Source organism: Magnolia sinica, chromosome 5 (assembly GCF_029962835.1).
Source record: "Magnolia sinica isolate HGM2019 chromosome 5, MsV1, whole genome shotgun sequence".
Classification (NCBI taxonomy): Eukaryota; Viridiplantae; Streptophyta; class Magnoliopsida; order Magnoliales; family Magnoliaceae; genus Magnolia; species Magnolia sinica.
Window position 1 is genome coordinate 34699506 of NC_080577.1, and position 72089 is coordinate 34771594.

At 40.4% G+C, this 72089-nt stretch overlaps 1 protein-coding gene across 1 annotated transcript; it reads left to right on the plus strand.

Annotated features, from left to right (window-relative positions):
• Positions 1-18464: 18464 nt before the first annotated feature.
• On the plus strand, positions 18465-48719 carry LOC131245936 (clathrin interactor EPSIN 2-like). The gene is made up of 14 exons (XM_058245733.1): positions 18465-18680; positions 20189-20316; positions 20571-20622; positions 20782-20861; positions 20943-21021; positions 21237-21320; positions 21431-21576; positions 21680-22048; positions 22352-22393; positions 22522-22617; positions 22696-22853; positions 45840-46033; positions 46546-47125; positions 47755-48719. The coding sequence occupies exons 2-14, from the start codon at positions 20282-20284 to the stop codon at positions 48261-48263; spliced, it is 2424 nt and encodes an 807-aa protein (XP_058101716.1). The 5' UTR covers positions 18465-18680; positions 20189-20281; the 3' UTR covers positions 48264-48719.
• The last annotated feature ends 23370 nt before the right edge of the window (positions 48720-72089 follow it).

Here is a 72089-nt window from a genome sequence, read left to right on the forward strand (position 1 = left end):
ACCTTATGAATAGCTTTGATGGTAAAATAACATAACAGTGGCCCTTAGAGAGGTTTCAATGGTGGGTGTTATTATCACCACTGCTTCTTTTGGTGTGGTCCACTGGATATCTAGACCTGCTTTATTTTTTGGATAACACCATAAAATGATCTATTAATAGGTATGGACGATGTGGATACGACGTTACATTACGGTGACCCCCACAGAGCTATGCGTGGACGGATTACCGTCCAAGATGGCTTAGGACGCAATCCACTTCCCTTTGGCTCATGCCTTAAAATGATAGACCCAAATGGATGGACGTTGTGGGTACAAAACATGCATTGGTGTCCACAGGTCTTTGGTGTTGAGCCATCACTAGCGAGCATCGCTACTCGAAAGAACCGTTTTTAGCACATCGTCGAGGAGTAGACCGTTTTTCCGGGATATCTAGCGTCTAGCGTGCCCTCAGGTTGTATTTTTATGGCCTGAAGCAGGACTCCCGGGATAAACTTCCAAAATTCGAAACACCCCCCCTCTCTTACACCTACCAGATTACCGAATCCCATGCCTCATCTAAACACATTTGAATTCTCATCCTGAGATATTGCAACTCATCCAAACATACATCCCAAATCATCCTGGTATATTGCAATACGGTGGAACTCCATACCATCCACCGACAACATACATCATTACCTTAAACCTAGTTTCATCCCTTCTAATTCCACCTAATGCAACTGTCCAAACTGGCCCTAAAAAGTTTTCAATCTCTCATGGTGCCTCAATTTTGAGCTGAGGTGACAAAATGGATGAACAACTAGTTGGTTGGTGTTGGGTCACTGGCCAAACCGCGTCTAGCATATAATCTGCCCATAGGACCGGATTGGCTACTGGTTGGTGCTCTCTGGAACTACCATGATGTATGCATTTCATCCATACCATCCTTTGGGACCACCATGATGTATGTTTTTTCATCCATACTAGCCATCCATCCATTTTTTCACATCATTTGATAATATGAGGCAAAAAATGAGGTAGATCTAAATCTCAAGTGGACCACATTATTGGAAATAGTGTTGATTGAATGCGGTCCATTTAAAACTTCTTGGGAGCCACAAAAGTTTTGAATTAACCTGATATTTACTTTTTCCTTTATTTTGGTTTGCACGACCTAATCAACCGGTTGGTTGTCAAATAAAGATTACCGTGGGCTTACGAGGTTTTTAATGGTGGATGCTCAATCACTATTGTTTTCTTGTGATGTGGTCTACCTGAGATTTAGAACCGGCTTGTTTTTTTGTATCAAGCATTAAAATGATCTGAAAAAATAGATGGAAAAGCGTGGATAAAACATATGCATCATAGTGGGCCACAGAGCACTGACCAATGGGCATCCGGGCCCATTTCTGCCCTCATTTGCTCCCACCAATCAAATCTCGGACGCGGATTGGCTGCTGCCATCATACGTTCATGCCCTGTGGGCCTCACCATGTTGTATGTGTTCTTTGGCAAATCAATCAACACTATTTCTTGTGATGTGTCCACTTGAGATTTGAATCTGCCTCATTTTTAGTGTCATGCTATGAAATAAATGGATGGATGGCACGGTAAGAAACACATACATCATGGTGGGCCCACATAGCACTGACCGAATAGTAGGGACGCGGTTTAGCTAGCGACCCTGCCACCGGTCAGGTGGCTAGTGGTCGGTGCTATGTGGACCTAGCATGATGTATATGTTTTATCCATGCCGTCCATCCATTTCGAAAGATAATTTTAATGCTTGATCCCAAAAATCAAGTAGATCTAAATTTTAGGTGGACCACACCACAGAAAATAGTAGTGATTGAATGTCCACCATTAAAAACCTCTTAGGTCCCACCGTAATGGTTATTTGACTCTAACCTGTTGATTAGGTCATACAGACTTGGATGAAGGGAAAAATAATATATCGAACTTGATCCAAAACTTTTGTGGCCCCCAAGAAATTTTTAATGGTGCGGTCCACTTGAGAGATATGGATAAACCTCATTTTTGGGCTCATAACATAAAATGATATGGAAGAATGGTTGGACGGCATGGATGAAACAAATACATCATGGTGGGGCCCACAGAACACCGACGACTGGCCAATAGGGTCGGTAGCCCATCCGTTTCCGCATGGTAGCGAATCCGCGTCCTCAAATCCAACTGCGTCATTTGGCCAGCGAGGTGGGTGGTGAGCTAGTATCGGCATTAAACTGAGTTAACTTTGCCTCTGACGCGACTGTACGTTGCCAGTGAGTGTTGCACATTTGGGCAAAAATCATGAGATGGTTAAATAATCTGGATCGTCTATGCTCTTTATGCTACTATTAATGAGCCACCATTAGAAACTTACACTTAACGGATGGATCTGAGAAACACTACGTATAGACTGATATAGATCACTCCGAAGAGAAAGATTTCAATGGTTCATATTCATCTCCGATAATCAAAGTAAGGATCATTTCTGAAGCGCTATTTATTGTAAAATAGATTATTTACAGTACTAAAAAAAATATGGACGGTTTAAATCACCAGGAACATCTCTGCATGTGGGCCCATGATTAGCGATACTGAGTGGCGATATGCTGCATCTAAAATAAGAAGCGGTGACTTGGTAATTCCAGCAAATAGAAGAGCATGCCACCCGGACGCGGATTAGCTACTTACAGGTTGAGTAGCGAGACCAGCTACTGAAGTGACGTCATCTAGTTCTGTGGTTCCCACCATGATGTATTTCTTGTATCCACACCGTCCATCCATTTTGATAGATCATTTTAGTGCATGATACAAAAAATGAATGAGATCCAAAGCTATAGTGGACCCCACCATAGAAAACAGTAGAGAGAGTCACGTCCACCATTAAAAACTTCCAAGGGCCACTGTGATGTTTATTTGAGATCCAATCTCTTCATAAGTTACTATTCCCACTGTTTTCTGTGTTGGGGTCCACTACAGCTTTGGATCTGCTTCATTCTTTTCATCATTCCTTAAAATGATCTCTCCAAATGGATGGACGGCATGAATACAACACATACATCATGGTGGGCCCCACAGAACTTGGTGACGACCTGTCAGTAGCTAATCCGCGTCCATGCCACCCACCCCCAACACTTGCGGGGGTTGACCGGTGCGAGAGATCTGGACCGTTGTGCAGGCAAGATGAATGTCCTCTAACCCAATCGTTATCTTTGATGGTTTTACACATGAACATCGAATACAAATAGTTAGTTGTTGTTTTTTGACCGTCCATTTTTCGGATGAGAGGATATGCTCGAGATGCTTGGATCTTCACTTTGTACAAGTGGGGCTCACCATGCAGGTGATTAGGTCCCACCCTGAAGCCTCGCAGGCTGGAAAATCCAAGCCACCCATCCTGTGTTTCTTTGTTTTTCAATTGCAAGTGGTCCAGCGCAATGTATTTCTCTTCTTAACCATTTGTTTGCTGGCTACAAATTGGAAGGTTAGGATTGTCGCACTGAGAAGATCTTTGTGGCGTGATACATTGATGGTGGGTCAAAAAGGCTAACGATTTGGAATATCAAACCATGGAGCACACTTGTGTAAATTGAAACCTAGCATATTCAGCACATGAATTATATAGGATCCACCACATGGTCTGTTTTTCTAGAGGTTGCAACAGGGGGTGCACGTGGAACTGGTAAAACTGGTCAATCAGATCGAAACCGACCAAACAACACGGTTTAGTTCAGTTCTGAAGTATACTGATTCTAGTTTCAGTTTTGAAAATTAAAGAACTGATCAGTTCAATTCGATTATCGGTTTGGGATACTGCAGAATTGAACCAAACCATGAATCTAATCGTAGAACTGAACTTGGAACCGGACTGTAGAACCAAACTTAGAACCAGACCGAGTTTATAATATATTTTAGTTGTCTATTTTATTAGTTTACAATATATTTTAGTTGTTTATTTGACTAATTATTTATGGTTTATAATGTGCTCTTTGATTGTTTTCGTAGATGTCTTTTTACACACCTTACATAATATCTAGATCATTCATTAAATAGATCACCGCACGAATGGATATGAGGTGGATTATAAAAAAAAAAAAATGCAATTAGGTTGAATTATAAAAAGCCCAAAATTGTGGAACCGAATTGGAATCAGACAGTATTTTACAGTCCTATTCCGGTTCGGTTTTAGGGTGTAAATGGTCCAGTTCTGATTCCAAAATTCCTCGAATGTTAGGAACAATTTGGTTCTAATTTCACTCTAGAACCGGACCAAACCGACGTGTGCGCACCCCTAGGTTGTATTGATTCAAACAAAGTTGTGTCTAGGTCGACCATAAATGCCCATGGTTTATTAACTCCTTTTGCAAATAATCAGGATCATATTAACTCCTTTTGTATATATGAGGATAATATTTACTAGCAAATATGTGAGACATGGCTCATATGTTGCAAGTGAGACCATCTAAGTTCAAGAGTTCCATATGTTTAATGGGCCATCAATAATCAATCTTTAAGCATTTAAAAATTAAAACATGTGCTAATGCATACATGCAAATCAGTAAGTATAACACCAATCAATCTTAAATTTCCCCACATATGCCAGAGTCAAGGCGCTCAACATGATTAACTAACTTTGACAGTATCCTAGAGATTGCCAGCCGTAATGCAACTACGCCAAAATCGATGGATATCCTTATTTAGGGCTGGGTGCTAGAGTTCTCTGCCGTTGGTCTATCGGGAGCTCTACCAAGTGGAAGCTTTGTTGGGTCCAATCAATTTTCAGATCTTACAAATATGCCATTATAATCCTTATGCAATATGTCTTGAATGTGGACCGCTGGTTTCATTTTGTTTAAAATGTTTATTATAATTTTGAATAGATGGCCATCAATAAATGTATAGATTATGAAAATTCAAGGGGGGAACAGGAATTCTATAAATTTTCGGATCAAGTGGTTCTCTGACCCAACCAAAAGTTTTTGAGGTTGGGCTTGGGCCTATTATGTTAGGTCCAGGTCAGGTTTGGGCCAGGCAGGCTTAGGGTATCTTGGCTCGCCTTAAACCCAACCATTGCCACCCTTCAACCAATATTATATTGATCCAAGGATTCTATAGCCATATGAACTTTCAATGGTGTGCGTTCAATTCTAACCCTATCATTTCTTGTTGCTTTCTCTACCAAAAGTTTTGGATTCACATCATTTCTAGACTCATGTCCTGAAGTGATGGAAGGAGTGGATATCATAAAGCCATTACAGTGGGCTCCATGTAATTTATGCCTCAAAGGAACTTCTTGTCAGGCATTGGATTTCTGGTAGGGCACATAGATTAGTCGACAATCCCAACCTCTGCATCTGGTGCTACATCAATGGCCCCAAGTTCAACACAAAATTTTAGCAAAAAGATTTAGAGTCTCAATCCCAGAGATTCTCATAGAATGACCCATTAGAAGTGGGAACCAATAGAACAAATGGTGTAGTTAGTGTTGGAATATTTGGTTGAATTAAATAGACTATTAAAAATCAAGAACCAAAAAAGGAAAATAAATTTTGAGAAAGAAGAACTTATTGAATTGAGTCGAGGCGTGACTGAGTCACTCGGCTTGAAATCGAATTTGCTCCCCTTGGACAGCGTCCCAAGTGCAACAGGTTTCTAGAGCAATCGACCTCCAGGATACAACGACTATGACCCGGTCCCAGCGGTGCACTCACTGTACACGGGCTCGAACCACTTGCAGTTTAATCCGAAAGTGCTGAGTTGACTCAGCGATGAACTCAGTAGAAAATGCTTAAAACCGAATATCAGAGAGCGTTTTATAAGAGAAGAATTTTTTGTATATGTGAAACTGGAATCGGTTGTCTTTATATAGACTCCGAAGTGGTGCATAAGCACCCTTTTCAAAAGGTTAGGTCCGTTGGGTTTAAACCCAACAGAGGCGACTAACCGAAAGGGACGCATCTCTCTGGTTTAAAACGAAAAGGCGTAAGTGCGAGTACACTCCCGTACATACAGTCCTGCGAGTACCCATACACACACCCACGCGAGTACACACACACCGCACCCACACCCGCACCCGTACCCACGCCCACGCCCACGCCCACGCCCACGCGGGACTCGGACTAGGCTCGGCGCGCGCGCGCGTGTGTGGTTAATGGCATAGATTAGAGTTATTGGCATAGCCCCCCACAGGACCAAATTCACATGCCCCTTGAAAGGGGCTCAAGCCCTAAGCAAAAAGACTATCTTATATACAAGATATTTTACTATGTCAAATCCGATGTGGGATAAAACGCACAAATCAAAAGTACTACAACTTTTCAAAAATGGAGGAAAATTACCGAAAATTTAAAAATTCAAATTTTAATACTATTTTAAAACAAAATATAACAATTCCCCACATGTTTTAAAATAAAATCCTTTTGGATTAAAGCGTAATAATTGTGCAATGGTGCCGGTGTCACCATAGACTTGAACCGACATTAGAGTAAGCAAGACATGTCTACAGGAATTAGGTGACACCATAGTCTTGAACCTGAATCCTTTTAATGTAGATCGCAAGTACATGCCACTCACACAACTCTTCCTCTGCAAGTGATTCTGCGGTTCGGTGCGTTTCGGCCATACACCATTACCTGGATTTCATGAGTGCTCTGGAGAATTCGCCTAGATTTTCATATGAAGCGGCCTCCACCTCCACACCCATATAGGTGAATTCCATCAAGTGTATGCAGCAACTGTATACACCACCAAATATATGGCTATGGATTCATTAAGAGTTCTAACAACTCATCCTTCTACGTTGCTGCTCGCATTGTACACCATATAAGGGGCTCATACAACTCAGTGCAATCGTCTACCTCGTGTCTTGTTGTTTACCCATTGAACCTATCTCATGGGATCTCCACTTGTATAGGTTGGGTTGCCGACACTGGCAACTCATATATTAGGCTCAGCCCCATTCCCTTCGATGTATCATTGACTAACCTTTTAGATAGTCCTTTAGTCAGAGGATCTGTTAGATTCTTTTCTAACCTCACAAAGTCAATAGATATGACTCCATCACGCAACATATGTTTCACTATGTTGTGTCTGAGTCTAATATGCCTGCTCTTTCCATTATATATTTTACTCTTTGTTTTCGCTATAGCTGCTTGACAGTCACAATAAATAGATACGGCCGATACAGGCTTTGGCCACAATGGTATATCAGCTAAGAGATTTCTAAGCCACTCGGCTTCTGATCCACCCTTTTCTAAGGCAATAAACTCGGATTCCATAGTAGACCGAGCGATACATGTCTGCTTGGTAGACTTCCAAGAGACTGCTCCTCCACCTAAAGTGAAGACATATCCACTCGTGAATTTTGTCTCATCTGAATCACTAATCCAGTTAGCATCACTGTATCCTTCTAATACAGCAGGAAAACCATTATAATGTAAACCATAGGCTATACTGCCTTTTAAGTATCTCAAAATCCTAGACAAAACATTCCAATGCTCTTTTCCAGGGTTATGTGTATATCTACTTAGCCTTCTTACTGCAAAAGCTATGTCTGGTCTAGTGCAGTTTGTTAGATACATAAGGCTACCAATTATTCTGGAATACTCCAATTAAGACACACTATTTTCTGTATTCTTCATGAGAGTCACACTATAATTATAAGGAGTACTGACAGGTAAACAGTCAAAATGGTTAAACTTTCTCAATGTAATGAGATTGAGATAATATAATAATATCATTTTTCCTGGTTACTTCAATACCCAAGATTACACTAGCCTCTTCTAAGTCTTTCATGTCAAACTTAGATGACAAGAATTTCTTAGTTGTATTAACTAATTTAATATTAGTTTCAAAATAAGCATGTCATCAACATAAAAGCATATAATAACATAATCATTTCCAGAAATTTTACTATATACACATCTATCTACATCATTTATATGATAACCATTTGATTTTAAAACACCATCAAATTTTTCATGCCATTGTTTAAGAGCCTATTTTAAACCATATAATGATTTAATTAGTTTACATACTTTATTTTCTTTTCCTAATATCTTATAACCCTCAGGTTATTCCATATATATTTCTTCTTCTAAGTCTCCATTTAGGAAAGCTGTCTTAACGTTCATCTGGTGTACCACCAGTTTATATATGGAGGCTATCGCTATTAAAACCCTGATAGTTGTAATTCTAGTTATAGGAGAGTATGTATCAAAGTAATCTATTCCTTCTTTTTGTTTAAAGCCTTTCGCTACCAACCTAGCCTTAAACTTATCAATAGTCCCATCTGGTTTTAGTTTCTTTCTAAACACCCATTTACAACCTATTGGTTTATTTTCAGGTGGTAGGTTTACAATTTTTCAAGTGTTATTAGATATAATAGATTCTAACTCATCATTTATTGCTTCCTTCCAAAAAGTTGCATATGGAGATTTAATTGCTTCTATATAGGTGGTAGGATCATCTTCTACTAAGAAAGTGAAAAAATCATCTCCTAGGTTAGTTTCTCTTCTAACCCTAGTACTTTTTCTTGGTTGTATCTCTTCTACTACTTTCTCGTAAGCATTTTTACTAGTAGACGCAATATCTGATTCTTTGACTTCCTCTATTCCTATAGATTTAGATTTCATAGGGAATACGTTCTCAAAGAACTCTGCATCCCTAGCTTCTATAATTGTATTAGGATCTAGAATATTATCCTTAGTTTTTAAAACTAAAAACCTATAGGCCGCACTGTTTTGTGCGTAACCTATAAATATACAGTCGGTCGTTTTAGGACCTAACTTTCTTTTCTTACTTTCAGGTAATCCTACTTTAGCAAGACACCCCCACACTTTAATATATTTGTAACTAGGAACATGATTCTTCCATAATTCATATGGTGTTTGTTCAGAAGATTTAGAAGGAATTCTATTTAGAATATAACAAGTAGATAGAATTGCTTCTCCCCACATATTTGAGGGTAAGCCTGAACTATTTAACATAGCATTCATCATCTCTTTTAGAGTTCTATTCTTACGTTCTGCTATTCCATTCTGTTTTGGTGTATAAGGAGCTATAGTTTCGTGAACTATTCCATTCTTTTCACATAATTCTCTAAATTGAGAAGATTCATATTCACCTCCTCTATCTGTTCTAATTCTTTTAATTTTTATATTTAACTGATTTTCAACTTCATTTTTGTATTTAGAAAAAGCATCTAAAGCTTCGTCTTTGTTCCTTAACAGATAGACTCTAGTGAACCTAGAGTAATCATCTACAAAAGTTATGTAATATCTTTTTCCACCTCTAGACATGTGATTTCTAAAATCACCTAAGTCACTGTGTATTAACTCCAATAGAACAGATGATCTTTCTATTTGTTTAAAGGGTTTCCTAATGAATTTTGATTCAACACATGTTTCACATTTGTCAAATTCTTCATTAGATATATTAGGTAATAAACCTAATCTTTTCATTTTCTTCAAAGATGCTATATTCACATGACTTAATTTACTATGCCATAGATAAAAAGGTTCAACGATATAAACAGAACTGAATATCTTCTTATTATTATCATTGGATACATTTATAATGAATAAACCATCGCTACAGTACCTCTTACCAACAAAGGTTCCATTCTTAGTCATTACAAGCTTATCTGAATCAAATACTAACTTAACACCAGCCTTATTGAGGAGTGAACCAGAGACCAAGTTTCTTCTAATGTCGGGCACATGTAGGACATCATTCAACATCAGAGTCTTTCCAGAAGTGAGTTTCAGAAGTACTTTCCCTTTCCCTACAACTGGAGACGTTCTAGCATTACCCATGAACACCTGTTCATCATCTCCTGATACTTGATAGGAGGTAAACATGCTACGATCCTTGCACACGTGCCTAGTTGCACCAGTGTCTAGTACCCACTCCAAGTTGTTTACAAGGAAGACTTCTGACACCACAGCTACTATCATGTCAGACTCATTGCCTGTTTCTGTAAGATTAGCCTGCGACTTATCTTTGTAAGCCTGCAGGTTTTGACATGATGCCCAGGCTTTCCACAGTTGTAGCAGTTTCCCTTTTTCTTGAATTGATTGTTTGCATTCTTCTTTTTGAGCCTGCATTCATTTGCATAATGTCTAGGTTTGCCACAGTTATGACAGTTGCCCTTTTTCTTATTATTTGCCCAACTTGATTCCACAAGATTCGCCTTTGAATCTATCTCATTTTTATTTTCTTTTTGGTCCCTGATTCTATTGACCTCCTCTATTCGTATGTGTACGATAGTGGTTTCCAAAGAAACACCGTTCTTTTTATGTTTCATTCTATTCTTATATTCTTTCCAGGAGGGCGGTAACTTTTCTATTAGTGCTCCTGAAAGAAACACTTCATCCAACTTAATTCCTTATGTCGATAGTTCATGAACTAAACTTTGAAAATCATGAATCTGATTTGTGACAGGTATATCGTCTGTCATTTCATAATGAAGAAAATTAGCAATTGCATGTTTCTTAGCGCCTGCATATTCTAATATTTATTTCTTTTCCAAAGCAGTCTATATGTCTTTAGCAGACATGTAAGAAGCATACACGTCATATAGTTCGTTGGATAAAGAATTTAGAATATAATTTTTATAATTATTTTCATCTGTTACTTCAGTTTGATTTGCTGGATCTATAGTAAATGATTCAGATAATATGTATGAAACTTTCAGGGTGGTCAGAGCGAACATCAGTTTCTGTTTCCACCGTTTAAATAATTGTCCAGCGAATGGTTCGATTTTGGATAACTCAGTAGAAGCATTTACTGTTACTGTAGCCATAGTCTATGTAATTCAACAAATTCGATCTCAAGATTGTTGGAATATTTGGTTGAATTAAATAGACTATTAAAAATCAAGAACCAAAAAAAGGAAAATAAATTTTGAGAAAGAAGAACTTATTGAATTGAGTCGAGGCGTGATTGAGTCACTCGGCTTGAAATCGAATTTGCTCCCCTTAGACAGCGTCCCAAGTGCAACAGGTTTCCAGAGCAATTGACCTCCAGGATAGAACGACTATGACCCGGTCCCAGCGGTGCACTCACTGTACACGGGCTAGAACCACTTGCAGTTTAATCCGAAAGTGTTGAGTTGACTCAGCGATGAACTCAGTAGAAAATGCTTAAAACCGAATATCAGAGAGCGTTTTATAAGAGAAGAATTTTTCGTATATGTGAAACTGGAATCGGTTGTCTTTATATAGACTCCGAAGTGGTGCATAAGCACCCTTTTCAAAAGGTTAGGTCCGTTGGGTTTAAACCCAACAGAGGCGACTAACCGGAAGGGACGCATCTCTCTGGTTTAAAACGAAAAGGCACAAGTGCGAGTACACTCCCGCACATACAGTCCTGCGAGTTGTTGAGGGTCAAATATTGCATATCAGACCCAGTTATTGCATGGATTTACAATCACCATACACCCGCTTAACTAGCGCCATTTACCATCCGCACCGCCTTCTCGTCGATCGCAGATATTTACAAGACATGACACGAAACAGGCTTAAACTCGACTGGACTTTGCCGGCTCGCATGACACCGGCATGGCAGGCGGACTCGGCGGCACGCAAGATCGATCGGAATTACACACGCAGGATCCGTGGAAATTAAATGGCATTTACGATTAAAGAGGCTCCAAAATTGGTGAAATATGCCCCACAGATCACATAGTTCACATGTCCATCCGAATGGGATCAAAACTTCATACAGCTAGGGCCATAAATTAAAATACTATATCAAATTTCACTTCTGTCACTATGAGTGCCCAAATCCGATTGCCATAAACTATCGGCCCACAAATCAAAAGTATCTACAACTTTGGTCAAAAATGGAGGTTTAAATTACTGAAAATTTGAAAATTCAAATTTTAATACTATTTTAAAACAAAATATAACAGTTAGAACTTAGGTGGGGCCTATCATAACATTTGTGAGAAAACCACCCTGTCAATCTGTCTTGCCAGCTCATATTAAGGCATGAGGCAAAAAATGAAGCAGATTCAAAACTCAAGTGAGTAACACGACGGGAAAAATGGAAAGAGAAATGCCTAGTTAAAACCTTCTCAAGGTCGACCATGATGCTTATATGCCATCCAAACTGTTCATGAGGTAATTCCTACTTGGATGAACCGCTTATTGTTTCAAGGGTGGGCTTTCAATCCCCACTATTTTTTTTTGGTACCGTGGCTGATTTGAGTTTTTGACTTACCTTTTTTTTTTGGGATCATGTCTCATGTCCTAACATAAGCCAGCAAAAGGGATGGGTGGATATCTCACAAACATCATGATGGCCCGGCCTAGGTTCCAACTTTAGTAAGGGGTTGCTAGCTACTTGATCCGAAAAGTCCTGTGGCCAAAAGCTAAGTGGGGCAATTGTGATGTTTATGACCACCCCGTTCATCCATTTTATCATCTCATTGTAGGACATAGTCCAAAAAATTAGCGTTAAGAACTCAAGTGGACCACACAACATAAAAAAGTAGAGACATACCTATCATTGTAACCTTCTCGAGTTCAGCATGAATTTTATATGCCATCTAAATCATTCATAAGGCCATTCCCATTGGGATGAACTTCTTTTGGCCCTGAATATTTGGACAATGGGTGTTTAATCCCTATTTCTTATTTAAAAGTTTACTAGAGCTTTGGATTTATTTAATTTTTTGATTCAGGTCCTAACATGAGGTGGCAAAACTATTGAATGTGGTGGTTTTCTCATAAACGTCACAATGGCCTCACTTGCTCCCAAACCAAGGTAGGTGGAGTTATGGTGATGTTTGTAGGTATGCCACCTCACCTTAGAGTGCCGAACAAAAAAATTTTAAAAGAAAAAGAAAAATTAGGACCAAAACTCAAGTGAACCACATTAAAGGAAAAGAGTTCATATTAATTACCTAATGTGGAAACATTATCGGGATGATAGAGGTTTTGGATCAAGCTAATACTATCATTCTTTCAATTAATCAAAATAAAAATGATTTTTATGAATAGTTTGGATGGCATATAAATGTTATTGTGGAACTAAAAGGTTTCAACTTAAGCATTTTCCTCCCTACCTTTTCACATGGTTTAGCCCACTTTATTTTGATCCTCTTAATTTTAAGCTTATGTTCTAAAATAAGTTGGCAAAATAGATAAACAAAGTAGATTTATTACATACATCACAATGGGCCCCACATAAGTAGATTGCCTATTGACTACTGAGTTACGTGTACTTGTACTGGATGAGCTCTATAGGTCCATCATGATTTATATATTTTATTCACTCATTTTATCCATTTTACCCTATAATTTCAAGGCTTGAGTCCAACTACGAAGCATATTCAAACCTCAAACGATCCACGCCATAGGAAACCCTGTGAATAAGCATCTACTATTAAAAAATTCTTGAGGGCCACATAAGTTTTGGATCAAGCTTATATTTATATTTGTATTTTTAATTCATCCATGCTTTTGTAATCTTATGAACAGATTGAATGACAAATAAGCATTACTACGCTTAGTAAGGTTTTAACGTGGAAATCATTAGGCTCAACTACTTAAATGAGTCAGAAAAAACAGATGGACGGCGTGGATAAACCATATACATTCACGGTGGGCCCAACAGAGTTTACTCACTGCATGATATCCCAATCCGATTTCATTTCAGAAATGGTGACCCGAGTATGGTGCGTAAAGCGGGGGTCGAGTATCCAATTCCTGAGTGAAGGACAATTGATTTCCAAAGAAATACAGGCTTTACAAGGCTTAGCCTGTATGAATAGTTTGGATGGCATATAAATGTTATTGTGGAACTAAAAGGTTTCAACTTAAGCATTTTCCTCCCTACCTCTTCACATGGTTTAGCCCACTTTATTTTGATCCTATACCTCGATGAAGAATTTTTTTTTCTTCATTTTTTCTTTCTATTATTTTTTTGTAAATTTTTTACACTTAAGTAATGATCCTAACCTTTAATTAAATATTTTTTTTTGAATAAATTGGATTCCTTAAATCAGTTTTGAATTTCATAAATTGATTCAAGTTGTTGGATATTTGGTTGAATTAAATAGATATTAAAAATAAGAACCAAAAAAGGAAAATAAATTTTAGAAAGAAGAACTTATTGAATTATCAGGCGTGATTGAGTACTGGCTTGAAATAATTCTCCCTTCCCCAATAAGTTTCAGAGCAATTGACCTCCGTGATAAACGCTATGACGGCGGTGCACTCACCGTCGGCTAAACCACTTGCAGGTTTAATCGAAGTGTTGATTGACTGCGAGATGAACTCGAGAAAATGCTTAAAACCGAATATCCGAGAGCGTTTTATAAGAGAAGAATTTTTCTAATGTGAAACTGAATCGTTGTCTTTATATAACTAGTGGTGATAAGACCCATTTTCAAAAGGTTAGTCCTTGGGTTTAAACCCAACGAGGCTAACTAAGGGACATCTCTAGTTTAAAACGAAAAGGCACAAGTGGAAGTGTACTCTCGCACAAAATAAAGTCCTGCAAACCCACGCGAGTACACCCATACCGCACCCGCACCCGCACCCGCGCCCACACCCACGCCCATGCCCAGCCCAGCCCAGCCCGTCTCGTCGCGTCGCGCACATGGACACGGACACGGACACGAACACGGACTCGGACTCGGACTCGGACTCGGCTCGGCACGGCTCGGCGCGGCTCGGCGCGGCACGGCACGGCTCGGCTCGGCGCACGCGGCGCGTGTGTGGTTAATGGCATAGATTAGATCTATTGGCATAGCCCCCCCCACAGGACCAAATTCACATGTCCCCTGAAAGGGGCTCAAGCCCTAGGTAAAAAGACTATCTTATATACAAGATATTTTACTATGTCAAATCCGATGTGGGATAAAACCCACAAATCAAAAGTACTACAACTTTTCAAAAATGGAGGGAAATTACTGAAAATTTGAAAATTCAAATTTTAATACTATTTTAAAACAAAATATAACAGTTAGAACTTAGGTGGGGCCTATCATAACATTTGTGAGAAAACCACCCTGTCAATCTGTCTTGCCAGCTCATATTAAGGCATGAGGCAAAAAATGAAGCAGATTCAAAACTCAAGTGAGTAACACGACGGGAAAAATGGAAAGAGAAATGCCTAGTTAAAACCTTCTCAAGGTCGACCATGATGCTTATATGCCATCCAAACTGTTCATGAGGTAATTCCTACTTGGATGAACCGCTTATTGTTTCAAGGGTGGGCTTTCAATCCCCACTATTTTTTTTTGGTACCGTGGCTGATTTGAGTTTTTGACTTACCTTTTTTTTTTGGGATCATGTCTCATGTCCTAACATAAGCCAGCAAAAGGGATGGGTGGATATCTCACAAACATCATGATGGCCCGGCCTAGGTTCCAACTTTAGTAAGGGGTTGCTAGCTACTTGATCCGAAAAGTCCTGTGGCCAAAAGCTAAGTGGGGCAATTGTGATGTTTATGACCACCCCGTTCATCCATTTTATCATCTCATTGTAGGACATAGTCCAAAAAATTAGCGTTAAGAACTCAAGTGGACCACACAACATAAAAAAGTAGAGACATACCTATCATTGTAACCTTCTCGAGTTCAGCATGAATTTTATATGCCATCTAAATCATTCATAAGGCCATTCCCATTGGGATGAACTTCTTTTGGCCCTGAATATTTGGACAATGGGTGTTTAATCCCTATTTCTTATTTAAAAGTTTACTAGAGCTTTGGATTTATTTAATTTTTTGATTCAGGTCCTAACATGAGGTGGCAAAACTATTGAATGTGGTGGTTTTCTCATAAACGTCACAATGGCCTCACTTGCTCCCAAACCAAGGTAGGTGGAGTTATGGTGATGTTTGTAGGTATGCCACCTCACCTTAGAGTGCCGAACAAAAAAATTTTAAAAGAAAAAGAAAAATTAGGACCAAAACTCAAGTGAACCACATTAAAGGAAAAGAGTTCATATTAATTGCCTAATGTGGAAACATTATCGGGATGATAGAGGTTTTGGATCAAGCTAATACTATCATTCTTTCAATTAATCAAAATAAAAATGATTTTTATGAATAGTTTGGATGGCATATAAATGTTATTGTGGAACTAAAAGGTTTCAACTTAAGCATTTTCCTCCCTACCTTTTCACATGGTTTAGCCCACTTTATTTTGATCCTCTTAATTTTAAGCTTATGTTCTAAAATAAGTTGGCAAAATAGATAAACAAAGTAGATTTATTACATACATCACAATGGGCCCCACATAAGTAGATTGCCTATTGACTACTGAGTTACGTGTACTTGTACTGGATGAGCTCTATAGGTCCATCATGATTTATATATTTTATTCACTCATTTTATCCATTTTACCCTATAATTTCAAGGCTTGAGTCCAACTACGAAGCATATTCAAACCTCAAACGATCCACGCCATAGGAAACCCTGTGAATAAGCATCTACTATTAAAAAATTCTTGAGGGCCACATAAGTTTTGGATCAAGCTTATATTTATATTTGTATTTTTAATTCATCCATGCTTTTGTAATCTTATGAACAGATTGAATGACAAATAAGCATTACTACGCTTAGTAAGGTTTTAACGTGGAAATCATTAGGCTCAACTACTTAAATGAGTCAGAAAAAACAGATGGACGGCGTGGATAAACCATATACATTCACGGTGGGCCCAACAGAGTTTACTCACTGCATGATATCCCAATCCGATTTCATTTCAGAAATGGTGACCCGAGTATGGTGCGTAAAGCGGGGGTCGAGTATCCAATTCCTGAGTGAAGGACAATGGATTTCCAAAGAAATACAGGCTTTACAAGGCTTAGCCTGTATGAATAGTTTGGATGGCATATAAATGTTATTGTGGAACTAAAAGGTTTCAACTTAAGCATTTTCCTCCCTACCTTTTCACATGGTTTAGCCCACTTTATTTTGATCCTCTTAATTTTAAGCTTATGTTCTAAAATAAGTTGGCAAAATAGATAAACAAAGTAGATTTATTACATACATCACAATGGGCCCCACATAAGTAGATTGCCTATTGACTACTGAGTTACGTGTACTTGTACTGGATGAGCTCTATAGGTCCATCATGATTTATATATTTTATTCACTCATTTTATCCATTTTACCCTATAATTTCAAGGCTTGAGTCCAACTACGAAGCATATTCAAACCTCAAACGATCCACGCCATAGGAAACCGTGTGAATAAGCATCTACTATTAAAAAATTCTTGAGGGCCACATAAGTTTTGGATCAAGCTTATATTTATATTTGTATTTTTAATTCATCCATGCTTTTGTAATCTTATGAACAGATTGAATGACAAATAAGCATTACTACGCTTAGTAAGGTTTTAACGTGGAAATCATTAGGCTCAACTACTTAAATGAGTCGGAAAAAACAAATGGACGGCGTGGATAAACCATATACATTCATGGTGGGCCCAACAGAGTTTACTCACTGCATAATATCCCAATCCGATTTCATTTCAGAAATGGTGACCCGAGTATGGTGCGTAAAGCGGGGGTCGAGTATCCAATTCCTGAGTGAAGGACAATGGATTTCCAAAGAAATACAGGCTTTACAAGGCTTAGCCTGTATGAATAGTTTGGATGGCATATAAATGTTATTGTGGAACTAAAAGGTTTCAACTTAAGCATTTTCCTCCCTACCTCTTCACATGGTTTAGCCCACTTTATTTTGATCCTCTTAATTTTAAGCTTATGTTCTAAAATAAGTTGGCAAAATAGATAAACAAAGTAGATTTATTACATACATCACAATGGGCCCCACATAAGTAGATTGCCTATTGACTACTGAGTTACGTGTACTTGTACTGGATGAGCTCTATAGTTCCATCATGATTTATATATTTTATTCACTGATTTTATCCATTTTACCCTATAATTTCAAGGCTTGAGTCCAACTACGAAGCATATTCAAACCTCAAACGATCCACGCCATAGGAAACCCTGTGAATAAGCATCTACTATTAAAAAATTCTTGAGGGCCACATAAGTTTTGGATCAAGCTTATATTTATATTTGTATTTTTAATTCATCCATGCTTTTGTAATCTTATGAACAGATTGAATGACAAATAAGCATTACTACGCTTAGTAAGGTTTTAACGTGGAAATCATTAGGCTCAACTACTTAAATGAGTCAGAAAAAACAGATGGACGGCGTGGATAAACCATATACATTCACGGTGGGCCCAACAGAGTTTACTCACTGCATGATATCCCAATCCGATTTCATTTCAGAAATGGTGACCCGAGTATGGTGCGTAAAGCGGGGGTCGAGTATCCAATTCCTGAGTGAAGGACAATGGATTTCCAAAGAAATACAGGCTTTACAAGGGTATTAAGGTAAAAGTACGGTAAGGACGGAGAGGAACGGCGAGGGTATTATAGTAAAAAGGAGGTAGCGAGATTTTCTAACATAAGCATAGATTATTGGCGTTGTTATTACACAAAAGAAAAACATTAATGTCTGGTTGCCAGGTGTACCGTCATCGTCATCCCTCTTTATTTTCTCTCCTCCTTCTCTCGCTCGCTCGCCAGATCTGACGTCTCTCTTCCATCTTCTTCAGATCTCTCCCACCTCCGATTACGTTTCCAGCTCAGATTCCTCAGAACCTTTCCTACCGATTCCGATCTCTATTCTCGCATCTTTCTCCTGAAAGGTTTGACCTCAATTCCTTTTTTTTTCCCTTTCTGTTTTGATGATGGTAAAGATGGGTTTGGATTAGGGTTTCATGCTCGAATTCGAAAGATTTGATATTTTTTCTATCTTGAATATGGTGAATTTTGATTCTTGCATTAAAAAAAAAAAAATCTTGGTGATCTCGGTCTGTTGATTTTTAGCTGCGGCGGAATCGGGGGTTTTGATTTTTATTCCATTTTTTAATATTTTCGCTATTTTTCTTGATGATGGATTTTATTGAAATTAGGTGATATTTCTATGAATCTGGTACCGATAGGGGTTTCTGAAGGAGCTGTGATATGAAATTAGTTGGTTCCTCATTGATTCAGTGGTTTTTTGTTTTCGTTCTTCGTTAAAAGATTCTTTGGGTCGTTTGATGTCTCGATCAAAAGTGCAATTTTTGAATGCATTTCGGAGGTCTCGGTCTGAATTCAACTGCTCTATATGCCTCTTTCTTTCTTTCTATTTTTATTTTTGTTATGTGTGTTCTCTCCGTGAGGGGGATTTATCTGAAGTAGCAAACTTTTGTGTTTAGGGTTTAATCTGTTGTTGGTTTGGCTTCTTTTTTTTTTTTTTTTTTTTTTTTAGATCGTGGGATTCTAATCCTGATAGACATGTTTGAAAACCCTAGAAGTGGCATTCTTCTCCGTTTTACTGGAGATGATTGTATATTTGGTAATGGCAAGTTTTGGTCAATTTAACTTCCAGTTGATTTTTATGTGATTTTACTCTTGATTTGTTGCTATCTGTTATCACAACTGAATCAAGTTATTAGGGTTTTGTTTCTTGATGGGATCTCGAGTTAGGCAGACAAGACTGGGTTTTGCGATGATCAACAAATCAGCCACTTGCTTGTTATTTCAATTCAATTTTTTTCAATGAGTTTCTTTGAATCTCCAAAATTCCAATGTTATGATATTCATTGTGATGGAGAAAGTTTTCTATGAAGACATGGATATGGGGCTTTATGAGGATGTTCTTTTAATTAATGTTTGGGGATGTGACAGACTTTGTATTTCTTATGTTTGCAAGAGACTATAGGACTTTAGACACTGCTTGTTGTGGTTATTTGATCCAGATCGATTGCGCTCATCCGTTATCGATCTGGGCTTTTAGCAGGCTGTTATCCAGGTTAAACAGTAGAAGCTGATGTATTTTTTTATTTTTATTTTATTTTTTGTCTTTGTACAAAGATGGTTTCTGTATATCATCTACTCTTGGAGATTTAGATTCACATTCACATTTAGTTGGTAGTTGATACTGAGTACTAACCTTATTCTTGTTCTTAGAAAAAATTCAGTTTATATATATATATATATATATATATATATATTCCATAAGGCATTTGTCCACTGTGTACATGTCTTTCTTTCTTTCTTTCAAAAGTCTTTTGCCTGTGTGATTCCAAGAGATCATGCTTTTGTGAGATTCTTGCAAGCAGTTTTCATTTATTTGATTCTTTCTTAAATGTTGATATCTTTTATTCAGGTGAGGATCTGCAAGTTTCTTTGCTAGAGTACGCAAAAAGAGTTTCAGGGGACTTGCTATTGAAGAGGACAGTTCATTTCATCTGTTGCGACCATGAAGAAAGTCTTTGATCAGACTGTTAGGGACCTGTAAGAAGTGCTCTTCGATCTTCATTTACAAATTCAGTGTGTAGTTTTCATTGGTTTGCTGATAAAATGTTCTTGAAGTGCTTAGGCCATTTTAGTACTTACATATTGGAATCAATCAAAACTTGTGAAAAAAGTGGTGATCTGGCTCGCACATGCCACAACTTGTATCTATGAATTTATGATGCTCTCAAATGTTCAATGAGTCATATCAAAACTCAAATAATTTCTTTTTTATTTTTATTTTTATTCTGCAGTAAGAGAGAGGTGAATAAGAAAGTACTAAAGGTGCCCGGGATAGAGCAGAAGGTAAACATGTCTGTGTCTAATAATTTTAAAATAACTATGATCATTTTTTGACTACATCAGTTTTTGGCATCGGAATGCACTGGTATAAAGATGGCTATATTTTTATTTTTCGGTTGACTTGGAAGCTATTATTAAATCAGTTTTAATCATAATTTTCAGGTTCTTGATGCGACCAGCAATGAGCCATGGGGTCCTCATGGATCACATCTGGCGGATATCGCACAGGCTACAAGAAACTAGTAAGACATCCATTTGGTTGTATTGTTGCTATCTCTCTTCATTTGCTTTAAATGGTATTTATTTGTTTAGTATCTCTGCAGCAATGAATACCAGATGATCATGGCAGTGCTTTGGAAAAGAATCAATGATACTGGTAAAAATTGGAGGCATGTGTACAAGGTATTTTCTGTAGTCCTCATCCTTTTGAATTGTGCTTGTGAGTTGAAGCCATAATTGGCACATTTCCCCCTCTTGATTGATGTCTTCCAGGGTAATTTCATTTCTTAACTGCTTACAATCATTTCATTCTTTCATGTGTCTGACTCAGACACCATACATCATTATTATTTCCTTGGCATCTTTCATTTCCATTAATGCTGTCTATTTTGCTTCAGGCACTGACTGTTTTAGAATACCTGGTGGCACATGGGTCTGAGCGTGTCATTGATGAGATAAGGGAACATGCTTACCAGATATCAGTAAGCGCATTATCTTTATACCATTCAATTACTTCCTACAATGACGTTCTCTGCAACTTGTGGTTAGTGTGCAGTACAAATTATTTAAATTTCTGAGGTCATAATTGCAGACTCTATCCGATTTCCAATACATTGATTCCAGTGGGAGGGACCAGGGGAGCAATGTCAGAAAGAAATCTCAGGCTATTGTTGTACTTGTGAATGATAAGGAAAGAATACAAGAAGTTAGACAGAAAGCACTTGCTAACAGGGACAAGTGAGTCTCCAGAACTAGATAAGGCATTAGAATTTTTTTTTTCCAGTCTCTGTCTTTTTGCTGGTCTCTAATATTGTTTTATTTATTTATAAATGTAAAATAGGTATCGTGGTGCATCAGCAACCGGTGGAATGTACAGGCCCAGTTCCTATTCAAGCACAGGTGGTGCAAATGGTGATCGATATGATGATGATCGTTATGGATATAGAGATGATGACCGGAATGGGTATGCGAGAGAAAGAGAATGGGGTAACAAAGATGATGATCGATATGGTAGAGGTGGGGACTCGTATGGTCGGGGTGGTGACCGTTATGGTAGGGATTCTGATGAACGATATGGAAGAGATGGTTACAGAGATGATGATTACAGGGGAAATCGGAGCAACGAGGATGATCATTATGGGTCAAGAAGTAGGAGCTCTGAGAGAGAAAAAGATCGTCCCTATGAGGATGATGATCGTTATTCATCTCGGTAATGCTTTTTTTCATATAGATTCTTATCTTTGCCAGCAAAGATTCATTATGAAGCTAATAGCCCCCTTTACCGTTAAATATGTAGTCTTGGAGGATATTTGACCCCGTGTAAAAATGTTGTGTGTGTTGTACATTGCATTTCTTAAAGTGCCAATTTCCCTTTCTGATCACAGGTCATTACTGCAAGAAATTGCAAATTACGTGGCTTGGTTAACATCATAGAAGCCAAAGCTTGTTCTATTATATCTCTTTTGTTTTTTTCGTGGCATAACAATAGTTGTCTATAACCTTTTGGGTGCAGAAGTGGTGGCGGCAGACCTGATGACCGGTCTCCAGATGAAAGGTTAACTCTCAAGATACTTGGATTCCTAGTACTCAGTTGTTTATAATTGCCTACCTTTTGAGCAGCCCTAGGAGGCCACTCACATATTCTTTGCTTGGGTTAGTCTCACAGAGTTTTTTTTTCCCCAGGCGGCTTGAGCGCAAACTGTCTGAACAGAATGTGGGTGCACCTCCCACTTATGAAGAAGCAACAACTGATGCTCAAAACCATACTCCAGAGGAAAGGTATGACTTTCCATTCCCTGGCCTTTATGGTTCTTTAGGATCATATCTGGTCTTTTCTGACCTCAAGTTCAATTAAAGGGATGGAAGGACCATAGCGGCAGCACCTAAAGCATCCTCTCCAACCCCTGGAAGCACCATTCAAACTCAGGCCACAACTATGGTTGATGTAGCTGCATCTTCCGCCATCAAGGAAGTTGATGCATTTGATGAATTTGATCCACGTGCTTCTGTATCAGGTAAGAAGGTTTTATCCTGTCTGCATTGCGTGCAGATATTGAATTAATATCAAGGCCATAGCTTGGTGGTTTGCATGATTTTGCATCATGACTAGTCATTGTGGTAGAGTTGGTGTGCTAGGACTTGTTGTTGGTGCTGAAGTATGTATTGCTTGCTCAAAAGGCGACATATATTGTCTGGTATGTACTTGTATTGGTTCGTCTCTGCCAATGCATGTGCATATCAGACAAGAAACCTGGATTCCTCATGGTATCAGTGTGTATGTGCACGTGCATCTGTGAACTTCCAAACAAGCGATGAGATCTTTTTAAGCAATTGCCTTTTCTTTTTACTGATTGCAGTTGTGTATATTCAATCATCAATTATGAATCAATTATCACATATTTTCTGACATCCTTAATGGTTCCTTTGAAATCGTGATTGCTTACACCCATGTTCGCCAAGTTCCTGGTCAGTAAGCCTATTCATGGGACATCCCATTTGGATTTGTCCGACCAGACTCAGAGGCTGATTGGGGATATAGCAAGCTGCTTGGTGATTAGGCAGTATCAGTGGTGCATCTGGATTCCTATCTTATGATTAGCGTAGGTTCTCTGCCTGAAGCTGTAGTTAGGATCTAACTTATCCATGGCTCTTGGTTTGATATTGTGGGTTCACATGATACTGACACTAGGGTTGCTAACTCCCTGACACACCTAGGTAGATTCTGTGTCACGGAAAGTCAAATAAAGATCACTTGGACACCTAGAGGATGTCCCTGAGTGCTTATACTGTAATTTTATAGGGACAGATTTAGTATCTAATGGCTACACATAGTATTTAGTGCATGGTGTGCTGTATTGGCCGCTATGTAAAGGTAACAGTGGCAACCATTACGCGTTATGGGTTAGTAACTGCCGTTATGGGAAAAATGACCCATAACTGCCATAATGGCCCCGTAACGGTCCATTACAAAGTTTTTTTTTTCTTTAATAAAAAGAGAGACCATAACGGCCATTATGGGGGCCCCCGTAATGGCCGTTAAAGCCCGTATTGTGAAGGTAACAGTGGTGGCCGTTATGGCCACTGTTATTTTTACGGAATACCTTGATTTAGTGTCTTCTATGTAATTTTTCCAAATCCACCAGGCCCTAGGAGTTGATGACTTGCCTACGTCGTATAGCTTCTGTGAAAGGGGGATAGAACTAAGCAGTTCCGAGAAGAATCGCACTGCCATAACAATTTATCCTCCCTTGACTGATCGATCACCACTAAGGAAACTAAACTCATCAGATCTCAATCTCAAACAAATGTCATGATGGCACTCCAAACAACTTGATTCCCCACAATCTTGTAGTAGTCATTAACTTTAGCCTCCTCAGGGATTGCCAATATATGGAGTTTGCCAAAAGATCAGCAAAGCAACGATCCTCCTTGTTGCCTATTTGGAAGGTCACCCCTTGAAGCACAATATTTTCCATTAACAAAATCGCTTTCCATCATCTTGAGCTTGAGTGTTTGGCGGACATAGTGCATCTATAATATTGAATGCTGTACTTAGGCTTCATTTTGTTTGTCGATGATCAAAATTCCCAAAGGCTAACAAATCCTTTCCTAGTACTTAATGTTTGCTTCCGAAACAATCCTTTTTTTTTTGAAAGATACTAATTTATTAGGCTGGAACGACAAAAAAAAGAAAGAAGGAAACGACTAGAAGAAGAAAATATAGCCAATTAAAGCACCCACTCGCTTATACATTGATGAACTTTACAAATAACCCCCAAAGGTGAGCTGCGACCCCTAGAGATGAGATAGGAGACTGATCAACTCCTCAGTTTCAACATCCGAGAGATGTCTTCAGTAGGGAGGAACCCAAACTCTTCCCACTGCCGACGAAGAGAAACACGTAGTAAATAAGACATTAGGGATCAAACGGAGAGCAACCAACCTGGGAAGTTTAAATTAAAGGGAAGTTTAAATTAAGGGATGACTCCCCACACCAAATATCATTCCAAAACCTAACCCTTTTTCCACTCCTGACAGAAAAACCAAACCCATTATAAACCTTGGGCGCCAACCTAACAATGGGCTTCCAAACATGGGTAGCCTACCTGATATACCACCTCAAAGATGTGGATCCATATTTGGTCAGAATAATATACATCTAGAAACTATTTTCCTCCACCCCAAATCACCAAATCCATTTACCCGTAAGGGCGGAGTTAACCTCATCCAACCTTTTGATGCAGCAAGCTCTTCCCTAAAAGGCCTACAGATGTCTTTCCAATTTAGCAAGTGAAACTTGCTCGGGGAAATCTCCGGTCATGAATCAAAGATTCCTCCTGGTGAGCAGGGCTGTGCCATGCCATGCCATGAAGGAAACGACAAAATGAAGAGCCTCATGAAGCCTTAAAGAATCCAAAAGAAGAGCCATTTATGAGGACCAAAGATCTAGACGAAGAGACAAGCCTTGATCCAACCTCTCTATTTCAGGCCACCCCCTATTTTTACCAACATGTAGTCCAGGAAATATCAATTGATGTGGTTATAAGCTTTCTCCAAATCTAGCTAATAAAGATCTCCGTTTTTATCAGCCCTATAACTAGGGGTGCACATTTAACCGGTAGAACCGTGAAACCGGACCGGAACCGACCAAACGGTCCGGTTTGGTCCGGTTCTAGAGTGCACCGGTTCCGGTTCCGGTTCCAAAAATTCAAGAACCGGTGACAACGGTTCGGTTCTCGGTTTGAGGGTATGTAGAACCGAACCGAACCGTGAACCGATCCGTAGAACCAAACCGTGGATCCGATCCGTAGAACCGAACCGTGGAACCGAACCATGGAACCAAACCGATGTATTTTAGCATACCTTATAATTATTTTCTTTAGAATAATTATTTTCGTAAATGTATTTTTACACACCTTATACAATATCTAAACCATTCATCAAATGGACCACAACATGGATGGACATGGGCTTGCAATTGGACTGGATTATAAAAAGCCCAGAACCGTGGAACCGATCCGGAACCGAACCGGTTTTAACGGTTCGGTTCCGGTTCGGTTCTAGGGTGCCAACGGTCCGGTTCCGGTTCCGAATTTCCTAGAACCGTTAGGAACGGCTCGGTTCTGGTTTCACCCCAGAACCGGACCAAACCGAACCATGTGCACCCCTACCTATAACAGGTGTCCAAGCATTTGTGAGCAATCAAAGTGTTGTCGAGAATTTGCCGGCCAACTATGAAAGCACTCTGATAGGGTGATATGACCTTGGGGAGCTCAAGAGCTTGGCGACAATTTTACAAGGGCTTCTGACTAGGTTGATAGGTCTATAGGTCCTGCAGGCTGACAGGACCTTTCGAAACTATCCAGTCCATATATGTTTTTTTTTTTCCCAACTCCATTGCATTCATTATAGTAGATTTGTGTGTGTGTGTGTGTGTGAGAGAGAGAGAGAGAGAGAGAGAGAGAGAGAGAGAGATGCTGGCTAATCTGGGCCATGATGCATTGGCCAGGCTCAGACCCATTAAACCCAAGCTTAACAATTGGCCTGCTAATAAGGATGCCCAAGCCTCCTATTTAGGTAGTTAGCTAGCGAAATCAATCAACTATCTAAGAATAATTCATTAGTCAAACATTTTTAATGTATTCTTATATCTTTTTATTTATTTTCCATATTTGTAATATGTCATTGATTGTTAATGACATGATGTGTTTTCTTTGTTTGTACGTTTCAAGAGCCTATATAAGGGCCTGGTGTGTGTAGTGTGAAGGCACATTTGAATTGAATCAAATCTCTTGAATTATTTTCTTCTATTTGTTTGTCTTGTGCTTGAGATTGAAGGTGCCTACACTATGGTGGATCTTTCCCATCAGCCGGCTGTGCCAGTTTGGTATCAGAGTGGGTTCCAACGACTGGGTTGGAGTACCAGATCAGCAACAGCTCGATATTATTGTGTCCAGGTTCTTTAATCATAAAATTCTGCCTCTTTTCCTTTTTTTTTTTTCATTGCACCCATCGCTCCTACCCCCATTCACCTTTTTTCTTTTCTTTTACAAAACCCAAAAAGCCCAATTCACAAGGGCAGACTCTGCCAAAAATTTTCAGCCATTTACCTTCATAATCCAGCCCATCAAAACCCAAAATCAGCCATATTTCTAAAACCCCTAAAATCAACACCATTCCAACCCATTAAAAACCCCCAAATCAGCCCATTCCATCCCATAGCCAAAAATAAATAAATAAATAAAAAGAAAAAGAAAACCAGCCATATTCTGTCCATTACTTTCTGACGTTACGATGTCTACCCGTGGTGGTAACGTCTATCGAGGGAGGCTTACCAATCAACAATGAGACAATTACATGACTGAGCTATTCACAAGAGGCTGGAAACTGCTGTTGACCAACCATGTGAAGAACAAAATGGTGAACAACCTGAACCTATTGGAAATCCCGATGGTGATCCAAATCCACAACAAGGGTTCTTGGGAGTCTGTTTACGACATTATGCAACGACTCTTTGCAGAGAGCCCATGACACCGTGATAGAGATGCTCAAGAAAGATGATATTATCAAGAAAGTACGGGTTGAAGTTCTAGACTTCACGGGTCGTCTTAATGCAAAGGCTTTTGTCAATTGAATTACAATGCTGGAGGATTATTTTGCATGGTTTGACATGGATGATGCCTAATGAGTGGCCTTTGTCAAGGTCAAGTTGAAGGGCCCAGTACCAATCTGGTGGCGAAGCATTCACGACAACTATCTCATCATGGGTCGTCCTACTATTACTAGGTGGGCTAACATGAGGGAGAAGTTGGAAAGTAAGTATTTGCCTTCAGATGACATGGATACTCTTCTTCAGGAGCTCCTTGTGTTCAAACAGGGAACTTTATCAGTGGATGATTACATCGAAAAGTTCAGTGAGCTTTCTGTCCGTTGTAAGCTTGCAAAGACAGACCGCGCAATAGCTAACCATTATCGAGTAGGGTTATGCTAAGAGATCCATCGCGAGATAGTCATGTATGATTTCGAAACAGTTGATGATGTTCATCGGAAGGCTCGATGAGTTGAACAACAGCATACTCTTCGATGTTTTGGTTCTCTAGTTGGGAACCTTTTGTGAGAAGGGGTTTGGATCCGCATCTCAATTGGATTTCACCACAAGGCTACCGACCACTTCCCCACCCTTTTTAGTCACGCCCATAGATGCAGGCTTCTCTTTTAAGGCAGCCTCAAACTTTGCAACGTTCTCCGCCACAGAATTCATACAAAAAGCAACCAACGGTGTAGGGACATTATACTAGGGGGCGAGGTCTAAATCTTAATCCTTCCTTCTGAAGAGTACGACGAGATGCCGATTGTTACCGTTGTGGATAGATATGACACTTTTCTAATGAGTGTTCACAAGCTAGGAACCTCCATTATTGTGGTAATGAAGAGTTACTACCCAAACGACCATGAGTATTGCGATGAGCACATTGAGATGGAACGACCCTATATAGAACTTCCATCACAACCAAAGGACCCTCTTGATGAAAGCTTGAAATTGCGGTTGAAGCTGAGGGTGAAGGCCCTACTCTTATCATACGCTGCCTCCTTATCACCACCGAGGAAGAAGGGGAAGACAGGCGACAGATCACTGTTTAAATGCTAGGGCAGGTTATGTAACATGACCATTGATGTCGGAAGTGCAATGAACATCGTATCTTAATAGGTGATTGATAAGCTCAAGTTGCCAACTGAAAGACATCCAAAAATCATATAAGGTTGCGTGGGTCGACGACACTGCCATCCCCTTGACTCGAATTGTTATCATTTAAAATTGGTTTATATGAGGATGATATTTGGTGTGACTTAATTTCGATGAATGTCGCCCGCATCCTTCTTGGTCGACCTTGGCTTTTTGACCAAAAGGTACAAAGCGACGGTGAATCTAACACGCATACTTTCCTATGGCGAGACCATCATATCCTTCTTCGCCTTTTGCAACCTAAGTCACTTCATTCATGCCTTCATCATTGACATTGGCTGCTCTCTTAAACTCTCATGTTCTCACCGTGTGGAAGTTCGAAACAGAGAGCTAGGAGAAAGACAATGTTCGCTCTAGTTATAAAATAGGTGTAAGAGCCTGTTATTGACCAGGATGAGCCTATTCCTGATGAAGTCAAATCTATGCTACATGACTTCTAAGATTTGGTCCCCGATGATTTGCCTGAGGAGTTGCCCTCATTGCGGGATATTCAACATGCTATAGATTTGGTTCCTGGAGCATCCTTACCTAACCTACAGGCATATCAGATGAATCCCGCTGAGCATGCCGAGTTGAAGCGTCAGGTTGACGATTTGCTTAAAAAGGACTACATTCGAGAGAGCCTAAGCCCATGTGCAGTACCAATCCTCCTTACTCTCCAAGAAGGATGGAAGCTAGCACATGTGTGTAGACAACCGAGCTATTAATAAAATCATAGTGAAGTATCGTTTCCCCATTCCTCGGCTTGATGATATGTTAGACTTGATTCCAAGTGCTAGCGTCTTCTCCAAAATTGATATTCGCAGTGGATACCACTAGATTTACATCTGACCTGGTGATGAATGGAAGACGACATTTCAGATGAAAGATGACCTCTACGAGTGGCTAGTTATGCCATTTGGTCTCACAAACGCACCTAACATCTTCATGGGCGTCATTAGAGCTAGGCATCGAGTCAAGTCGGACCGAGTTAGGGCTGACTCGACTCGATCCGGTTTTGAAATAGGCCTGACTTGAACTCGATCCAACTCGATACCAAGTCTAGCATGCCTGACTTGATCCGAGTTCGGTTTGGCCCGGACTGATTTGAACCGAGTCTGATCTGGTCAGAAGTACTGAGTTGGGTCGAGTTGGCATCGAGTCGGATTGAGAGATGAGGGAGGGAGGGAGTGGAGAGGAGATAAAGGAGGAGGAGGAGGGTGATGGTGGTGGGCGGTTGCCGGGCTTGGAAGAGGAGGATGAGGGAGGGAGAGAGAGAGGTTGGGATCGGGTTAGGGTAAGGTTGAAGAGTCGGGTTGAGTCAGATTTCGAATCGAGTCAAGTCTAACCGGATCGAGTTTTGGGTCGAGTTACTGGGTAACTCGAACTCGACTCGGATTGGGCGAAGCTTACTCGGTTCTAACCGACTCACCCATTCGGTTTGGGTCGAGTCGGATCTGACCGAATCGAACGAGTCGAGTTAGCCAGATCGAGTTGTCCCGTGCCCACCTCTACACGTCATGATGCAGTTGCTGCACCCTTTTATTGGTAAGTTTGCTATTTTCTATTTTGACGACATTCTTATCTATAGAATGTCAAGAAAGGAGCACCTCAATCACCTACGTCTTGTCTTATCTTCAGTCCTTCATCATGAGTGCTTCTACATCAACTTTAAAAAGTGTACCTTCACGAGTACATCAGTGGTTTTCTTAGGGTACATTGTCTCGTCGCAAGGTGTAGAGATGGACCCCGCCAAGGTGAAAGCCATAGTTGATTGGCCGACGCCTACCACTATCTCTGAAGTTCGCATTTTTCATGGCCTCACTACATTTTACAGACGTTTTGAGTGGAACTTCAACGGCATCATGCCCCAATCATCAATTGTATGAAATAAAGGTTGTTTCGATGGACAAGTGCAGCCACACGAGCGTTTGATACGATCAAACGTAAGATGATTGAAGCTCCAGTCTTGCGCCTTTTGGACTTTGAGAAGGTATTTGAGGTGAGTTGTGATGCCTCTAATATTGGCATTGGTGTTCTTAGTTAGGAGGGCCATCCAATAGCTTTCTTCAGCGAAAAGCTCTCTGATGCGAAGCAATGATACTCCACTTATCACTTGGACTTTTATGCCGTTGTTCAGACTTTACGACATCGATGTCACTATTTGGTTGGCAAGGAGTTTGTTTTATATTCTGATAATGAAGCATTCAAGTACCTAAGCTTTTAGCAGAAGATGAGTGCTCGTCGTGTCAGGTGGAGCACTTACCTTTAGGAGTTTTCTTTTGTCATTCATCACAAGGATGGCAAGGACAACCAGGTTGTTGATGCATTAAGCCGTCATGTACATCTACACTCATTGATGACGGTCATTGTTTCGGGATTCGAAGAGATACAGTGTGAGTAGGGGTGCACATAGAACTGGTAGAATCGGTAAACCAGACCGGAATCGACCAAACCGCACTGTTTGGTTTGGTTCTAAAGTGCACCGGTTCCGAAAATCAAAGAACCGGTTAGTTCTGTTCGGTTCTCGGTTTGGGGTTATGTAGAACCGAACCGGATCGTAGACCCGAACTTGGAACCAAACTTGGAACCGGACCATAGAACCGAAACCTGGAACCGAAACTTGGAACCGGACCGTGATTATCATGCTCAATTGGACTTGTCTTAAAGCTATTTTATGTGTTTACAATGTATTTTAGTTGTCTATTTGACTCATGATTTATGGTTTACAATGCGCCCTTTGATTGTTTCCGTAACTATCTTTTGCACACCTTGCACAATATCTATACCATTCATCAAATGGATCACAACACGAATGGACATGGGCTGGATTATTAAAAAAAACATGCAATTGGGCTGGATTATAAAAAGCCCAGAGCCGTAGAGCCGAACCGGAACTGGAACCGGTTTTTACGGTCCGGTTCCGATTCGGTTCTAGGGTGCAAACGGTCTGGTTCCGGCTTTGGTTCCGATTTTCCTGGAACCGTTAGGAATGGTTCGGTTCCAGTTTTTCACCCCAGAATCGGATCGAACCGAACCGCGTGAACCCCTAGGTGTGAGTATGCTGATGACAAGGATTTCGGGCGTATTTATACCGACATTTTTAGCGAAGAGCATGTGAGAAACCCACATTTCAGCATTCATGATGGCTACCTGTTCTGGGGAACACAACTTTGCCTACCCAATACATCCATCCGTGAGTATGTTGTGAGGGAGTTGCATGCTGGTGGGTGTATTGGACACTTGGGCCGTGATAAGACCCTAGCTCTTGTTGGAGATAGAGACTTTTGGCCTCGTATAAATTAGATGTTGCTAAGATTTGCCAGTTATGCAGGGTTTGCTAGCTTGCTAATGGTCAAAAGAAAAATAATGGATTATATCAATCACTGCCGATCCCACATGCTCTGTGGGAAGATCTCAGCACGGACTTCGTCCTCGGTTTGCCAAAGACCGCTTGGAAAGTTAATTTAGTATTTATGGTGGTTGATCGATTTTCAAAGATGGCTCATTTATACCTTGCTCGAATGCATCAGACGCTCTAAGATTGCTCAATTATTCTTTCGAGAGGTTGTTCGTCTTCATGGGTTTCCAAAGTCAATTGTGTCTAATCGTGATACCAAGTTCACGAGCTATTTCTAGAAAACTCTTTGGGTAGCAACGAAAACCAAGCTTCAAATTTCTAGTGCATACTACCCTCAGACCGATGGCCAAATGGAAGTAGTCAACCATAGCTTGGGCAAGTTATTACGGTGTCTTGTCCGCAATCATATAACTACATGGGACCCAATAATGTTGATGGTTGAATTTTCTTATAATACCTCAGTCAGTAGGTCCAGGGGGATGTCACCTTTTGAGGCAGTAACTAGTACACGACCGCATTTTCCAGTCGATTTGGTTCCTTTATCCATAGAGTTGAGACCAAGCGCAGAGGTTGATGACTTCATCCGCCATATGCAGCAAGTGCATGATAAAGTTTGACCCAATGTTGCCACAAGTAATGAAAGTTATGAGCAACATGTAGATGCGAGACATCACTTTGTTGAATTTCCGGAATGTGACATGGTTATGGCAGGTATTTGTCTTGAACGGTTGCTTCTCGGCACCTCGAAGAAGCTTTATCCTCGCAATGTGGGACCAATCAAAATCATAAAGAAGATTAGTGCCAATGCTTATGTTTTAGATCTCCCACCAGATTTACATATCAGTCCTACTTTCAATGTGGAAGATCTTTCCATCTATCACGGGCACCATACTGATGATGGTATCGAAGAACAAGCCATCACATTTCCAACCATTTTACCACCTATTGACACGATCGTTGATGTTCTCGATGACTAGATCGTCTCCACGTGCCAAGTTAGTTACAAAAGTTTCTCGTCCGTTGGCAAGGACGACCTCTCTTTGATGCTACATGGACTAAAACTACCGACTTCCTGCGTTTGAATCCTGACCTCTATGAGCAATATGAAGCCATTAACTCGCTGGAGTCGAGTTCTTTCAAGTGGGGGAGGATTGATGCAAGCTGATCTGGGCCACAATCCCATGGGCCAGGCTCAGGCCCAAACCCATCAAACCCAAGCCCAACAGTTAGCCCATATATAACGAGGCCCAAACCTCCTATTTAGGTAGCTAGCCTATTTATGTAGTTAGCTAGCGAAATCAATCAGCTAACTAAGAATAATCCATTAGTTGGACATTTTTAATGCATTCTTATTTCTTTCTCTTTTTCATGTTTGTAATAAGTCATTGATTGTCAATGACATGATGTTTTCCTTATATGTATGTTTCAAAAGGCTATATAAGAGCCTGATATGAGTAGTATGAAGGCACATTTGAATTGAATCAAATCTCTTGAATTGTTTTCTTCTATTTGTTTGTCTTGTGTTTGAGATTGAATGTGCCTACACCCGGGGCGCCCCAGAGAGAGAGAGAGAGAGAGAGAGAGAGAGAGAGAGGATCCATGGAATTGGCAGAGAAACCATCCCCTGCTAAAATGAACACCGCAAGATCAACAACCTCTTGCCCGGCAAACGAAGTGTTTAGTCCAGCAACTAGTCCCTGATTTCCCAGAACAAAAAGAAAACACACCAGGGGAACATGCCTCCCCTTTTGACCAGCAGACAATATCAAAGCTGAAGCCTTGAATTCTGGTTTGGATATTCTGGAACAGATTGTGGGCCACTGTAATGACCACTCTTGAGTGCTAGCACGTGGTAGGCCCTCTATTAACTAATTTTGTTGGAACTAATAATCTTTAACATTAAATCTTATGGAGAAGAACCAAGTCAGCTCCACAGTTATAATAATAAAACATTTTCCGTGCCTCCATGTCATTCTGAAATGGGTACATATAGATGAGATCTAAACCATCAATTTAGTATTTTGAATATTGAGCGGGCATGGTGAAAAAAGCCACAATGTTTGGACTAATTTTAGCCCCTTAATTGGTGGCATGCAAATGCGTTAAAAGACAAAAATCAGCAATGGCGCCCTCGAAGTGAGGAAGGGCCCATCCATTCGATGCTTAAGATAGTCTAACCAGAGCAAGATTTGGTTCGGTTTCGAATCAACGCATCCCATTGGATGCCTGGTTTGGGTCATCATATACATGTGCCGCGAAAATGCTAAGCCTCAGACGGGTAATCTGTTCCCATATTAATTCTCTTTAATATCTCCTTAGTATAATATTGTTTTTTGTATTTCAATGTAATATTTGATATTATGTGCATGTATATAAGTATGTATGTTTAACAAATCATTGGGTCAAAATATAACACCCATTGTTTTGGAAGCTAGCATATGGTATTAGTATGGGTTTGTTAAACCATAGGTATTTTGGTCATGAATCACCAACATGATGCATAAAGCCCATTCAAAAATTCACTACAGGAACTGTAAAGAAAACATGGAATTAAGGAAAACTTCAAATCCTTCTCAGTTGGAAATCTTCCTAATTTTTCATGCTCCAAACATCTGCCTTTATTGTCAGTTCTACCGTTATTCTACCCTCTTTATATTGTACTAGATCATTTGTGAACTTTTTTTTTTTAAGAAGCAACAACGAATTTTATTAAAAAACAGGAAAAAAGGAAAACAAACAAAGGAAAGGAAGAAATAGAAATCTGTTGAGATAGCAGACAGACATTAACACCCTAAAAAACAAAGATCATAGCCTTTCAAACCCTTGACATTAGCGGCCCATTCAACTAGCGGCCTCTTGGCCTTAGCCTCAACTGCTCTAACCAAAGACGAAATGTCGTTGAAGCATCTATCATTCCTTTCTATCCAGACTGACCACCAAATTGCCAAAATGGCCATTCTCCAAATGGAAGTTCTGATTTTTCCTAGCTTGAAGCCATGCCAAGTCGCTAAGAGATTGTGCGCCGAATCTGGAATACACTAGGAGATGTTGAACCTCTGACTAAAATCGAACCAGATTTGAGAAATAAAAGGGCAATGCACCAGAAGATGGTCCACTGATTCCGCTTCTTGCATACAGCACAGGCAGATGTTAACAAGCTCATTCCTCTCTTTTTGAGATTATCTACTGTTAGGATTCTGTTTTGGCCCACAAGCCATCCAAAACATATAAATTTGGGGGGCACCGGGAATCTCCAGATGAAAGGGGACGTTGGGATAGAAGAGTTCGAAGAAGGGGAGAGGAATGAGTAAAAAGATCTGACCGTGAAGGAGCTGGACTTATCCATCCTCCAGATAAGCTTGTCAGGCTTGGATAACTGCGGCATGGTCTTGGAAATGCAATCCAGGAGATCCATGAACTCGGGGAGCTCGTTGTCTATGAGGTTTCTTGAGCATCTCACGTCCCAAACTGTTTGAGCCGTCGAGATAGAATAACATTCCGATATGAATATGTTCTTAACTGGGGCCAGACGGAAGATGTTAGGGAATCGGGACTTCAACAACACATCACCCACCCATAAATCTTCCCAAAAACGAATTGCGGACCCACACCCCAGCTCAAAGCTAATATTGTGGAGGGCTGCCTGTTTTGACTTGAGGATTCCTTTACATAAGTGGGAGGCCCTGTATGACGAGGAGTCCTTAGTCCAACCCCCCTGAGTTGAGCCATACTTCCCTTTGATAATCGACGTCAATAAGGCATCAGGTTCTGCTCCTAACCTCCACGTCCATTTGCCGAGCAGTGCAAGGTTCATTCTTCTCAGATTTTTGACATTAGCCCTGCCTTCATGGAATATCTTGCAGACGTCCTTCCATTCCAGAAGATGTATGTTGCTTTGATTTTCCTTCCCGAACGATAGGAAGTCTCTTCTAATGACGTCGATGGCTTTCAACACGGTAGAGGGGCATCTGAATAGCGACATGAAGTATAGAGGGTGGTTGGACAGTGTTGCGTTGATAAGGGTAAGACGACCTCCCAAGGACAGGTAACGGTATTTCCATCGTGCCAAATATTTCTGGAATTTGCAGATAATTTTGTCCCACAACATTTTGGGAGGGGGACCCGAAGTAAGGGGAAGGCCCACGAATGAAGTGGGAAAAGAGTCTGCAGGGCACCCAAGAGAGACAACAAAACTTTGGAGCTTCTCTGATTGCACATTAATCCTGAACAACTTCGACTTTGCCATGTTTATTCGCAGACCGGAAACCGCCTCGAAGCAATACAGGGCCGCTTGAAGATTGGAGATGTAGATCGCAGAAGCTTCGGAAAAGATAAGAGTGTCGTCTGCGAATTGGATATGAGTGATGGGGTTGGGCAACCCTGGCATGGTTATACCTCTCAAGATTCCTTCTTTCTAACCCTTGTACATCATTTTGGAAAGAGCTTCCCCGATAATGAGGAAAAGGAGAGGAGACAGGGGGTCCGCTTGCCGCAACCCTCTCGAGCTCTTGAAGAAACCCTTTGGGGAACCATTCAGCAATACAGAGAAGTGAGCCGATCCGACACAAGCTTCTATCCATCTTCTCCACTTAATCCCGAAACCCATTCGAGAAAGCATATATTGGAGGAAATCCCAATCAACATGGTCATAGGCCTTGACAATGTCCAGCTTACAGAAAATGCCCTCCATGTCTGACTTCTGACAAGAGTGAAAGACCTCGTTGGCAATAAGAGTGCAATCCATGATCTGTCTGCCTTTTATGAAAGCGTTCTGGTTTGGCGAAATCAACTTCCCTATAACTTTCGAGAGGCGGGTTGAAAGAACTTTAGCGAGAATCTTGTACGGGGCCCCCGATCAGGTTAATTGGTCTGAAATCTGAAAATGCACTTGCTCCCGCTACCGTAGGAATAAGGGTGATGAAGGAAGCACCGAGTCCTTTTGACAACCTTCCTCTTCTATGAAATTCCTGAATGAAAAGAAAAACTTCCTGGCAGACCACATCCCAAAAGGATTGGAAGAAAATAATGGGGAAACCATCTGGACCTGGAGATTTGTTACCTCCCAGGGAGTCAACAGCCTCCTTGACTTCTTCTACTGAGAATTCAGATTCAAGGAGTTCAACTTCAACTGCCTGCAGACTGTTAAAAAGGACATTGTTGAGGCGAGGTCCGACCCGAGCTTTCGAAGATAGGAGGGCTTTGAAATGGTTGATTGCGAGGTCTGCTATTGTCTATTTATCTTCTATACAGACACCATTATCATTGATTCTGACTATGGCCTTGAACCGGGTGTGCATATTGGCTATGCTGTGAAAATACTTAGTGTTTTTGTCACCCTCAGCAATCCACCTGGCTTTATATTTGATTTTCCAGGATGCCTCGTCTTCTAGAGCTCTGGCTGAAAGAGTCTAAATAATTTGGATGCGCCCACCCAAGACATCGTTCGAGAATTGATTGCCTTCCGCCTCAGCATCTATGCGTTGGAGTTCTGAAAGAAGAGGCTCCGAATCGGATTCTTTCTTACATAACTCCTCCTAGAGCCACTCCTTGAGCTTCAGCTTGAGTAATCTAAGTTTACAGAAAAGCCCGTGGCTCGCAAAACCTTCCACCTGGAAGCTCGCCCACCACTCTGTAATCTTCTCCCTGAAACCTTCAACTTTAAGCCAAGAGGAGTTGAATCTAAATGGTTTCGGCCCCCAATTGTCTTCTTCCATTAGCAGCAGCAGAGGACTATGATCTGAAGTCGTTCTAGGAAGCGCGATTTGGAGAACTGAAGGAAAGGCCTCGATCCACTCCGGAGACACAAAAAACCTGTCCAATCTGGATTGAATGGGGGATTCTACGGCCATTCGTCCAAGTGAATTTTGCCCCTGACAACGGGAGGTCTATGAGTTCTTGGGATTGAATCCACTTTGAAAATCGATTCATAGCTGGAGAGACCCTTCTTCTACCGGAGTGCTCTTCAGCAAAACGAATGACGTTGAAGTCCCCCACCACACAATATGGGCCTAAGTAGGAATGTCTAACATGGGTTAGTTCATCCCAAACTTCAGATCTACCAGAATCAACAGAAGGGCCATAAATAGCAGTTAGGAGGCATTGGAAATTAGAAGACTTATCTTTAAGAATAACTGACACCGAAAAAGATCCTTTCGAAGAAGATTGGAGATCCCATTTGGAAGATTTCCACGCAACCAGGATTCCCCCGGAAGTTCCAGTGGCATCAAGAGCTACCCACTTTGCATTTGACACCTTCCACAGAGTGACGAGAAGGTTGTCTTTGAAAACCGGCACCTTTGTCTCCTGAAAGCATAGAATATCTGGGTTTTTTCAACTAATAGAGGCTTTAATTAGGCTTCTTTTCTGGTTAGAGTCCATCCCCTTGACATTCCAAGATAGAATCTTCATTGAGCAACCGAACTTCCCCAGTTACCCTGCCCCTCCTATGCTTGGGTTTAGAGGCTGATTTGAGCCTTGGACTAGGTTCCAAACGTTGGAGCTCGCGACTGCTACAGGATTTAGGAGTTTGCTTCGATGGAGATCGGGGTTCTGAGAGGGGTCTTCCTCTGTTTTCAATGCATTGAAATAGGGCGATGTAGTCCTCCATCCTGTCCCCAAAAGACAACATGAGCGATCTTCCCACGTGACCAATAGCTTCTCCGATCCACTGCTTGTTGTGGATTTTGCAAAGAAGATCATCTCTGTCTTTGTCCAGTGGCGTAGCATCAGTGGTTTCTTGATGATGCTTTTGAAGATCTGCACATCTGGAGAGGCTCTGCAACAATCACTTCGCCGGAGAATTTTCTTGGAAGAGAGTGATGGGGCCCATCTCTAGAAAGTCCCTTGCAGGGTTCATAGGGGAAGAGGGGGATGACGGGCGGGAATGATAATCTGAATAACCAGAATTCGACAGCTCTCTCCCTGAGAAATCTTCTTCGGAATCACAACGCGGGCTCTTGTTCGCGATATGGAGAGGAGAGAGAAGGAGGTTCGGGGTCCTCCAAATCGTTGTTGGGGACTCGGGATGGTTTAGACAGCTTTGAAGGATGGCGGGATGTGAGGCGGATAGAGGGAGAGACGTGATGGCTGGAGGATGAGTCTGAGATGGAGAGACTAGGACGTTAGATTCAATCGACTGAAATTGGTTCAAATCTGGACCTGAATTCGAAATGGGAGGCCCGATCGCTAGAGACGGAAGAGGCATGTGGGAGGAGCTACTAGAAGGTTCATGTTGACGAGGAGACATGCCTCTGGGATGGGCTCGAGGAGCTGACGATATGGGACACGCGTCGCTCGTAACTGGAAAGGGGACCTTCGAGAGACTGGCGTCTTAAAACGTCTTGCGACAGCTGATGACGTGTCCGTCCCGGGGCCCTGCACGTGTCCCCATCTAGAGGGAGGTCTATTAGCTGGTCAGTCATCGAACACGCGACCGCTGCATGCGAGCCATGTGTTTCTATCTCCTTCCCTTGCGAACGAGAGAGTGATTCTTAAGGATCGCCATCTGTTGGAGGAGAGGATCGGGGTTGGTTGTTGTTGCCGCGTGTCCTACGGATGGTTGAGATGAGTTCTCCGTCCCCGATGGAAACAGGCGCAATGACAGCTGACTGAGATGGTGGTCCGCTGGAGAATGGGAGAATAGTACTCGCCTTGATTGTCGTCGCTGGTTTGTCCACCGGAGGCGGGGGAGGACCTTCCCTGACATGCCAACGATCCCCCCGTCGAGGATAAACTTCTTCGGGAGCTTCTCTGACCACCGCAATTCGAGCGTATGGTCATCAACGATCACCCGAACGTGGTGGGGAAGCGGGGAGCCCTTCTTCCTTCTCACCCTCATTTTGATGACAGTCAGCTCCTCTCCCAGCTTCGTCTTGCCGTCCAACTCCAGGAAGGACCCTAAACATGCCACTACCGAGATAAAGAACTCATCGAACCAGAGTTCCATGGGGATACCCCAAACCTGGATCCAGATATTTTCATTCTTGAACGTGGAGAAGTCCTCCCATTTCATCACTTTAGCTGCCGGCCCCCCTGAGTGTAAGTGACCCGCCATTAACAACATTTTCCGATCGAGACCTGGACAGACCTTCACCCACAATTCGTTGTAACCCACAGGTTTGATATTGTAATTTCCAGGATGAAATCCAGTGGTTTCGGCAATCCAATCCTTCACCTGGGAGATGGAGGCCCCACATTTACTGATGATGACTATAGTGTCTTTGAGATCTTCTCTGGCCCTATTGAAGGAGGATTGGCTGATGCGAATGGTACACTCCTCTTTTGGAACTATAGGGTCGGCTATGAAGGGGTCGGGCTCGGGGCTAGGTGGTGGGGTATTCATAATGGGTTGACAGGGCTGGGATGGGTTCTGGTGGAGAAGGGTGTCTCTGAAAGAGATACCTTCCATTCTCTCAAATTGGGGTGGGGTAGGTTTAGGATGATATTCTTTGGTTAAGGTGGGATTGGGTTCTCTCCTCTCCTGAACCAGGCGATTTGGGCCAAACCTTGCCCGTTGCACTAGCATGGGACGCCCACTGAATTTCTCTCCATGTAGCATTTCCACCGCCCTTGCTAGTTCCATCTCGGATGACATTCTGACCAACGCAAACCCTCTGTAGGATCCTCTGGAATGGTCTCTTGGCATCATGACATCCATGATTGCTCCGGCGCGTTCGAATACCCTGGAGATGTTAATGGGGAACCATCCCTCCGGATACCCTCTAATGAAGAGAGTGGGGTATGATTCCCTTTTCCTAGCCGAATATGAAGGAGTCGGACGACGGTGAGATACTTGCTTCCAGCCCTGGTTAGCGTGTTCTCCCCTTCTGCCGCCGCCTCGTCGGACGCTGGATGAGATTCCAAGCTCTTAGAGCCTCCATCTCTATTAGATGGCCCTGATCCATCCGCGTACGCTATCTTTGAACCTTCGGTGGAGGAATCGCCCCACTGACGGGGGCGATCTTTTTCCAGCATTCACTTCCACTCTCTCTGCACTTTTGATCATATGTGAACTTGATGAATATGCAACTGTGAATCACGGCATACTAGTTCAATTGTGGAAGTTGTAAGAACTGACTCATGAGCAAGGTAAAAAAAATCATCATTTCAAAATATCTTCATCTTTTTTCATGCATTAGTTTTGTGCGTGCATGCCCCTAGGCCCACTGCAAATTAAAAAAAGTAGAAGAAATTTCAAGTGTTTGCACAGGATATTCGATATTGAACCTTATCTGATAAATATAAAAAGTGGGAGCTGATAAGTAGTATCTCTGATTATTTTTCTTTCCGCATTGTATAGTAGTTGTAGGAGGGTTACTCCAGCTACATGAAAGTTGAAACTAAATTCTAGTATCTAGTAATATAGCTTGTTTACACTAGAGATAATTGGTTAGTAAACATGAAACTGAGTTGGTTCCTAAAATCGTTATTTGTTAGTTTTGGAATATTAGTTGTTTACGTCCTTCTTGGACGAAGGGAGGTATCACCTAGAGCTGGGCAGAATCCGATCTGATCTGACCTGATCCGATCCGAACTGAAGGCCAGGATTGGGTCGGATCGAGTAGGCCCACTCAGATTCAACTGTACATCAGATCGAGTTCGGATCAGTGGCCAATTCGGACTGATCCGATCCGGTCAGGTTGTATGAAGTTAAAATAGAGCCGTTGGATGTTTGCATCTTTAACCGTTGAGAAATAAAGGGCTGGGGTTAAACCATTTCCCAATAAATGTGACGTGAGGGTGGCACACTGACGAGGCCTGCATTGGGCAGGTCAGTAGTCTTATCTGGGAGCGGATTAGCAGTTTCCTGGATAACACTTTAGTGGTGTTACCCTTACCGTGTGGGGCCTACCTTGATATATTTTTTCTACATTCACACCGTCCATTTGTTTTTCATCTCATTTTAGTACGTGTTACCAAATTTAAAGAAGATCCAAATCTCAGGTGGACCACCATACTAGAAACAATAATGAATGCCCATTAAAAAGTTTGTGGGCCTCCAAAGATTTGGACCAATCTAATCTTTGGATTTCCCCTTCATCCAGGTCGTATTGACACCATCAACAGATTGGATGGAAAATAAACATCACGAAAACCTTACAATAGGGCATTTGGAATTTTTAATGGTAAGGCACTCAAACAAAGCTGTTTCCTGTGGTGTGGTCCACCTGAGATTTTTTTTTTTTCCAGAAGTAATGTTTTATTAGAAAAAAAAAAAAAGCGGGAGAAACAAAAGGATTCTGCTAAGGAGGCAGAACCAGGACTAAGAGCCTACGAACAGAAGATTACATCCCTTAAAATGGGTTGGATCTACTGAGATTTGGATCTACTTTTTTTTTTTTTTTTGTTCCGCGTCCTTTAAATGGGTTGGAGAAATAGATGGATGGCGTGGATATACAATACATCATCAAGGTGGGCCCCATGGTAAGGGTAACACCTAATCCGCTTCGTTTGGAATCCGCATAGATAGCGCGTGCATAGGCGCTGAGGCGTGCATCCCGTTTCGTGTACAACGCACCAGCTGTATAGCTGGTGTAGACACGTGTCGTGTGAAGACGAGCACAGACGCGCCTCGAGCTCCGAGTTGTACGGACGACTCAAATGAGATCAAAGTTACATGCGCCCCATAATGATGTATTTATTATATCCACACCGTTTATCCATTTTTCCAGATCATTTTAGAGCATTAGAAAAAAAAAATGAATCATATCGAAAGCTCAAATGGACCACACCAAAAATAGTAGCGAGGATAATGATTTTCATCGTTAAAAAATTCATAGGGCCCACCATAATGTTTATTTTCCATCTAATATGTTAATAAGGTTAAAAATACATGGATGAAGAAGAAAAACAAATTTCATATTGATCCGAAACTTTCATGACCTCCAAAAGGGTTTCAATGGTAAACGTTCAATCCCACACTGTTTATTGCAGTGTGGTCACCTCTAGTATCACCTAAGTAAATGGTGTAGGGAATAGGATGCTCATTGTAAGTTTCCGGTGAGGTTGCTTGATGCAGTACAATTAACCACTTGCCCTAAAAGCTCGAATTGTCAGAGTATGGCGAATCAATCCCACCCAAGCCCGGTGTGAAATGCCCCTGCATTAATCACCCGCGGTGAGGAGTCTCGAGCATGAGACCTCCCGCTCTGATACCACTTTGATGCAAGACAATTAACCTCTTGCTCTAAAAGCTTGAACTGTTAGAGTATGGCAAATCAATCCCTTTATCTCATAGCCCAGGCCCTACATCTCATGGGTTAAGACCTCGGCCGAACCCCCCTTGTGGGCCCCAAATTACATAGGTACCACCCGAATCACACGGGTGGGGCCCGCCTCTTACGAGCCACCCGCCTCACACGAGCCACCCACCCCGAGTGTGGCCCCGCATCCCACAGGCTACCCCACTCGAGCCCGGTGTGAAATGCCCCTGCATTATTGCTCAGTTGGACTACCAAGAACAAAGCCATTATAAGAGCAGATGGAAAGGTGGGCTGAAAGTTACACTATATGCCTTGTTCAAAGGCAAGTTTTGTATGAACAGTGGGATCTGCGGTTATCATCGTCCTGGCTTAATCAGGATAAGCGCAGGGTAGATGCTTGCTTTGGCTTGTAAGTTTAAAAACAAAACATATAAAACATGAGGGTGGCTGGTCATCACAGGCTGACTGGGATTAACCAAGTGATTGCCTAACAGGCAGGGACACAAAGACCAGGACTCAGAGGAGGCGAAGTCTTGGGCAAAAATGCTCCGAAGGGATACTCGTGGATTACCCTCTCTTCTCATCCCAGACCTTAGAAAATGCTCAGGGTAGCAGCAGCAGCAGCAGTTGGAGTGGTTGAAGGTAGTGAATACAGCGATGCATCCCTTTATGTAGCAAGGTTCCCTAATGGTCAACCCCATGTGGTTCTGAAAACCCAATCTGGGTATTGTCACGAATCAGCTCCTTGCCGTCTTTATTAATGCAATGCTGATTAAGTGCTATTGGTCTACTGCATCAACGAGTAATGCATTGTTATGCACACCATGGTTGCTGTGCATTTTAAATAAGCCTACAGTTGTAATCTGCAAGTTGCATGGCTGTCATTGACCAGAATCTGGGCCAACACGGGAGGGTCGGATGCTACTGCCTGATCGAGCCCTGTGGTTGTTGGAACACCTTGGCTTCTTTGGTGCTGCATAGTCTGTACTGAGTTCATTCCTCTCTGGGGGTGGCAGGGTAGCACCCCTGCTCAATGAAAACCAAGGCCCTCAGCTTGTGGAGATCCGACCCAGCAACTCATCCTATCTTCTTGAGCCAGTACCCTGAGGCAACCGAATCACCTCAAGCATTGATTCCAATGAGTCTCCTCGACTGAGAGTCCTTGAGAGAGGCCTAAGATCTGGATCCCCATGGATAATAAGGGCCTACCCTCTCCCAGACTCGAGAACATTCTGGCCTCAACACTAATAAGACTGAGAGTCTTATGGTTTGCTACGTTTCTTGTAAAATTACGAGTGATGAAGAAAAAAAAAAGAAGCAGAGAAAAAGTAAAGGAAACTATAGCTTGAACCAACTTTTTGGTTGGCTAAATCAGTTCATGGTTCTACAGCAAACTTGTTTGTTCTTGTGTGAGTAACAATATTCTGTATGGCAACAAGATTAGTTCATAGTTTTCGAGGTTATCCCATTCTCTTTTTCAGTTATTGTTTTATTAGTTAGGAAAATTTTAGTTAAAGAGAAGCATAAAAAATATGAAGGGTGTTAGGAGGAAAGCCCTGCCCAAGGTTGCAGCTTTCGTTTGGCTTATTGGGAGGAAAATAATTCTCATCATTGATAATTTAAGGAAGCGGGCTATCGTGCTTCCTAATATGCGTCTCCAATATATCTTTGGAATCTGTGGATCACCTCGTCATCCTTTGCCCCTTTGCCAGGGGCGTGTCAGAGGGCATTTTGGAGGTCTTCAAAATCCCTTGGGTTATGCTGGGCGCCATTGAGGTGCTGTTCCTGGCTTGGCATGAAGACGTACCCAGTAGTCGTCTTAAGCAGAGTTGGTGGTTGGCTTTTGCTCGCTGGTCTCTAGTCTCTTTGGGCTGATAGGAACGATGTTTCCAAAATCGTAGTGGGTCCCTTCTGGCAGCCTCTGTTGGACCCTTAAGTACCGCAGGGAGTGGGCTCCCTGATTGTAGGGGGTGGTCCTTGGTTTGGGGTGGTGGTGTCTACAATTTTTCTTTTTTGCCTTTGGGCCTTCTTAATAAAATACTTTATTACCCTTAAAAAAAGTATTAAAGGAAAGGATGTAGGTGAATGGCTCCCTTTAGAAAGTAAAAAGTGGGATTGAAAAATGATCTTGAGTTGGGGAGTATGCGAGTGCCCTGTCTTGTGAACTATGATGAGGGAGTCATATCAGAATTCTGGGATCAAGCTTGTTTATACTATATTGACAATGGCTGTAACCACAAAATAAGCAATGATGATGATATATTTACTTTCCAATGCTACCAAACTTATGCAGTTAATTTATTTTCGGCAAGATTTCTTTTGAATATATTCTGTTGGAGACCCCAAATTGTAAAGACTTCCTAGGGAATTTCCATCAGGAAGAGTTAGCGGAGAATGAGAGTTGCCAATTTGATCATAGGCAGATATAATCAAACTTGGTAGACAATGATTTTCTACAGTGATGATCTGATTTATTATATGCAATGCCTGCTGTTTTGAGTAATTTTGTTGGGCTTCTCATGATTCGACTGTTAATCTTCAGATTAATGGATTTGTCAGAAGTTCTATCTGGACAATGTTTTGTGAGACAGATGGGAGTATAGGAAACATGCAATTTTGTTAAGGGTTGTTGGGGTGTTGCATTTTATTTCCCTCTTTTAACTTGCCCAATGGCCATCTTTGTAAGAAACTAACAGATTGTCTTCTCCTCAATCAGCTGCTCCACCACCCACTGCAAGCACTGGAGAAGTGGACCTCTTTGGTGCCTTCTCAGATTCAGTTTCTCCAAATGCATTGGCTCTTGTGCCAGTGGCATCAGTGACCACAGCTCCTGAGCCTAGTGCACCTGCAAATTCTGGTTTTGGGGTTAACTTTGTGCCACTATCATCTGCATCAACCGTTCTGAACCAGGTATGTTTCACTACCCATTGCCTGTGTTTTTCTTTTCATTTTCATTTCCGATATCTGTTACAGGCTTTCGACACAGGAATTGGATATATAAAACATCATCCATCCAAAACTGTTTCTGTCTCTCATTTCTATTGAAAAGACAAAAACCACCCTTTTATGTTTCAGCAACGGCTAGATTATTAGCTCTCCAAAAGCTTCCAAGAAAGTAGACCGGTTTTTTCAAATTACAGTACAATGGAACATTTAAAGATGATCATCAAACTATAGTTTCATGGTCTCAGAAAAAAAAAAGAACAAAAAAAAAGAAGAAAAACTATTGTTTTATGCAAATCACAACCCTTTTTTTTCATGATTGAGATGGTCTAATTATGCTGTCTGTAATAAGCACATGTTATATTTCCCATCTGGGTAATTCTCTGTCATGCTTTTCTATTTCTTTTCATCTTGGTTATTCTCTGTCAGCTGTCAGTCTTTTAAGCTGGACTTAACATTTGTAATTTTTTTAACCTCAGCCTGCTGAGAATCCCTTTGGGGATCCTCCTTTCAAAGCTATTCCTGTCAAAGACAGTTTCACGGCTCAACCACAGGGATTTGCATCTACAGCTTCATTCCAGCCGCCTCATGCAATTCCTGAAAGTTCAGCACCTCTCCAACCAGTCTCTAACTTTGAATTTGCTGATACATTTCAAGGAATTACTTATGCTCCTCCCAGCATTGCCAATGCTCAGTTTCCCTCCACAACCTCTGAGTTTCCGCACCAAGTGCTGCCAACAGCACAGCCAAGCAGTGATTTTCTTGACAGCCTTCTCTCACAGTCAGGGCCTGCAGCTACCGCAGTAGCTTCTCAGGCAGCTCTCCCGGCTGCAACTGGACCACAAATGGGACCTGCAGCTACCCCAGTAGCTTCTCACGCAGTTCTTCCAGTTCCAACCGGACCACAAATGGGGCCTGTAGCAACCCCGGTAGCAGTTTTCCCAGATCCAACTGGAGCACCGGCTAAAGCTCAACCCCCGAAGGACAAGTTTGAAACCAAGTCGACTGTCTGGACTGACACGTTGAGCCGAGGTCTTGTCAACTTGAATATATCAGGACGTAAGTGCTTGGTGTTTCTAATTTATTTGTTTTTTCCCTACTTATTCCAATGGCTTTACCTGTCTCCATATAGAATCATTAAATGTTACCAACCATTTTGTTGTCGATGTTTGAAAGTGTTCGAGAACCCGAAAACATAACCTGTCGAGATACTCCACCTGGTTTGGTCAATTCAATTGGTTGACTGTTCCTATGTTGGGGCAACAATTGATAAGAAAATATTAGAACAAGCAAATACAAGTAAAATAGAGATCTGGCATTTGACATTTTGAAAGAAAATGACTTAATTGCGAATAAATTCTAACAAAACTCACCAACATATTCTAAATCCAAGAAAATGAAATTCTCAGTGTGTTGAAATGATAAGTGATGATGTCTTCTTCCAAACTTTTCTTGCAATAGAACGAAAGAGGATGTCATGATTAAATGCTAAATATTAACCGTTTCAATCATTCCAGAAAGAAGTCCAAAATCACTCCGTAATCTCCTGTAAAAAAATCAAGTAATACACATCCCAAATCAATTGCTTCTGGTTGTTTTTTCTAGTTTTTGAGTTGTGAATTGGATCAAATAACATCTGTTCTTTGCTCCCTAATGTTATTACTTAATATTATTTTCTTCGTTTGCAGCCAAGATCAATCCATTGGCTGACATCGGGATTGACTTTGACTCCATTAATAGGATGGAAAAGAGAAAGGAGAAGAGCTCTGCAGCTACTGTAACATCTACTATCACAATGGGTAAGGCTATGGGATCTGGTTCTGGCATTGGCCGTGCTGGTGCAACTGGTCTTGCACCTCCCCCAGGGCCCATGTTGGGCAACGGAATGGGCATGGGTGGTGGTGCTGGTATGGGAATGGGCATGGGAAATGCAGCTGGCATGGGCATGGGTGGTTATGGAGGAATGAATCGACCCATGGGCATGGTGGGAGGAATGAATCAACCCATGGGGATGGGGATGGGGATGGGCATGAACATGGGCATGGGGATGGGCATGAACATGGGCATGGCTCAGGGAGCACAAATGCGGCCCGCTGCTGGTTTGCCTCCTTCTGTGCCAGGCATGCCTAGTGGATACAACCCCATGATGGGTATGGGTGGTTATACTTCTCAACAACCATATGGAGGATACAGATGAAGCTCAATCTGCTGCTGCATTAAAGAAAAAAAAAACAGAGAAAAACAAAAAAATCTTTCAGATAGAAGAGTTTTGGTTGCTGGAGGTAAGCAAGTATACAACACGCTCCTATTGTTATCATAATCCATCTGTTTCATATAGTTGGTGGTTTCATTGCACTATTCTAAGCCCTGTTCCCCTTTTTTTTTTTTGTTACTGCTTGCCCTAGGTTTTTTGGGAGAATTGCCTGTAGGGTATATATATACATATGTTTATTCATCTGGCCTAGGTTCAATGTCATTTGGCAACTCTCCTTGTATTGCGAATCTTAGTGTTGCTGCTGCTGCTTTCAGCTGTTGTGGGAGTTTCTACTGTAATGATGATGAGGATGATGGACGGTTCTTGTTTCTTGAAACTATTGAGATTTATTATGGCATGCATGTTGAAAAAAAAAATAAAATTTGATTATTCTTTGTATCTTCTCGAGTTGGATCGAGAAACTGATGTTCAGATCTCTGTTTTGGCTATTTCTCCTTTTGCATCTCTGATAGAAGCTGGCCCATCCATAGTGTGGCCTGGCTTATAAGAGCATTCTGCATGGTCGAAAAACTCACGCCAGCTACCTGGCTTGGGTGGGGTGCGTCACCTTACGTGGTTGTGTGGTGGATGGTTTTCTTCTTACTGTACCTAACGTGTGTGTCCTCGCATGCACACAAATAATAATAAAATTAATTCTGTTCTATGACAGTGTGCAGGTTGCCTTGTGGAAGCAGCCTTGAGTATTTGCTGAAGCTTTAATGGTCCAAGTCTAGCAGCCTGGTGGACCACCAAAATCTATTAGGTGCCATGAACCCACATTTAGTTCAGGACCCACGTATTTAGGTCCCATAATTTCCAATGTGGTTCTCATCATTCCATAGCTTGAGTGGGAGGGACCTGTTTTGTTTTTTCAAGGTATCAGCAACCCTTCGGATATGGTAACGTGTTGCGTGGGAAATTTCGCATGTATTCAGGAATATATGCTGTTAGAGGGAAACATTGAGAAAACATTGGGACAATTGTAGAAAATTTCAATGGAATTTTGGTAGATGTTAAAACATTTAGAACTCTAAAAAAAAGAAAAAAGAAAAAGAAAAAAAACACCCACCATGGGCGATACTTTTTCATTGCATAGGGGTATACACTGCTATTTGACAGAAATAATCCTATATATCAAGAATGGGTTCATATCATTTAAACATCCTACATTCCAAATAATTAATATTATAAAAAAAATTGCATTTTCAAAAATTTTAATCAAGGATTTTGCTCCTTGTGGGGATGTTAGCATTGTTTAGAGCTGGACATGAATAGAGCTAAGCTTGGTTAACTCGCTTGACTCGGCTTGTATAAGTTTAACTCAGCTTGGCTCGAAAGCTGGGTTTGGGCTGCGTCGAGCTGTTTAATTGAGCTCAAATTTTTTTTGACCCGAGCTCGGGCTGGCCTGAGCCTGACTGACTCGGCTTGAAGCTCGGCTCCAACTCGACTCAGTTTGGCTTGATTTATGTATCTTAGAAAATTATATATATATATATATATATATATATATATATATATATATATATATATATATATATAAAATATCTTTTTTAATAAATATAATTAACTCAAAAGCTTGAACTTGAACTGGGCCTGAGCTGAGCCGAATTCGAGCTGAGGTAGGTTGCTGGCCGTCAATCCGTTTCCGGCTCTAAGCTGCATTGTACCCTAACCTTTTGAATGCCACTTGGGACACCTAATCATCAACTGGGATGGTTCATTCAATAGTAGCATTGGGAGCAAGCCATGCTACACGCCAATCAGATGATTAGCCCTTTGAACACGATCGCACAGTTAGAATCATTGAACCGAAGTGTCAGTCTGGAATTGTAAGCAACACAAAATGGGATATATCAATTTGATGTTTTAAAAAACAAAACAATGGTTGGGCCTATTTAGTTTCTCAACATTTATTGTCCATTTTTAATTATATTATCGGATGTTTTGAACATCCATTTGGCGTGATTTTTGCAGCATGGCTTGTCCCTTGTTGTATGAAAGAGTGGACGGTTCCATTTTAGAAGTTTGGGGACATTACTAATGTCCCCACCTTCTTGGTGACGTTAGCATAACCCGTAAAATAAAAATTGAAATAACAAATAATTTTAAAAAATAAACAATATACTAGTGTATTTATTGCATCAATCAGTTGCTTATAATGCATTTTTGTGAAATATAATTTTAAAATGGTTTTCATTATTTTTATAAAAATAAAATTTTATGTTCAAAAGAAAAATAGAATGTTGACGGGTATATAGATCAGACCACAGTCATCAATAGATACGTGGGCCAGCAAATTTTGATTGATCAGCATTTAATTCCTAAAATATTTTTCCTTATTTTTAATTGAAAAGATATTTTATTGGTGAAACTGTTACCAACTAATAGATCATCTTAACATGAAGAGATTTCTGCCTTCATATTTGAAGATACATGTCGCATGCATGTGCCAGTGATGTTGGGAAACTTTATAAAGGCAGGCTATATCATTGACAAGATGTGTAATTTTTGTCTATGCTCAGGAATTTTAGTTCTCCCTCCATATCTCATAGTAAGAATATGTCGGCTGATATTATTAATATTTACAACACCAGAATAACCAACCTAGTGATACTAGTCACCTGTAAAAAACTAATACTGTGAAATCTAGTGTTAAAACCTTATTGTGCTTGAAAAGTATTAGATAATTCCTAAGTTGGGTGTTGGGTGGTGCTGCTACAAATATTTTGCAGGGTGACTATGATCAAACTGAGGAAATTTTGGCACAAGGGGTATTGTTTGTAATGATGGTATTATTGATGGGATATTGGGCAGTTATCAGAATGAGTCAGATCCTAATCCATGTGTTGATGAATGTTAAGTAGCTCAGAAGAAAGACATTGATCAAACAATTCCAACCATTGCATTTTAGTGGTTAATTGGGAAATGATTTGATATAAGAGAGAAAAAAAAAAAAAGAGGAGAAGAAAATTGAGCTCTAATTCAAACCATTGTTTTAATACTTGGACTTGGTGGGACTAGATCCTGTTAATTTGTTCAGCTCAACCATGACTTGAGACTGAACGAGTCAATCTGAGTTGCCTAGTCATTTAACCATGAAATAATTATGATGGTATGGGTAGTGTTACTCAGATGTTTGTGATCTGATTGTGAAGAAGTAGGAAAATGCTCTGGGTCCAATGTCAAAATTTAGCTAAGAATGCATTTGGATGTACCAAAATGTCATAAAATGTCAAGATATTTTGGGCCACCAAACGCACCCTAATAAAATATTTGACTCAGGAAGGGTTCCATGGAAGATAATAGCATTCAATGACATGAATGATCAATGGAATGGGCCGTGAGATAATTCCTTTTATCAGATGCTCCAATCCAAACAAAGCAACTGATAATTACAAGCAGGTGGTGCATTTGTAGGAGCTATTCAGTCGGTACGATAATCCACTTGAATGATCAATGGAATGTTGAGGTGGTGGAGCATTAGACAATGATGTTTCCATATTTCCTTTCTTGTACGCGTGTGAAACCTTGTTTCTTAGGCTTTAAGGCTACCCTCTATGAGGGTATTATCTCTGTAAAGGAACATATAGAGAGTGAGTGGAGCTTTTGTGATATATATATATTTTTTTTGGAGAGTGATCTTTTGTACAGTAATAGAGTTGGATATATATATATATATATATATAGTCGAACCACATAAATCTACAACGGTCCGATCCAAAATAAGTGAGACTATTGAAACATCTAAGTCAGCTAACAGCTGTCTAGAAACTATACATGTAGGTGGCCCACTTGATGTTTGGACCAGTCCATTCATCATTATCTAGTGCCTTGATTGGCCTTGGCCAACCATCAGCTCTACTTAACATTTCAAGCTCAGGCCAAGCCTAAGGCCCCAAAGTTTTAGGAGCCCAGGACCTGTCCCTACAGAGCTGGGCCTAGTTACAAATGGTCTTAAGGATTTTTAACTTGGTATCCTTCAAATATGAGCCATTTGAAACATTAATCAGATCCAACGACCCTCTTCTATTCTGCACATTTACATTGAATGGAACTGCTAAATAATGTCTATAAACCATCCACTATTCTTAAATGGCCCACTTCCTATATAATATAAATGACCTTTGTCATTCCTCCATACACCCTTCTGATTGGTCCTCTTAAATTGCTACGATCGACCATTTTATTCTTAAATGGCCTTCTCCAATCTCAAGTTCAGATCATCCCAACCGTGTAGTTTATCTGCACTATCTGTCATGGGGCCTACAATTTGGACGGTCTGGATTTCTGTACGGTGAATGTGTCAAGAGCTATCATTATAGTCAAAAACTTTTTAAAAGTCTGGTTAAACGTCAAAGTCAATTAAATCGACACCTGACTTTTTTACCTTGTCTGTTCATCCAACATGATTCTGACACGTGTCTTGTGCACGTCCTTCGGGCAATCAGATATGGGAGCGGATTACATATTATCCGGCTAACACCCTGTGGGTGTTGTGGGGCCCGCCTTTATGAATTTGTTGTATATCTACGCCTTCCACCCGTTTTTGCATAACATTTTAGAACATGATCCAAATCTAAGGTGGACCCACCATTGAATGACCATTAAAAACATTCAGAAATTTTGGGTCAAATTGATCTTTGTATTTTCCCTTCGTCCAACTCTTCTTGGCCTTCTCAACAGAAAATAAATATTACAATTGGCCCTAGAAATATTTTAATGGTGACCATTCAATAACCATTGTCTCGTATACGAGATTTAGATTTTCTTTATGTTTAAAATCATATCTTAAAATGATTTAGAAAAATGGATTGATGGTACGGATATACAACACATCATTAAGGTGGGTCCCAAGATAAGGTGCAAATCCACTAAGGTGTAACTCCTAATCTACTCCCATGAAAAATAGGGTTATTTAATGCAGCCCATGGAGATATCCGTGATCAATTTTCTTGGCCCATCTGTTTTGAATGACTACAATAGCGCATGATTCTAAAAATAGGTAGATCTAAAACTCAAGTGAGTCACACTAGTGGAAACAAAAATATTATAAACATCTACCCCATTAGTCAGATGCACTATTTCATGGTGGGCCAAGGGCTTAAAAATCAAGTCAATCTGTAACTTGTGTGGGCCACCACATACAAAAGTTGAGAGGGGTTACCCTCCATTAAAACATTTATAATCATTTGTTGGGCCCACTGAGATGTAGTTCACAAATCCAACCCATCCATTATGTGTCTTCCACTTGGATAAGAGCCAGACCAAGTTTCAAACACATCTAAATTTCAAGTGAGTCTTATCAAGTGCTTTTATATGATTTAGGCATGTCTTCACATTATTTTAGATGGTATGGCCCACTTGAGTTCCTTATAGGGCTGATTTTTGGGATATCTCTTAATTTAAAGGAGATCCATCAAATGCACAATGTTGATGTTCGACATACATTATGATAAGGTCCACACATCTTACCCTGAGCTCGACGTATAGAACCATTCCTCTCTCTCTCTCTCACACACACATGCATATACATGTATGATCCAAACTTTTTATGCAATTATTACCAATTATTATCACAACCGGAGGAGCAAATATCATCATGATAGAAACTTATGTGACTAACGGACATTCAATCCCTTCTGTTTCGTGTGCTATGGCCCACATGAGTTTTGGATCCGCCTTATTTTTATAGAGCATACATCATGGAATTCTGTGCCCCGCTACTCACGCATGAATATTTTTGCACCCCATGTCACGGGCAATCCACTATTTCGCTCCTTTCTTTGATGCTCCGGTTGTGTATGACACTTGATACGGAGGCACTAGAAAATGGTGCACCTGGCATGTTCTAATTCAATTTGAACCAACCAAGTCGTGGAACTTTCAGTCTCTAGGTTGCAATCCTAAAGTCTCGTTGGTTGGAAAATCTTAGCCTCAGTGGTTGCTAACAATCGTATATTTTTCTTTTCTAACCGTCCAATATGTGTCCACTAATCTGATAATATGATAATCAAATAGATTGTAAACTTTATTTAATAATGTATGTAAACTGGTATATATAGTTTGGAAGGGTTAATTTGAATTATGATGTATCATGTATGCAATCTTAAGTAATTTCTTTATGCCCGTGTATCATTATTTATACTCTGCCAGAGTACTTCAAATGTTTCCCATTTGGCGGGAAGTTAGGTTGACAGCAGCAGCGGCTTAGGTCCCACTGCCGCCTAAACAGGAGAAAATGTTCAACGATTGACGAACGCGATTAGGTGTTACCCGGGTAACATCTTAGTGGGTGTTACCCTTACCAGGTGGGGCCCACTTTAACGAATATTTTTTTATATCCACACCGTCCATCCTTTTTTCCAGATCATTTTAGGACGTTATTCAAAAAGTTAAGAAAATCCAAGTCTCCTTTGGATCACTCTACTGGAATATAGTGGTGAATGACCACTAACTTTTTGTAGGCCACGAAGGCTTTGGATCAAGATTATCTTTGTATTATCCCTTCATCTACGTCTATTTGACCTTATCAAAAGGTTGGATGTAAAATAAACATTACTGATCGGCTTATAGTGGGCCTTGGAAAGCTTTTAACGTTGGGGCATTCAATAACCAATGTTTCCTTTGATGTGGTCTACCTGAGATTTTGATTTGCTTTATTTTTGGCAACAGTAACTAAAATTGGATGTAAAAACAGATGGACGGCGCAAATATACCCAAAAAAAAATAAAATTCATTAAGGTGGACCCCACGTAAGGGTAGGTAACACCTAATCCTCTCCCCACTGACTGTAAGCTTCGTCCTCCCAACGGTCTGGATGACAGAATCATGGGCCGATTTATACAAACCCAAACCCCAAACTGCCATTCTACTATTATACCTCGTAAGTTTGTGCGACATCTGAGCCGTTAGTGAGGTGGTCCCTTCCATGAAGATGATTCACATGCAAAGTCAGGAGGATGGCCCACTAATTCGCTTAAACTGCCCAATGTGTTTGTACAGTTGTGGCCCACATAATGAGTGAACCATCCTCAATATTTTATATATTCAACAAAAGGATGGAGATCTCCTTGCGTCCAACTGAACCATCCAAATCATGGGCCTGGATTTAAATGGATCATAAATCAGAAATGACAAAAATAAATAAATAAATAAAAATAAAAAATCAATGGCCCTAATGCAATTAACAGATGTCCAATAATCATAGGTTGGGACAGCTCAATCGATCAAAATTTCGAACGATCACGTATCTACGGTGGACCTAGTGATTTGGACAGTTTGATTTTAGTGAAATGTATGCCACTGTCACAATTGCTGACTTTCCATTTCCGTGGAAGCGTATCCCGTTATAACGGAACAAGGGGTGTTTTGGGCAACTTAGAAAGAAAGTGAAAGATGCGGCCTTCTCCCAGTTGTGATCTATCTCGTACAGTCCTACCAGCTTTCTAGATATTTTTAGCTTTCGAGATATTTTTAGCTTTCGACGAGATATTTTATAAAAATCCAAAATATCACCGACTTGAAAAAGATATTTGCTTATTCTAGCCTACTAGCCTACTGTGGGACCCATCTTGATTTATGTGTAATATCCAAGCCGTCCATCTTATTTTCCAGATCATTTTAGGGTTTAGGCGAAAATTTAAATATACAAAAAGCTCAGGTGGACCACACCTCAGGAAACAGTAAAGGATAATGATATCCACCGTTGAAACCTTCCTAGAATCCAAAATTATATTTTATTGTCATCTGACCTGTTCATAAGGTCACACAGGCATGGATGAATTGCAAAATCAAATATCATCTTGATAAAAATAAAAAATAAAAAAATCTGTGGCGCTCAGGAAGTTTTCAATGGTAGGCGTTCAATTTACATTTTTCCTGTGGTGTGGTCCACTTGAGGGTTGGATATACTTCAATTTTTTGTTCATACACTAAAATGAGCTATTAAAACGGATGGACGTCTTGGATAAGTGGGCCTCCATAGATTTTACTGAGTAAACAATCCACTTTGGCCTATGCCAACCTCTCTCGTTGTTTGATTGGTCCGAGGGAGTATATATCCAATCCGCACACGTGTAAGATCTTATCAACTTACCAGTTATCAGGTTGGTCCCTACCTTGAGCGGACGTGATTTGCCTGTAACCCCAGTCTCTGTGGGCCACCACCCTAGGAAACACTATGGACCGTTGAAACCTAACACTGGGACGAAGGGCAAGCAAAAAATATCAGAATGGCCTGAAACTTCTGTCACCGTCTTTGGAAGGTTCCATTGGTGGACTTTCTATCACCACATATTTTTTGTGGAGTGGCCCACTTTGAATTTTGATATTGCCACGTGGAGGCATGTCGTCCTAACAAATGTTGGAGCAAAACAACAAAATCCTGTAGATATAATAAAGACATCACGGTGGGCCCACAGACAAGTTGCGTACACGTGTCCATCCCATTTATAATCTCCAATCATTATGTAGGCTACGACCGTTCCTTGAAGACATATAACTTTTTAGTGCAGATATATTTTCAAATACGCAATGGCCCACTTGATGAGTGGACTGAATTCCACATAACTTGTGGCTGGGATCTCTCAGTCTCATATTCGTGGTTGCACTTGTTTTGCGAATCGTGTGTCTAATCTGTACTGCCGCATATCACATAAGCAGTTCTAGCTTTACATGTAACTTGGCACTAAAATCAAGACTGACTTCATCAGATGGAAAGCGATGGTCCAGCACGAGTGACTCACTTAATGAATGGACCAGCTTGATTTTCAAGAAGGATGATCTTCACGGTGGGCTCCACTATTTTTATGGTAATGTGTGGATCCCTGACTGTGGGGCTACCGTGATGCACATGTGATGTGCTGTTCTCATAGGATTTCTTCTATTATTTCATGGCCTGAGCCCAAAAATTCAACTGATACAAATCACAGGTTGACTGCACCAAGGAGAAAAAGTGATGATTGTACTCCCAACATTCGGAATGTTTATTTATAATCATCTTATTAATGAAGTAATAAAAATTTAGATGAAGATGCAATATATACAAGTAGTAGCTTGATTCAAAACTTTTGTGGCCCACAAAGTTTTGAAATGTCAACGTTTCCTGTGATGGGTTTACCTGAGAATTTTGGTTTGGGCTAGCCGAATTTTTGAAAGATTTCATTCCGAGAATCCGAAGATATGCTGAAACGCAATCGTTGAAATTCGGTCAATCGAATTTCTAAATCCTTTTGCTATAAATAGAGACTTTCTCTTACTCATTCAAAACACGAAAATTAGAGATCCATCTTCTCAAGCAAAGAATGAAAGTTCAAGCCTCCTTAAGTTATTTGTGCAGTAATTCTTATATTTGATTTAGCTTATTCTATTTCCTTTTTTAAGTTAGTTTAATTTTTTAATAGAATAATACATACTCTACTTGAGAATTAGATAATTGAATTTGCAGCATTAGGGTATTGTTAATTACATTGAAAATATATTAGATCTTTCTATTTTTTTTGGTTGAACACATATACGACTTCATCAATATCCCGAGAAAGAAGATCGCTGCAATTAGGTTACAGTTACGTTTTTGACTCGCGAATTGAAGATAAGTACTGTATTTACTTTATTTCATTTTAGGTTTTTCTGAGATAAGCCAGGAAATCTCAACAGGTTGTTTTGTGATGAGCATGTAAAAATCACAAAGAGGGTTTTGTTGTGATAGCTTGTGAAAATCACAAAGAGAGTTTTGTTGTGATAGCCCGTGAAAATCACAAAAACTGTATAAAATTGTTAAGGTGATCTTGTGAAAACCTTGAAATAGTGAAAATCAGAATTACGAGGGTAGTAATTTTGGGGGTGGAGTAGGTATGAAGTTAAGCACCGAACCACTATAACTCCTTATGCATTGTAATAATTGTTTAATTCTTTATATGCTTTCCTTGTGATTAATTGTCTCTTTCTTAGTTTGATATTTTGATCTCAAAGACGTCGTGAAATAAGGTTGTCCCGCCTAAATCTTTTAGGTGAAGGTTGTCCTACGAACTATTTGGAATCAGGATTTCAATAGTCTAAACAATTGAGAGTATTTGTTTTATTATTTCGTGTTATATCAAAATATTTTGTATTGTCCTATTCACCCCCCCTCTAGGACATCTATAACTTATACTTTCATTCCCATCTACGGGAAGATGTGTTGGAAGGTTGTTCCCGTTTATGGAAAAATGCTAGAGATCTTGTGCAGACCCCGAAAGGAAAGATGGAATTGGATTGGTTGCCGGAGGAAGGGAAAAAAATAAGAGGGAGTTGTGGGATTAAGCTGTTTTGAGCACTAAGTTGTGGTGCCTGCATGATCCTTGGCACGAGACAGATTAGTAATTATTGCATTATCTTGAGATTTTGGGCCACCTCATTCATGGTTACAGCGATTGTTGGATTTGCTAAATTTACTGGAGGTGTCGGCTCTGGTGCCTTGGGAGCTATAAGGGCTATTGGTTCTTCTTCTTGACTTGTCATAGCTGCACGAGACCAGGTGACCATGGAGGAAGTGAATGTTTAACCAAGTGCAAACCAAAGATCGATACTTTTTTTTTTAAAAATGCAAATTATGAATGCAAACGTATGTGTGTAAAATATCCCATAGGACTAGTTTACCACACTCTTTCGAGTTGAGTCTCAGCTAGTGCAAGCTAACAAATTCCCAGTGGAGTCTCCATTCTGTGAATGCTGAAAATTAGTGCCCACTCTTTTTATCTTTGTGTGAAGGCTATATGGGCTGATTTGGATTGATGTAGTAGACTTGAATTCGACATTAGCCAATTAGCTCAAAATTCTGCAGTCGTTAGAACCTGTAGAATCTGTAAAAGCTAGAGAATACAGGGATTCTCTTGCTTTAAGTTGACTCCTGATCCGCGACTTGTGATTCTAAGTAAAGGACCTCGGTTAAAGAGAGAGAAGATGTTAGACACCCTCTCTGCCTGTATGGGTGTATGGTCTCTACTTTGTGTGGTAAGCTGATCTCAGAGGATAGAATGATAAGATGTAAAATATTAAAATAAGAATAGATAGACTCAGATTTATGATGTGGCAGGGTCCGAAATTTCAACAAGTCATATAACATACGTCTACAGAATGTCTAGAAATGAGATTTAAAAAGAGATATGATCATGATAGAATGACATATAAGAGGACTAGATCACCATGAGTTTCTGATGTGATAGGATCCGGAGTTCCGCCAAGTCATAAAACATACGTTCAATGGTAACCTAGAGAAGTAGGGTGGTTGAGAAGGGAATTAATGATGCTATTGGTGACGTATGAGCGCTAGTGATGATGACATGATCTCCACCTTGCACATGAAGTGGGTTGGATGTTTAGGTGCGCTATGATTGGGAAGGGTTGACATAAGTGGGACATAGGGGGCTAAGAGAGGGTTGGAGGAGGCAAGAGGGGGCTGAATAAGATGGGAACTTGAGAACTCAAGCACTCCCTCTTACTCTCTCTCTCTCTCTCTCATACTGTCTTTCTTTTTGTAGGTTTCTTGTTGATATGAAATGAAGAGAGGAGGGGGGTGTTTATAGCCCATTGGGATGATTTTCTGGTAATTCTAGAGATTATGGAGGGTAAATGATGATGTGACAGCATAAGATTGGTGGAGGAAAGGGAGATGCCATATGACTCTTTTTATGGGTTAAATGGCTTGGTAAAATAGTAAATAGTAGGAACTTTAGGGTTAAATAAGTCCAACATAATTGACTTTCGAAGAGAGTCACAACTATAGCTCTAGGCACATCTTACGAGAGGAGGCGGTAATTGGATTACCGCCTCTTACTGTTCTTCTTCGAAACTTAGCCACCTGGCTCGTTTTTGCTTGGAGAGGGGATAAAGACTTGGGTTTGAGGTTTTGGCTTGGAAATGGCTCAGGTATGGGTCGGCTTGGGCAATGGCTTAGGTATGGCTCGACTTAGGTAATGGTTTGGTTTAGATAATGACTTGGGTTCAACTAGGGTTTGGCTTAGGCTTGGAAATGGTTGAAGTTTTAGGTAGGGTTTAGGGTTAAGGGTTTAGGTTTAGTTCCTTAGGATCATCCATGCTTCATCAATTTACTAGCCTGAGTGAGGTGTCTACAACCTCTTGCTCTAGTTATTTGAATTCAGTGGTGGGCAGAGCATTTCGTGTCACCTGAACTAGAATTAGTGGTGGTTTCCTCTGTGGGGGAGGCATGGTGGTGGTTGAACTGCATTGCTGATAGAACTTCACTTATCATTATACCACGTTGTTGTAGGCGTTCTTTCGGCCATTATAGCCATTAATCGATGTATGGCCTTAGTCTAGCTGACCATGTATCTGTTAGTGTTGTCGGTTTGAATATGTAATTACTCGACTTAGGCTCTTCGGTATTCCTGAATATATTGGATACTCAGCTGTACATCTTAAAGTGCGACCGTTATCTCTTTAGGAGAAATGGTCTGAGAGGTCGACACCCCTTCTTGATTCCCGGCATTGAGTGTTGGGGTACTATTCAAATTTAATACTTCAGGGGCCGCTTGAACCGGCACGTCTTCGGTCAGAGGTGGTGCGGTCGGTGTGGAGGGTTTGACCCAAGCGATTGCGATTATTCCTTCTATTTATAATTTCAATTGACACTGTTACACCGGTAAGTTAAAGATAGGGTCTTATCGAGCGTGCCAAAACTTATTGCTGGTTGTTTTTAACAATTCAATTACATGAGAAATGCGAGTGTGCCAGAATTGAATTTGTGGTTCAATTCAAACCGAACAACTATGACCCCAAGCACCGAGATAGGTAGATACATAGTATATGATTGAGATCGAATGTGATCGGCCGCCTATTCAGCCACTCGCTTAGTGTATAAATAGGATCAAGTGATGTTTAAAGGGTAGGGTTCATCCTTTGATGATGGGTTACACTTTTGCCTTCCATACGAAATGACTTTTTTATACCGATAAAAGATAAACGAGAAAGAAATTCTTAGCGTCAGTCGTGGTGAACGACTGTGAAACACCTTCCTGGATGGAGAACTGAATCCAACATATGAACGTAGACCCAAATTATAGCTAAGATCATCAGCCACTTGATTAACACTACGGATTACACTATGAAATGTAAACAGCGAGCGAAAGTAAAAAATTATGGTAAGAAATGTAATTGATTGGGCAAAATGATTACACTAAGGACTGTAAACTGACGGGTAATTGAAAGGATAATTGAAAGATATGTTTGGAGTTGATTGGATTGGTATGAGACAATTTTCCGACTGAATTCATTTGCTATTTGTATTCTTACCCTGACCATCTAGATCCTTTTCACGTTTTGATGGTTGCTATAACTGTTTTAACACTATCTGCTCTTCTTCGCTTATACTCTTGCCATCTGTCCTGTAATCACTTGTATACAATCGTTCTTCAATCAACCGCTTAAGTAATATCGTGGCGTCACTCGATGTGCTCCAATTGTTCTATCATAGGATCCTCTTCTTATATCCCCATAGATCTCTAAATACACCATGCAAATCCATCCAGATCCCACATAATTCACTCTGATTGGCTTCAGCAGGAATTGACAATAATGAGGATGAACTAGGCGCACCTTTGATTGCTAATTCTTCTTAAAAGTCACTTTGATATGATAATCTTAACCGTTTAATCAATGGTTAAGAAATGTATAATCCATTCTTATTATCTCCAAAATGGTCTCCTTATGAGTACCATCTACCACGTGGGGCCCACCTCCAGTTGGGTATCAGAAATGATCAAATAGTTATCTGGACCATGCATTATGTGGGGCGTATATTTGATTATCTATCCCTCTCAAAACATCACTTTGATTAGATTCTCCTAACCATCTAACTAATGGCTAGGAAAATGGATCATTAATAATAAAAATTTGATCATTTATTTGGACCATCCATCATTTAAGGCCTAACTTTGATTACCGATCCCTCTTAAATGTGAATCAATAAAGAATTAGCAAAAACTTCTTGGTCCCATGTCGAAATTTGGCTAAAGATATGCTTGGATGCACCAAAATATCATGAAATTTCATAATTAGACTAATTAATGGTGATTTTTCATAATATTTAGTGCCACCAAACACACCCTAATAAAATATAGTTCCCTAGAAACTAACACCATTCAATGACCTGAATTATCAATGGAGTGGCCCGTGCGATGATACTTTCATGAGTTGATTCAATCCATCCAATGACACGAACAATTACAAGGAGATGCATTTGTTGGGATTAATCAGTCAGTAGGATAATTGGGCTACGGTTTTTTTCCCCCTTTTCTTTTGGATATCTTCCATATTTACGTGGTGGAGCATTAGATGCATAACATTTTCATATTTGTTTAGATGGCCCAAGATATTTAGATGGCCCATTCATCATTGGCTGGTGCCTGGGTGGGCCTTGCTTGAGCATTAGGTCTACCACATTTCAAGCTCAGGCAAAGCCCTTGGGCCAAAGTTTTAGGAGCCCAGGATCTGGCCCTATAGGGCTGGGCCTAGTTAGAAATGGTCTTAAGGATTTTTCATTGGCATCCCTCACATATGACTAGTTGTTAGAGCATTAATCGGATCCAACGAGTCTCTTCTATTGCACATCTATATTGAATGGAACTGCTGAAAACTGCCTTTAAACCGTTCAAATTTTTTTTTAACATGATCCACTTGATGAGTAAACTGGTCCAACGTATCACTCCAAGGTGGGGCCGCCCAGGCCATTGCCATCCTTAGCTAATTTCACACATGTGGAACCTTGCTATCCACATGTAGGCTCACGTGCTAATATAGAATAAATGTATAAGAATGGAGCTTCCATCTCAGTCAATTTTTCTGCTGAAATGGTACACATTTCTAAGCAGGATGCAAACGTGTCCGTGGGATATTTGCTCAATGACCAAACTCTTTAGATGATGACTTTTACCCGGTGGGCCTTCTATCGAGGTATTTACGAAAGTAATTCCCAATTATACAAAAGAACACAAGGTTTTATGTGAAAAAACTCACGCAATAAAAATCCATCGCACTGACAGTGAATCCACCGTAAAATCAAGTTACAAGATACGGAAGAGCTTATTGACCGTGAATACACCGCAAATACCAAAAAAGGAAAAGAAGCTTACTTTGAAATCCCTTTGTTCCCTAAAAGCCCTAAACACATTCTTCTATTCTTAATCCCTGATTACGAACCCTTTATTAGGTTAAAAATTGAAATATGAAACAAAACTAGTAATTCCGCAAAACTCGGTCAATGGGAGCTTCGATCAGATATAGTGTCATCGACATCCCATCGATAGGATTGAAGCCACCTTCGATCATATTGATTTGGACCTAAAAAGGGTCTACCGAGCAAAGGCCAAAAATTGAGATTTTCTTAATGGGATCGACAGTTACTTGATGGGCATTGATGACACTAAAGTGTTTCACCCCTATCTCTTAAAGCTTCTGAGAAACGTGAGCACATATATATGCTAGATAGGGAGATAAGACTTTTCAGTGGAGCTGAGTTGTATCTTGCACGTTCCACTATCCTTCATGCACTTTTCAGAGTTGCCAAGGTGGCGTTGGTGGTATCGTATATAAGAGAACACATGGTTTTAGGAATGGCTTTCCCTCATCTAAAAGTTAGTGTGTAACCCATGGAGAAAATCCTAATTTTTGGCCTTCGTTCACTGGACAATTTTTAGGTCTAAATTGATATGATCAAAGGTGGCTTCAATCCTATCAATGAGACGTCGATTATGCTTGATATGATCGAGGCTCTCATCGACTGACTTGTGCAGTTTTACAGAATTGTGGGTTTTATTTCCAATTTTGATTTTTAATCTACGAAAGAGTTTGTTATTAGGGAATAGAGATAAAAGAATGTGCTAACGACTTTTGGGAAGCAAATGGAGTTCAAAGCTATTATTTAATTATAACTTAGGATTGCTTCCGTTCATCCCCTAACAAGTGATATCAAAGCCTTGTGATTGGTTCTCTAAAATTGCCACGGCTAACCAACCATTTTATTCTTAAATGTCCTTTTCCAATAGCTAGTTCACATCATCGCAACCGTGTAGTTGATGCACTATCATACAAGGGCCTACAATTTGGACGGTCTGGATTCTGTACACATGCCACATGTACAGTGAATATGTAAAGAGCTATCATCTCAGTCTTGAAGCTATAATGAGGGTCAAATCCCAGATTTGACTTTTACGTCCCTTATGCTTTTTAAAAGTCTTGGTACCCATCAAGTCATTAAAATCGGTAGCGGACTTTCCATTCTATTTGTGTATCGGGAGTGGATTGCCTGTGAGCCTGGGTACACAGGTATACCTGTGTCCAGGGCTGTGTGCGGTCCACAGATGTTCATCACAAATCCAATCCGTCCATCTGTTTTGAAAGGCCACAATAGGACAAGATTTTAAAAATCAGTAAGATCCAAAACTCAAGTAAGCCACTCCATACAATAAAGTGGGAACGGAAACATCCGGCATTGAAACCTTCTTGGAGCTAACTATGATGTTTATATGCCATCCAAACCGTTCATAGGGTTATTTATACTCAAGTAGAATGCAGGCACAATTATCATCCCGATACACAACTTCTGTCACCCTACGTGTTCAATCCCCACATTTTCGCGTGGTATGGCCCACCTGAGTTTTGGATCTATCTGATTTTTAGAATCCCGTGGAGTTATGACGGACATATCTGTAGCACATACAGCGCCAGGCACACGTATATATTGTGCCCGGCGTCACAGGCAATCCACTCCCTGCGTATCCAACGGGATTCTGACACGTGTCTTGTGCTCGTCCCTCTCAGTTGTCGGGGCAACTGCATTTAATAGACTGGAAGTTGTCAACTTACAAAAATGTCCCTGCCTCCCTGGTCGGGCAATCAGAAACGGAAGAGGTTTAGGTGTTACCCTTACCGTGTGGGGGCCACCTTGATGAATGTATTGTATATCCACTCTGTCCATCCGTTTTTCCGGATTATTTTGGAACATTATCCTAAAACTTAAGGAGATCCAATTCTAGATGTACCCACACCACTGGAAACAATGGTAAATGATCATTAAAAACTTTTTATGGGCCACGAAAGTTTTAGACCAATATTATCTTTGTATTTCCCCTTTATCTATGTTTTCTTGACCTTATTAACAGGTTGAATGTTAAATAAATATTATTGTGGGTCCGATTAAGTTTTTAAGTTTTTAATGGTGGTCATTCAATCACCATTGTTTCTGTTGTGTGGTCTACCTTACGTTTGGATTTGCTTAATTTTTGGGATCACATCTTAAAATAGGCTAAAAAATTAGATAGACAGCGTGGATATATAGAACAACAACAAGGTGAGCTACACAACTCTTGCTATGAACGGGTAGTTCTGTCTTTATATATATCTTTATCCTCACCGTCCATCCATTTTCTTAATCATTTGAATGTTTGAGCACAAAAATAAGGTAAATCTAAAGCTTAAGTGTACCAACACCGTAGATGACTGTTGCATTAAATGCAACCTAAGCTTATCATTTGGTGTGGTACACTTGAGTGTTGGATTTACTTCTTTTTTTTTTTTCTTACATTTTTTAAAATGATACAAGAGAAAGGATGGATGGAGTGCATAAAAAGATGCATAATGGTGGGCCCGCCCACAGAGCTGCTCGTTCGTGGCCAGAGACAGGCGGGATAAGACGTAATCCGCATCCCACCTAATCCACTCCCATCATAAATAGGGTTGTTTGATACTTCGGCTGCATATGATGTTTCATACACAAGCACTTGGAAATGGTGCACCTGGCATGTTCTAACTCAATTTGAACCAACGACGTGGCAGAACTTTCAGTATGTAAGCTGCAGTCCTAAAATCTCATTGGTTGGGCAGTCTGGCCTTTAGGTTGCTAACCATTGGAGATGGGTTCCTAGTCATGGCTTGGTGGTAGATTAGGCGGGTTTCAACACTGAAGTCATAAGTTTGAGTACATAGTCATGACATGTGCGAGAGTGTGTAGAAGAAAAAAAAAATCATTAGATATTTTTCTTTCTTGACTGTCCAATATATGTCTACTAATATTATAGAACAATAATCAATAAGCAGAAACTTTGTTTAAAAATGTATGTAAACTGTAAATATAGTTTGGTCGGCTCATTTTAGGACGTTATACCAAAAGTTAAGCAGATCCAAATCTCCTGCTACTGTAAAAAGTGGTGAATTACCGTTAAAAACTTCTCGTAGGCTTTGAACGTTTTAGATCATGCTCATCTTTTGATAGTCCCTTCTTCCAGGTATGCTTGACCTTATCAAGGGGTTGGATGGAAAATAAACATCACTGATCTTCTTATGGTGGTGATGCCCACTCCATGAAGATGATTCATATGCATAAGTGAGGAGGACGGTCCACTAATTCGCTTAAACTGCCCAGTATGTTTGTGCAGGGGTGGCCCACCTAATGAGCAGACTATCCTCGATGTTTTGTACATTCAACTTCAGGATGGAAACCGCCTTATGAAATGACCAAATGAACTATACATACACTTGCGTCCAACTGAACCATGCAAATGGTGGGCCTGGATTTAGATGGATCATAAAGCAGAAGCGATAAAAATTCAACGGTCCTAATGCAACAAACAGATGTGGGACCCAGTGATTTGGATAGTTTGATTCGAGTGACATGTATGCCACTCACATAATTGCTGAGTGCATGCTTATGGATGGCCTAGCATCTTCTGTGGAGGATATTTTGGGCAACTTAGAAAATGAAAGTGTTTCAGACCATTCTGCTTTCGAGATATTCTGTAAAAATCTAAGAATAATATTCATCAACCTGAAAAATATAGTTGCTTATTCTAGCCTACTGAGTAAACTCTGTAGGACCCATCGTGAATGTATGTGTTTTATCCAAGCCGTCTATCTTATTTTCCAGATCATTTTAGGGCATGTGGCCAAAATTTAAGTATATCAAAAGATGACGTGGACCACACCACAGGAAACATTTAGAATATTGATGTCCACCGTTGAAAGGGTACACAAGGATGTTTATTTTTCATCCAGACTGTTCATAAGGTCACACAAGCATAGATGAAGGGAAAACACAAATATCAACTTGATCCAAAACTTCTGTAGCGTGTTGAATTCACACTGTTTCATGTGGTGTGGTCCACTTAAGATTTGTATATGATTCAGTTTTGACCTCATGCACTGGAATGAGAGTGTATAAGACACATACCTCATGTAGTGTGGTCCACTTGAGATGTTTCAATGCACACGTATAAGATTTTATCAACTTTCCAGTTATGATCACTTATCAGGTTTGGTCCCTCCCTCCCACGAGCAGATCCTTGAACGGATCTGACTTGTCTGTAACCCCAGTCTGTGTGAGCCCACCATAGGAAACAGTGTGGACCGTTGGAACGTTCTTGCGGCATGGTCTGAAACTTCTGTCACACTCTTATAGGAAGGTTTCAGTGCTGGACGTTTAACCACCACAAAATTTTGTGGTGTGGTCCACTATAATTTTGATTGTGTCTTGTAGAGACATGACGTCCTAACATATGTTGGAGCAAACCGACAAAATCGTGTAGATATGACATAAACATGACGGTGGGCCCACAGATAAGTTGCGTTTCGTCCAGCCATTTATAATGTCCAATCATTATGTAGGCTACTTACCTTTCCTTGAAGTCATATATCTTTTTGGTGCAGATGTATTTTCAAATATGCAATAGCCTACTTGATGTGTGGACTGAATTTCACAAAAATGTGTGGCTGGGAAACACGGAAGCAGTTCTCATTATATATATATATATATATATATATATATATATATATATATATATGGAACTTACAAAAATCAGGCTTGTCTCATCAGATGGCCCCATCATTTGAACCAATTGAAAATCGATGGTCCAACTGAACATACTAGGGTGACCCACTTAATGAATGGATCAGCCTGATTTTCAAGAAGGGTGATATTCATGGTGATGCCCTTTATTTATTTTTTATTTTTTTATGTTAATTAAGCAGCCTAGCAATGAGGGTGTGGGACCAAATCGGATTGCTTCCTGAGTTATTCGTATGCTCTTATTGTACCGAGTAAACTCTGTTGGGCCCACCTTGAATGCATGTCATTTATCCACACTGTCCATCTGTTTTTATAGATCATTTTAGGTGTTCATCCAAAAATTGAAGCATATCCAAATCTTAAGTGGACCATAACACAGAATTGAGTGGAAGTATTAATTTCCACTGTTGAAATCTTTCTCCTTAAGATCACACAGATCTGAATGAAGGGAAAACTATCAGCTTGATGTAAAACTTCCTTGGCCCTCGAGAACTTTTCAACGGTAGACTTTCAATTCACACTATTTCCAGTGATGTGAATTCCGGCGTTTTCGATATGCTTCATTATGGGGCTAAAGCCCTAAAATTATCCAGTAGAATAGATGGACTGTGTGGATAAAATGTATATATGATTGTGTGCCCCACAGAGTTTACTAAATAGGCAATCCGCTTCCGGAGATTAAGCAGATCCAAATCTCCTGTGTACCGCACCACACAAAACAGTGGTGATTGAGCTCCCGCCATTAAAAACTTCTTGGGGGCCACCAGAATGCTTATTTACCATCCATCCTGTTGATAAGGTAATACAAACCTGAATGAACAAATATAAGCCTGATCCAAAACTTTTGTGGCCTAAATGGTTTTGAAATGTCAATCTCCACTGTTTCCTGTAGTGGGTCTACCTGAGAATTGGATCTGACGTATCATTGGTCTCATGCCCAAAAATAATCTGACCAAATATATGAACGGCAGGGATATAGGACATATATATCACGGTGGGTCCCACATTTAGGATCCACCAAAGCCACGTCTTGGTACGAGCCGGAGTACACACCCCAGGCCAGTGAACAGATAAGTGTCCTAAATTAATGAGTGGAGCTCACCCACACTCAGCAAAAGTCACTAGCAAGTAAATGAGGTGAGCTCCACCAACAGATGTGACATTGACTGTAGGTTAAGAAAAATCCAGAAACAGATGATCTCTCCACCTGGCATATATATATATATATATACATGCCAGTACTCCCCTTGTCCGTATGCACCTCTACATGCACTACGCGTACTAAGCAACAAAGTAGAGTGGGTCTAAAGCCATGCAGCACACATCAGGCATCTCCACTCATGAGGTGGGCCAGTACGAGCCTAATCTTACCATACAGTCGTTTTCACAGTGGGGCACAAATTCGACACCATTCATATGTTCCGCACGCTTTCCTTAGTGGCACTTGTGCTGCATGTACTTGCATAGTTGACTTCATGATTTAGAGCACTTATTATTTCTCCTTATGGAGAAAATAATATATTAATAAAAGAATCTATTATATAGTGGACCCGGATTAGCACTGAACTCGACACTAGTGAGTCTTTCTGTGGGTCCCACAATGATGTATGTGCTGTATCCACACTATCCATCCATTTGGAGAGACCATTTTAGGTTATGAACCAAAGAATGAGGCATATCCAAAGCTTAAGTGGATCCCACCACAGAAAACAGTGGGGATTTAACGCATACCATTAAAAACTTCTTTACGCCACAAAAGTTTTCGATCAAGATGATATTTGTGTTTTCCATTATTCCATGTTTGTGTTAACTTATAAACAGGTTGGATCTCAAATAAACATCACGGTGGGCCCTAGGATGGTTTCAACGGTGGATGTCACTGTGCCCACTGATATCTGGTAGGGTCCACTTGAGCTTTGGATTTGCCTCATTCTTTGGCTCATGACCTAAAATAGTCTCTTCAAATGAATGGACGGTGTGGATACAGTACATACATAATTGTGGGACCCACATAACATGGTGACGTCGCTTCAGTAGGGAGACTGGCTACTGTCAAGTTCAGTAGCTAACCCGAGTCCTTATATAGTAATCCATTGTACTAAAATTAAATTTAAAAAAAAAGCTTCTGGAGTATTTGTTCTCAATATAGCTTCAGAGGCTGTTTGAATGGTTCGTAATGTAATAGATAATAATATAAGAGAAGAATCTATTACATAAGAAAAATAATTTATTTAGTATAATCTATTATACTAAAAAAATAATGTTTATAGAATAGTAATTTTAATTTCAATTATAATTTTAATCTATTATATGAATTGTTTAAAAACCAATACTAGAACTCCTTCGAGTCAAGACTCGGCCTGATTGACCTAGTGATTCAGCCTAATCTTGTGAGTTTTGACCAGGTTCAACTAAAAAAGTAATAAAAGTTAAAAATAGGAAAATAAATTTAATAAGAAAGGGGGAAGCCTAGTTTTATTACTGAGAAAATGCTCACTGATTTTCGTTGATCCATGCTAGTCATTGGGTCCAATGCACATTTCATGGTCTGCATGCAAGCGTCACATCGTTTAATCAATGGCCTTACATAGATGTCAAGATACATCTATTTATTAGGACCAATCATATATTCTTTATGATTCCAAAAATTACTTTTGTTAGAGAATTGTGACCATCACACCGTCCCTGGAAAAAGGGACAGCTATAGAAAATAAGGTCAAATTAGGATGATTGAACCATCTAATCAGCGTGATTTTTTCATGATAGAGCCTATGAAATATTTTATGGACTTAACATACGGTTCAGATCATCGAATGGACTGTCTAAGTGAATGGATGCAACTAGGAGCACTATATCTTATAGTGTTGTGAGAGCAATGAGCATTTCATTTATTATTTTAAGCTAAAATATATAAAAATAGAAATTTAAACAGTCTAAACACACTAATTCTTCGTTTAAATAGCCAAGGAGAGAAAATGGGTAAATGGATTGGACTATCTAAGTGACTCTTTGAGTCCATCTCCTTAGCTCAATGGCAGATAGACTCTCTCTCAACATCAAGTTCATGGGATCAAGTGCCCTTGTGGTGTGGGTGTGAGTGTCCGTAAAAAAATAAAAATAAAAAACATAAAAAAACCTAAGTAAAGGTGTTGGCTGCAACATAATTATTTTTAAAAAATTATATGTTTTTGATGCATTAAGATTGTCCTGACATGACCATTTTGAGCAAGTGGAACTTAGGGTTTATAGATCTTGACTATATTAACTTGACACGTTCCCATAGACCACCAAACGTTACGGCACCAGGAGCTGGTAAGCGATCTTCAACCCAGAGTTTTTAGGTCTCTATTCATTGAGGGAGAGGATTAGGTGTTTCCTGGATAACACAGAACTCATTGAGGCCCCTACCTCGCACCATTCTAGTGGCTTGCAGACACTTAAAAAAAAGGGCCCACCAATTTTTAAAAGATTGTTAGGTTGAGTTAGTACTGGACTCTTCTGACTAGTGTTTAGAAGCCAATGAAAAAATGTCACGTTAGAGCCCCACCGAGTTTGGAGTTATCCAAGAAATACCTAATCCATTCCTACTCATTGGATAGTCAAGATCTTCAAATATTCTGGCATTTTTCCATTGAGGATGGGCATCATTAGAATAAGAATCTAACATGACTAAAACTGAGTCGACTTGACTAAAGTGGCACATCAGGACACACGTACAGGTTTTTTGGGACCATTCATCCAGTGAGTTTTCTCATGATGTGAAACAACTTAGATGAGTGTAGAACAATCTTAACCCTCCAAAAATTGCAAAATTTACTAATTAAATGTGAAACATTGCTCATTTTTGCTCAACTGATTTTTTTAACCATTCATTATTACAAAGATTACCGGTCCCAATCATCTTAGATATCATGCATGGTGGATATGGTACAAATATG

Coding starts and splice junctions, on each gene's coding strand:
- LOC131245936 (XM_058245733.1), top strand. CDS start 20,282: ATGAAGAAAGTCTTTGATCAGACTGTTAGGGACCT. Junction 21,577..21,679: donor GCACTTGCTAACAGGGACAA/GTGAGTCTCCAG, acceptor AATGTAAAATAG/GTATCGTGGTGCATCAGCAA. Junction 47,126..47,754: donor CAACTTGAATATATCAGGAC/GTAAGTGCTTGG, acceptor CTTCGTTTGCAG/CCAAGATCAATCCATTGGCT.